Consider the following 59,870-nt stretch of genomic DNA (forward strand, 5'->3'; position numbering starts at 1 on the left):
CCACAGAGAGGATGTGAGGAATGATCACGTGGCTGATGGTCGGACTGCTTTTGTTTACGGAGTCTGCGTGCGATCGCGGCAAAAGCAATGCCGTGTCCGCGAAAACCGGGAAAAACGGATCGGCGTCCGCGGCATCACCGGGAAACGGGAACGCCACGGCGATAGTCGGGCCCTCGGCGGCCGCCGTTTCGGGCGGTGCCGGCGATAAAGCCGCGACCAACTCGGCAGCCGCCGCCAAAGCCACCACCACCACCACCGACGAGGAGGATGTCTACCGTACGTCTCTCCGTGTGTTGTTGCTTATACATTATACATACATACCTTTGTATACAGTAGTTGTAGTCGCAATAGTAGTCATTACTACGTATAATAATACCACATCGCATGCTTACTTAGGCAGGTATATCCACGTTGTATGTGCTGGCGTGGGCTTTTTTTTTCCACCCTAATGCTCCGTTATTCGTTCCCATCCTCGCATCGTCTCTCTTTCGCTCGGTTGGCTCAGCTGCTTTCTCGTATTATGTGATGTGCATGTGCTCGGATGAGCCGCTACCGAGTGAGCCTCATGATGGTGATGATGTTGCTTCCTGCAGTTGCCTGTACACGTATATATTACAGTTTTCACAAGCTCGGTTGCCGCATTGGCACGCTCGACCGATCAATTAGCTGATTAACTTTTCATCGAGCCTTGTAATTCGCCCTGGCACGCTGAACTCGCGGTTCTCTGATTTTCGTGGTTTTCTTTCTCTCTACTTTTTTTTTTTTTTCCCCTGCTCGTTTGTACTTTTGATCATTGTTTCCTTCATCTCTCCCTCTCTTTTTTTTTGTCTGTTCGCAGGTCTGACTTGCTACACTTGCGTCAACGTTAGCGACAACAAGGCGAGTATGAACTCTTGGTTTTTTACCTTTCCCCCACCCGCACGTACGTGTAGGTACGTTGGTAATTGCAACGCGCGTTTTTTTTTTTTTTTTTTTTTCTTACAACCAAAAAACAAAGTGGTGTAATTACGTGCGAGCGAAAACGAGGGGAATTTTCGCTCTTTATACAGCAGTGGTGCAAAACCGCGATGAAGTCGGAGTCAAATGAGACTGAGTTTAAAAAAAAAAAAAGCTCTACTTGCTAATTGAATGGGTTCATGCGAATAGTTAATGTGTGGGGTACACTTATATATACTATAATGTAACCTCGGCGTATTAGATGCATAATTATGCTCGCTTTTGGAAATTCTCAAAATTTTAATTGCTCCCAAATCTCTTTTGGTACTTGACTTAATCGCATTTACCACCACATGTATAATATGTTGAAAAATCTCCGGAAAATCGTATTATGGACATGGCACACCGCTAAAATCCGTATACCCTGGTCAATTCAACCCCGGATAAAGATACCCTAAGAAAAAAAGGGTCTTTTGTTAATTAATAAAGCTGGAATATCTATTGGAAATAAAATCGAAAGAGTTTAATACAATCATGGCTCCGTTAAAAACTATTGGTCGGGTCGAAAGTTACGGACGATTTAAATTTAGCCTTCGAAACGAGGTATAATTATACTAACCATTGATCGCTGTGACTCGGAGGATTTTACAGCCACAGGTCATTGATTCGTATTGAACTTTCGTACATTAAATGTTATCTTGTTACGTGCACAAGTAAAGCCGTAATCATGGATCCTAAAAATCAGTGATCAACTATTAAAGTATTTGTTGCAACAATAATATTGTAACATCACAGAATGTGAGATTCTTTTTATCTCAAGGACCAAGTATGTCAAAGTTTTACTCTCCTTTAACACAAAAAGAATGAAGAAAAAAAAATGAAAAATGGAAATACCTTTGTGTGCAGAAAAAAAATGACCCTCGTCTGGCATCGCGTTATTTTCCTAGCACGTTTCTTTTGCAACAGCGGCTTAACATGTATACATATGAACATAAAATGTAGAGCAAAAGAAAAATTGTCGTATAAAGAAGTGTCCCCTCTATTTTCCTTAATTAAAATTTTATTTGAGGTGATGAAATTTCATATAAAAAAAAAAATCCATCTGGGCCTTGTTTGTCTAGTGCACCGTGAAAAATATACGCCACGACAATCACTCACGGAATGTAATGTGTATATTCAATGTTGCGGTACAAAACATATGAGATTCATAAACGAGCGTGTCGTATATGCCCGTAAATGTGTCCGCCACCGTTGTACTTGAGATATATAATGTGCAATGAAGAAATATGACGAGGCAAATTTGTACACGTATATAATATATATTATAAACTTGTAATCTTCTTGGCATTGCAGATGTGCAACGAATGGGCCATAGACACCCCCTGTCCCGCCGGTGGTTGGGATTTCTGTCGATCCCTGCACATTTTGGATAGTCGCGGGCAAAGTGTCTTGGCAAGCATACCTTTCCTTTATTATAATAGCCACTTTTTTTTTTTTTCCTTCAAGTCGTGTAGCTATTTTTCTCCTCTGACCTCCTCATCACCCTTTTTCCGCTATCTGCTTCTAGCACGAATTGTGCCTTTCTTCTTTTCCTCTCCCCCCACCCTTTTTTCCCCACTCGTCTATAAAGCGCGCGCGAGCTCTTTTTTTTTTTAGCCTCGAGGGTACCCGACTCCTTCACCCTCGAAATTGTTAATATTTTCTGTCCTTCGGACTGCGGAAAAATTTTGAAAAATAACGAGCCAGCGATCTCCGCGCCAGAAGACGCTTACTTCGTGCTCCGCGGCCGAGATGATTAATGTGTATTAAAAATAATTGGTGTCTTCTTCTTTCGGAGCTTGGCAGGTGCGCCGGAGCACGTTCTTTATCTCTCTTTTTTTTTGTTTTTTTTTGTTTTTTTCATCCAAAATAATTCACGCCTCAAGCACAATTTTCACAATTTTCACAAGTTTTCACCGAGTCGCGCGATTTTACTTTCATTCAGCGTTACTTTGCCGTTTCTCGGGAAAACGAGCAGCGCTCGGGTTTTATCGAAAATTGCGATTTTCCGCAAAAGTCTGTGCTCCCGCGCGGTATCGGAAAAAAGCGTTTCTTACGGCTCGCTTCTCCCGAGAGCGCAGCAAAAAACAAAAAAGAAAACTCGTCCGAGGACGTAAAAACCATTTGGACGTAATTATAACTCCCCCCTAACAAGTTTCGGTTTGATGTTGACAAAATATGATGAAAAAAAAAAAAAAATAAATAAATAAATAAGCCCTACACACGTGACTGACCATTGTGGGCCTGTTAATTTGATTGTTCGAGGATTTATGGTTTCGGGATACAGAGGCGCCGGGGAGCCCCCCCGGGGGTTTTTTGCCCGTCACAAAAGACCCTGATGAAAATTAATTGTCCGGCGCCGGTATTTTCATACGAGCCCCGTTAAATTTCCATAAATTTGTTACACATCGCCGTCCGCGCCAACGTCTCGGAGCATTAATTTCCCCATCCATCCGTACATCTGCACGTATCGATTTCAATTATCATCCCGCAAAGTTACAAGTGTTTCAAGGATGGGCGCTGTACAATGGAAGAGAGAGATATGAAAAAAAAAAAAAAAAGAGCTGGCACTGAAATCGAACTGCGGCTGTAGTGTATATATATATATATATATATATATATATATATATATATATATATATATATATATGTATACCTAATGCCGCTCAAGCGATAATAACAGTAGTACCGAACCAGCCCGGCGGGCCAACGCTCATTATCACGGACGATTTTCGTGTGGTTGTAGGTGAGCAAGAGCTGCGCCAGTAAAAACGAGTGCAGTCCGGCCTCGGTCGGCTGTGTGCCCGTCGACACGCAAAAGGTACGTACATCACGTATATATATATACTTACGAGTACACCCCGCAAACGTTGACGCGCCCCCACACGCGTATACAAAACTGCTTTTAAAAGCCCCCCTCCCCCCACGAAGCGCTTAAAGCGCGCATAAATAAACTCCCCAATGGGCGCCCTCCCACCATTGCGCTGTCCCGTTTTCGCTGTTCGACTAATACGTACAGGTGTGTGTATACGTCCCTTGATGTATTTTCGTTTGGGCTCACACCCTCCCCCCGCGCTGTGATTACTTCCTTTGCGCTGCGGATACGATGGGATGCCAGTGGGTTTGTTTAATGGTATAAGTAAAATGGCACCAGCGGAGCGACTTAATCGATAAACAGGAGCCGCGTAAATTGAAAAAACTGCGGGCGAAAGTGCTCGCCGAGGGGTGAATCACCGAGCGAGCATTAAAATTTCAAATTCGCGCGCTTCGGTGAAAAAGACGCCCGTGAGAGCCCGCGCACCTTTTTCGTCCGGCGAATAACTCTCAGCGAAGGCGCCTACACTGTTTTAACCGCCCTGTAATATCCAAGTGCGTTTTAAAGTACATGCGTTTCAAGCGTGTAATTAAAATTTCTGTTTTTTCATACAACGCGTTGTAGTAACCTTGATGAACTTGTTTTAAAAAAATCAAACCGATGCTTCGTCAACTGTTTCACCTATTCTATCAAACTAAATAATAGTTTTCATCAGCGATTGACATAACGAGATTGTAAAGAGTAAAATGTCTCAGTCACCGATTTTTACACACGAGTAAACGTAAGATTTAATCCATGACAGCCAAGGTTTTTCAACCCACAGTTTTTCTACATTAGTTTTTCCCATTAAAAAGTGTCTCGTTTAATGGAACTGGTTAACCACTTGGTGCACCATAGATATAATATGGTTGTCCTTGAAATTCTCATCCACGTTACCACGGTGTGCTTTATAAAAAACAAAAAATTTAAACGTTGTACTTCAACACCCAATTTGGATTTACAGTGGGTACACCCCGTAATAACACGGTGATAGTTGCAACTATTGCACGAAGGCCGTGGAGGTAATTGCAGGATCAGAGAGGGCAACGCCTGAACCGATACATTCAAGTATCGGTAATTCGACACCGCCGAGCGCAACGCGACACCGCCGTGTATTGTCTCCCCCCCGTGCAGTTCCCGTTGTATATATGCGTGCACTATATTAGCGCGCGAGTTGAAAAAAAAACGCACCTCCCTTTGACAAGGTAAATAAACCGAGGAGTTCCTCCGTACGTGTCATTGTTTCCCTTCCATATCGCGAAAGGGAGGAAAAAGGATCTCGTTTATTTCGTTGTATCACCCGTTTCGAGCAAACAACCCCAACGAGGAGATAGCCGTGTTGTTTTTTTTTTGTTTTTTTTCAATCGTACACAACTTTGATACGCGTGTTTTTTTTCCACCCCCCCCCCCCCTTCCTATCATGCATAGTGTGTTGTCCGTTGAGTAAACAACGCGAGTTTGCGCAACACGTCAGCTCGAAAATCGGTGCCTCGAGCGGTACGTGTTACCGAGGATTAGGCCGGTGAGCCAGTCTAATTATGAAGTTAGTGGTTTGCACGGCGATTAGCTTGACCAAATACGTGCGCGCGCTGAAGTTGGGGCCTGGAGATTGTACGTTAGACAGGGAATATATGTAAGCGTTTGGGCACTTGGCTATGCTATGGTCGCGATTTAGGGGTAGATGGTTGTGTAATGATCATCTATACTCGTAGTAGTGCTTCTTTCCTCAGTTGGAAATATTATTTTTCAATTTTCGTGCCTGATCAATTTCTTTCTTTTTTTTTCCTCATCTCTTGAGCAGTACTGCGTTAACATTTGAAAACGAGCGTGTACATCCATTGTCCATTACATGCAGCAAAGCGACGGTGAAAAAGACAAAAGTAATGTATAACGTGGGCGAGGGAGGCGGGCTCGCCGGCGCGGAAAAGAGAGATCGTATTTAATCAACTTGAGCTGCGCCTCTTTTTTTTTTGTTCTTTCTTCATCCGAGCGTATAACAAGTACACGGACAAAGAGATCGGGTGGCTTTTTCTTTTTTTAAATTCACGAGGAAAATTTATCTCTTCATCTCTCGCGGATGTGCAGGTACACGGGAAGGTTTTGCTTTAAAAAATTTAGACGTAGCCGCATAATTTTTGGAGAGGCTTCTGGATTTTGCATATTCCAATATCTCGCGCCACGGGTACGGGCTATTTGAGTTCGCGCCTCCGCGCGCCTGTGTGTTTAAATAAATTTTGCAAGCGACCCGGCGCATCTATGGTTATTTGTTCGGTTGCTCGCTCGCTCTGATCTCGAATCGGGGGAAAAATCACCGATTCAAAGCCAATAAATGCCGGCGAGGGAGTGGAAAATACATTTTCCTCCAAACTCGGCTCTACTGCATATCGTACGATGAATACGGACACGAATAGTTTTTATTCGTATTAAAAAAATTGTTTTTCAACGTACGACTCATACCACAGTACCTTTACTTAACAATTACAATTTTGTCTGAACAAAAAATACGGAAATCAAAAGAAAAAAAACCCCAAAGTATTTAAAATGTACAAAACGTATCTGCTGTAGTGATGAAAGAACAATTGTTTCGGCCCAAAGAAGAAGAAAGAAAATGCCCTTTGTTGAGAAAATCCTTGAAGTAACGATTTGCGCCCACGTCTGAGAGCAGCGCTGTAGAAAAGCCACTCGGTGCGTTGTTATTCCTTTCAAATATCACTCGAATTGTCGGACTCGTCGATACCCGTAATTGCTCGGGGTGTGTGTGTATATATGTATACACACGGTGGGGGGGGGGGTGGGGGTGAGAAAAGCGTTCCTCGGCTGGCTGGTACAAAGAAGCGTGTTTCCTTTCCTCTTCGTCGGGTTTTCCAATTAACATAAATCCCGGGAAAAGCCGATTCTTCCGTTCTCACCTCCTTCCCACGGACTCGGTGCTCACTTAACTTCTTAATTACGACTTGGCCGTACCCACCCGCTCGCCCACGCGACGCGCTCTGTAATTTTCCCGAGCCAAGAAAGAGAGAGAGAGAGAGAAAGAGAAAGGCTTAGAAAGTATATACACCTCTACACGCTGGCGAGCCAAAGTTCTCGAAAGACGGGCGCCCCGAGCGAAAAATTGACCTCGCGCGCGTGTCCGACCAAACGCTGACTCGTACTACTTGGGTACGCTTGTTTCCCCGTTGGCTGACACATACGCACGTGTAAAAGACAAAGGTTGTGCGCCCGCGATTTTCCCTCGAAAAAAAAAAAAAAAAAAAAAAAAAAAAAGAAGAACTAGTTGAAAAAGAAGTAAGCCTTTTCCTCATCCGCTGCAGATCTGCATAAGTTGCTGCGACACGAGCTACTGCAACGTGGAGTCGCCGACCAACTCGACAAACGCCACGTACTCGCGCAAACGGCCCGATCACCTGGGGAAGAAGAAAAAAAAGAAGAATAAGCACGGGGACGACGCCACGGACGATATGGCCAACGACATCGACGACGACGAGTCGAGCCACAGCGGGGCCAGCTCGCACCAACGGCAGAGGCTCTTACCCTGCCTCGTGCTCGGCTTCTCTGCTATTAGCGTCTTTCTCAATCGAGCATATCACTAGGTAATAAGGGGGCGGAGCGACAGACAAATTACTATATATTGCTATCATGATTATCATTACCGTTGACCACACAAAGTTCCCTTTCGATGATATACATTTGTACATACCTATGTTACGTGACGTAGAGGCAAACGTGTCACTACATACCATTATCAATATGTATTGGAGTCGAAAAAAAACACAGAGAGAGAGAGAGAGGGTGTGGGGGGTGTATAAAGTCAGGCCTATATTATACGCACACGTTTCAAAGTACATGAGGTGTAACCGACGTATAGGTACGCCGTGCATCTTAGGTATACTTAATTAATGTATGGATACGGTGATGCGAATAGAATGCGCGAACGAGGAGATATATTATATATAAAGTACGGTGGGTGTAAACACACACACACACGGCTGTAATATAACGTATATACGCTCTCTAGAGCCTCGCGAGTGCGTTCGATCGTAGGTTTAAGTAGACTTTATGGGTTTTCACTTCTGGGAAAGGCCTCTCTTCGGTATACACGCGTGGAAATTATTATTTTCTCCCTTACCACTCACCCACTCTCTCTCTCTCTTTTTCTTGGTTCAATTAATGTTTACCTGCAGAGCAGGAGGGACGAAGCAAAATGAGAGTCAATTCCGAAGGTGTAGCAGCCGTGTTATGGTGGGGAAGAGGAAAAAAAAAAAAAAAAAAAAGGAAAAAAGTTTTAGCAATTTAATAAGACGAAACGAGGAGCTATAGCGCTGGGTTTCCCTGTGTATACCACGTTGTTGTTGTTGTTATCATTATAGAGTACTCGGGAAAAGCACCACCGGCCGTCCACCGGCTCCCGTATACCCTACAGGGGGGAGAGAAAATGACCGCACCGACGACAAGTGGAACACGACAGAAACGCGTGGGTGTATAATCGACGTGGAAGAGAGAGGGTTAATTATAAACGAGATGGGAGGGGCGCGTATATATATATATAGACATACACCAAACCAAGCAGGCAAACATCAGGAGGGAAAGCATCAGACGAGCCCATGCCGCGTGTGCATAATGTATGTGCGTGGGTGTGTGTGTGTGTGTGTGGGTTGTACGTGCCAGCACACGGTGCGGAAGGGAGAAAAAGGGCAAGAGATGTTTCTCGCGCGAGCCTTTGACGGCGCCGGTGGAGATCACTTCTTCTCTTCTTTTTTTTTTTTTTTTTTTTTTTTTTTTTTCGGTTTTGTGTTGAGCTCGTCCGCGCAATGGCAAAGAGTGAATGGTACAAGGGGGGTTTACAGCGGGTGAGCGGAGTGAAACAAAAAAAAAAAAAAAGAGTCGGTCCACACTCGCGTCCACGCGTATACAGAGTGCTTGGGTGGAGTGGAAGAGTCGCGGGGGCACACACCGTTTGCTGAGAAAAAAAAAAAAAAAGTCTGCCTCTTTGTGCGTCCGAATGTGTGGGAGTCAAGAGGAGGGAGGCTTAAACACTAGACGCTGCAGGGATGGTCAGTCGACGTTGACTTTTCGTCTGATGGTGATGCTCCGGACGGGCTGGTGATGTGTGTACCCTGACTCTTCTTTTGCCCCTTTTTTTTTTTTTTTTCTTTTTCGGGGGGCTCTCGGAACATTAGCGGGTGAACCGAGCTCGGGGAATGAACGAGCTGTCGCTGTTTGCTCGCGGGGCCCGCGAAAGAGCTTTTTGAGTTTTTAATGCGCCGCACCACGTGTTTTTTCGAGCCTGATGGTTGTGCATGGTTTACCTTTTTTTTTTTTTTTTTTTTTTCATTTTTCGTTTACAGCTTAGTAAAAAGGACAAGTATTAAATTAACACCTGCTTGATAGATGGAACAATTTGGATGTAAAAAAAATAATATCGTGTTTGTTTCCTCTGCCAAATTGGGTATGTATAAGATCACAGAGTTGAAGGTATAGAAAAGGTGCTAAGAAAAATTGCACTCGTTTATTAATATTATCATTATACAAGTATATGCATTTTATATACATCATCGTTGTTACTGTTACATCACTATTGTTTCGTATCGCGGGAGTCCAAGTGTTACTCGTAGTCGTTAAGCTGTTGATTATTGTGTACACTCAAGAAGTGGTGTATAGGTATATAGGTATTGTCAATTGTTTTCGTCACTAGTCAAAGGGCGCATTGACGCGATTGTCTTTTGGGAGTACAATGCACACGTGTGCGATGTATACGTGTAGAAAATAGCGTATACCTTCGCGTGTATATATATGGATTTACTAATAGTGTTATATATACCGTAGCCATTGTATACAGAAACACGCAAAAAATACATTATCCGAATTCAACAATAGCAATGTTTATCGTAAGGATCGTTTTTCCCCATGCAAGGGATTTGTAGAATTTACGACGTTGATGTAGGTATACTTACTTTTTTTTTTTTTTTTTTTTTTTTTTTTCTCAACATTGACTGCCATTTCAATACAAAGGAAAAATGTTTGCATTGTTTTTCCACAATGTAATATATTCGTTATGAACCTGGCAACTATTACACGGAACCCGTTGCGGTGTATAATTAATGGATGCGAAAAATTTTTTCATCACGCGAGACGGATGATGTACTATTTACAAAAAATTTTATTCTCTGTTTTATTAAAAAAAAGAAAAAAAATAAATAAAAATAAAAATAAAAAAATAGCACGTAACAGTATGAATGAAAAAAAAAAAAAAAAAAAAAAAGAAACACAATTAGAAACGTTATGTATATATTTATAAAGATACGTTGCCAAAGAACATATAATATACCTAATGTTAAATGATGATGCGAACAAAAGTACATGCATCTGGGGAAAAACGTGTACGTTTTCTCTCGGATCAAATGAGATGATATCTAACGTGGAGATAAGGAAACAGCCGGGAACAAAAGTTACCCGTTCGAGCGTTCAACTGTCTAATGGAAACATATTAAAAGTCTAGAGAAATCCTATATTTGTTTAAAAACGAGACGAAGAATTACAAAATATATACACCTCTAAGTTACAAGTACGTGACGCAAACATGACGTTTGTGAATTTTTCTCTATGATCAATATAAATAATTATTCACGAGTGCACATGCATCTGTATGTATGTAAAAACAACCAAAGTATTAAGCAACGAGGTGGGGCCAACTTTCCCCGACAGCCTCATCCTCCTTCGTGCGCGAGAGCGGACTTTCCATAGTAAAAGTTTAGAGTAATAAAAGTAGCAGGTAAACAGACATACCCACACGTACCAACCCCCCCTTGGAGACTGTATATCCACGGGTACGAACGGGCCGAGCGGTATGGAGTATAAAACTTTAGATTAAAGGGGTTGGGGAGATGATACGGAGGACGAGAAAATTAAGTGTCAAATGTGTATCGGTATACCATTTTTTTTTTCTTTTTTCTTGAGCGATAAAACACGCATTTTCTCGTGGATTCCTTACGTCTCCCCTGTTTGACTTTTCCTCGGCTGCGTACATTGGAAAAAAAATAATAATATTACAAGAAAAAAAATATATATATATATATATTGAAAACACGCACACACTTTAACGTAAGTTTAACGATTTTTCAGAGACACATCAAGCACAAAGTAACAACTCTCTGAATTTCGCTGTAGGTAGAAGCGCGTGGAGTTTATCATATGTTAACATGACGTAAATAAGAAATTTTGCGAAAAAAGATATATATATAATGTACTTGATATCCAAAATTGTATACCTACAACTGTATTTTTTTGTTGTCCCAAATGTTTGCAATGAACATCGCTCAACTGCTACACAAAACGTTTCAATTTCGTTGGACCCCTCCATTCCAGTAACGTGTTTCTCTAAATTTCACAATCTATTTCTGGACCCCCAAAAACGTATATATTTTCATTTACCAAGTATATTTCGAAAGAGCAGATATATATTGCATTGCACTTACATATGTACGAAAAGTAGTGACGTTGCACGATAAAGGAATTGTTCGACTCTTCACGCGTATTTAAATAGATATATATATATATATATATATACGAAGTGGAAAATCACGAGGATGAATAAACTAAAAGTTAGTCATTGGTGATGTGAAAAACGAAAGGAGGAACGCGTGCATGGTCGAGTAAATTATACACACCCGTACGAAAAAAACACAAGAAAAAAAAAAAAAAAAAAAAAAAAAAAAAAAAAAAATGAACCAATGGAATTGATTACTGTACACATCTTGTAACAAATGTATGTACAATATGCATTGTAGATGTACCATAGATGCGTTGCTATGTATATTATAATTATATGCGTGATGACATGGGAAAAACGATACGAAGACGTACGAGGGGATAATATATATAGCACGCGAGACTTACTTAACTCACACACATTATGTATAACTTACAAACACATTTTTTTCATAACAGTAGCAAAATATTACGTAGAAATAAATAAAGTCACGCGCGCGTGTGCAAGTACGAAAATTATATATTATTACGACACGATTGAATTCGTTTTCCAAAAGGAAAACTTGCATATACGGTTATTTCCTGAGTCGCACGTATTACCTATACACATCATATTACATTACACGTGGACACGCGTTGTCGTGTGATGCGTTTTCTATCGTCTGAATTGAATCATAATAATTATATTACATACGCATTTATATACATAGTGAAAATATATGTAGCGGGTGTAGCTCGAGGGAAGCGGAAGGGAATAACGTTCAGTTGACGATTGGGCGTAAAAGCTGACAAATCTCTACCTACCGATAGCCAAACTATTGTACTTATCACTCCACACAAGAAAAAAAAAAAAAAAAAAAATATTTACAAGCCTGTTAAAGGTGGAAGTAAAGAAAAATACACCTGTGTAACGTTGTACCTCTCAGTATAGTTATCTTTATAAGTACACACAAAAAGAAATAATCTCGATTGTAATGTTTGTTTACACCGTATTGCTGTCGATGCAGTTCTGCAGGGTACCAATTTTTTGTTCTCTTTTACAAGAAGCAAAATGCAAATTGCAAAATTTATTTGTTCGGCCCTACAAACTGATTTTACGTGTCAAAATAAAAATCTTTGTGTATCTTTCCGTTACGTATTCTGTTAATTATAATTGTTTAGTTATGAAGTGTTGCAGAATTCCATCGATGGTACGACATGATCATGCAAGTATAAAAGTAAAGAAATAAAATGAATAAATAAACGAGTGTCAACTATAATTATGTTCATTTGGACGCACAAGTTTCCGACTATTCACTTGGAGCTCAGCCTTTGGGGCGTGTGTGCTCTTTGACCTAATCGATCTGTTGTTTGTATACTTGCACGGTTTTTCTTACGTGACAATGAAACTGATGAAAAAAATAAAATACACTTGGAAAAGAAAAAAAAAAAAAAAAAAAACATGATGAAAATAACACAACTTATCTCTTCTCTTTCTCGTCTAGGCGACTGTGCCTTTTTTTAAGTGTTGCTTGTCGTAATACTGCCTATACTTTTATGCATAGCCTTATGAACGAAGATAAAGGTAAACAAACAAAAATTAATATAAAGAGCGAATGAAATTTCATCTTTATAAAGTGTATTAATGAAAACGTAAAAAAAAGAAAAAAAAAAAAAAAAAAAAAAAAAAGGGGGAAAAAAAAAGATAATGGTTACACAAAGAGGTAAACACGTTTTATTAGACTATTCATAATTTTGATGAAAAGCATGTCTATTTTTTATATATATATGAAAAAATTTCATTAACATGATATAACTCTGTTTCGTGGATAATTTTATTTAAAAAAATTAAATCCATATAATCGCAGTATCTTACAAAAATATACGAAATAATTTTCAAGTCTCAACGCAATATCGTTGTTATTTCTTTACCCTGAAACCTTACAAACTTCCTTCATTTGAACCTCCATTTTTTGCAAATTTGATATTAAAAAAGCCAATTCGATTAAACCATGTAAGTATAATTTATTTACACGGTTGAAAACGTTGCAAAGTTAATAATATATATAAAAAAAAATCCAACCCCGCAACTTTGATGAAAGCCTGCCATCTGTCGCCAGCGTAAAAAACGAAAATCGTGCTAATTCTTCATAGCTCTTGCCATGTGCCATCAGTTGATCAAAGAGAAAAAAGCAACACCGGCACGAAAAAGTTGAAAAATACATTGTATGTATATAGGTATAGGTATAAAGTACACTTTTGCAGACAGTCTATACTAAACAGTAACACGACGCGTGTAGTGTGGTGCTCGTACTTCGTGTACAAATAAGTGTAAAAAAAATGAAGAAAATAAGCTGCCTGTAGGATAAGTGAATAATTTTTCTGTCATCAAGCACACAAATACAAGTGCGAGAGAGCGAAAGAGAGAGAGAGAGAAGGAGAAAAAGAGCCGAGTGTGTAGGGTGTGGGCGAGAAGAAGGAAGGGCGAACAACATGGAGAACGGTGCCGAAGACAAGCCTGCGGCAAAGCCGGCTCAGGGGCAGGTCCGCGAAGTCGGTGCCGTCAAGGAAGAGCAGAAACAGCAGCACGAGAAAGATGGCGGAACCAAGAGGCGAGCAGTCCACTTTTGTGTTTTGTTTTTTTACCTCTGCTTTTGTTTTTTTTTCCTTCCCTCGCAACCACGTGCCTTATTTATTTACCTTTCTGGACTTCATCATCGTTTAAACTTTAAATGATCCGGTGTATGTATTTCTGCAGCTTTGTTTACTTTTTCCTTGGTTGGTCGCATAATAGCCTCTTTCTTAAATCGATGAAAACGAATAAGTTGAGTTTCGGAGCCTCCGCAACGCGATATAGATTTTGGGGGCAGGGGTCGCGATATACACGCGCACGCTTGAATGATATGATTAGATAGCAAAGTAATAAATAAGCTTCGTATATATAGGGGGTATTCGATAGTGATCAAAGCTCCCATAAAGCTTCTTGTTGTTATGGAGGATAAAGCACTAAAGTGCGGCCTTGGATGCACGTGGAGTATTTTTTCGCTTCTGTACTCGGTATTTTTGGTGTTTCTTAATAAATTTTGTTTTCCCTTTACCCCAATGGGTATAGGTTTTTATATGTTTCTCGTACGTGCTCCAACGGGTTGGGAGACTTGATGTTAGATCTAAATGTTTCTGTTTTGGAGTAGAAAATATTGAGGTTAGAATATAAGGTCTTGAGGAGGGGGGGGGTCACTGGTACCGCCTTGAGTTAATAATTGTAATGTTTTTTTTCAACACCATACTACCGCAGTTTTCCTACCTTTTTTTTATCTTTATTATCTTTGTACTGTATGAACCATTGGTTATTGTTTCTAATTTTGTTTCAAACAGCAGTAAAAAGAAGAATAAAAAGAAAAATGCTCAAATGCAATCCAATGCTGGTGGAGCTGCAACCCAAAGCAATAATACCAATGACGTACAAAATTCTATTGTACCATCACTGCCTGTGCAAGTGCCTAGCACTTTCCCCAATATTTCCGTTAAGGAATTACAAATGGCCATGGATGTTATTCAGAAGCAGCAAAAGTCTGCTAGGACTCCAGAAGAAGCAATGCAAAAGTCTTATCAGTTTTGGAATACCCAGCCTGTACCAAAAATGGGTACATAGCTTACTTTTTCCTTATGCTCACTTTATCATATTTGTCAAATGACATTTATTTTACGAGATCTTATGAATTTCACATAGATGAAACAATTGTTAGCAACGAGCCTATTGAACCAGATAAGGATTCGATTAGAGATGAGCCCTACTCGCTTCCACAGGACTTCCAATGGGATACTTTAAATTTGGATGATCCTCATGTACTGGAAGAATTGTATGTGCTGTTGACAGAAAATTACGTAGAAGACGATGATGCTATGTTTAGGTTTGACTATCCAAAAGACTTCTTGAAATGGTAAATTCTTTAACAGAGTATTTTAAAAATATTTTCATCTATAAAACATTGATGATTTTTGGTGATTTGGATGCAGGGCCTTGCAACCACCAGGTTGGCACAACGAATGGCGCTGTGGAGTCAGAGTCAAAAAGAGTGGTAAACTAGTAGGTTTTATATCTGCCATTCCAGCTACAGTTAGAGTCTATGACAAGTCAGTAAACGCCTCATTTTTTTTCCAAATTCATTTACTTAAATATCTCCTGATGTCGATTTTATGATTACAGGACTCAAAAAATGGTAGAAATTAATTTCCTCTGTGTTCACAAAAAGCTGCGGTCGAAGCGCGTCGCGCCCGTATTGATTCGTGAGATAACGCGACGAGTAAATTTGAAGGGTATATTTCAGGCAGTCTACACTGCGGGCGTAGTGCTTCCAAAACCCGTGGCTACCTGTAGATATTGGCATCGCTCGTTAAATCCAAAAAAGCTTATCGACATCAAGTTCTCGCATCTGTCGCGAAACATGACGATGCAGAGAACTCTCAAGTTTTACAAGCTGCCGGATATCCCAAAAGTTCCTGGCTTCAGACAATTGACTCTCGCAGACGTGCCACAAGCTCACAAACTTCTAAGCGAGGTAATTTCGTAACATGATTTCGTAATAACATACGACTGATTTTGTTGATAAATGTTTACTTTTTCTGTTCATTAGTATTTGACTAAATTCAATTTATCGCCGATTTTTACGGAAGAAGAGTTCAAGCACTGGTTTGCGCCGCAGGATGGTATTGTCTCATCTTTTGTGGTAGAAAATCCCAAAACTAAAGCCATTACGGACATGGTGAGCTATTACACTTTGCCGAGTTCAGTGATGCATCATCAAGTGCACAAAACTCTGAAAGCGGCATACAGCTTTTACAACGTTTCTACAAAGACACCTTGGCTCGAACTCATGCAAGATGCTCTCATATCAGCGAAAAATGTAAGCATTTTAATGCATTTTTTTTCAATTTAAATCATGAAAGATATCACTTTCCAGAATATTATAATTATTATTTGTAAATTAGTCTAGTATGCCCCTACAACTCGCAAGTTGATGGATTTACTGAATTTATTTTAATATTGATCTAAATAAATTTAAATTTCCAACTTTTATCACGTTATTTAATCGGCGCAATAAGTGATATTTAATTTAATCAAAGATTGTTTAACAATTAAATGAAAATTAATTTTTTTTTTCACAGCTCCAATTTGATGTGTTTAACGCGCTTGATCTAATGGACAACAAGACTTTCCTAGAGCCCCTTAAGTTTGGCATTGGCGACGGTAATCTTCAATACTACCTTTACAATTGGCGATGTCCGAGCATGACGCCCGACAAGATTGGCCTTGTTTTACAATAAAAGAAGGACAAAAAATACAAAAACAGTTGAATAGAAATAAAAGTCTCGAAATCGAGGAAGAATACCATGAATTTGAAGAAAAAGATGGGAGACTGGAATATGTACGAGTGTTCATGTATGAAAGATTCTAATGGTTTTTTCATTTTCTAGTGATGATCAGTATCAATGAATTAAACGTGAAAAAAAATCGGATGCAACGTTGACGTTGTTGCTATTGTTATTGTCGTGCATTATATGCTGCTGCTGCTGTTGCTATTGCTGCTACTCTAGTATCTCATTGTCTTTACTGTGCAATGAGAATTTTGTTGATAGCTGATTAAAAGTGTAATAGACAGAGTGTGATGAAGGAAAGGAACAAAAATACGCTTTTTGTGGAAAATTTTGAATACCCAGATGATTATATAATCTGTTTATTTGTATAAACGATGATACAAGCGAGAATTGTTTTGTTGGGCAACAAAAATCTAATTTTTGGATGAAGTGTAAAGTAATTTTACGCAAACGACATAGAAATAAATAATTAAGGTAGCATGTTTGGCTAATTGGTGGGACGAAAGAGGTAATAATAAAAAGCACGAATTTAATCAAAGTTGATTTTTTCCCAAGTATTGTTCTTCCTCATCCTCAAACTCTTCAATCATCTGTAAAATGTAATCAGTAGCCTACATTTTGATTTGTCTTTAAAAACTGGTTTAACAGGCCCCTATTACACGCATAATTAATGGATTTGTTGACTCCTTTGATAATTTATACTAATGGGAGCAATGAAACTTGCGTGTCAACTGTCAAAACAAGATAAGCAAACAATTTTATTTTTAACTCTAATATTATTGTAACACTGTTTTATTTGCAACGTAATAATTTAACCAGACGCTCGGTTATAACTAATTTTTTTATTTTTATGCATACAACAGTGGACACCTATACCTTTTCCGGCGAAAAGACTTACTTGGAAGCGGTAATCGCCGAAAAAACAAGGATGGTACGTCCTTGCGCAAAGTTGGCGTTAGTCCTTGGGCTATACCGGCACTTGTTAGACAATCTCGCCGCTATCTTTTTGTACATGCGCGCGGCTCTTGCCTTTAAGCTGCCACTCCGAACATACGATATGCGTGTATTTAATCAGCGAAAATGTATTTGTATGCACGAGTTTTTTTTTCTCATCTCCTTATTATATTACAATTACGAACCTCTAGCAACAAGTTACAAATGATGAGAATAGACAACTTCGTAATTGATGTTACACAATGCTTGGAATGAACAAACAATATTCACTCCTGCTTAAATTGGCCAAAAAGTGGCTTTTCCTCAACAAGTTAAACAAACAATTCAGTATGGTAAAGAATTATTTTTTCGGGTGTAGCAAAAAAAATCGTTTTGCAGCGCATCTACAGCTTTCAATTTTCAATTAACATTTAAAAGCGACGTATCAAACTTGATCATGTTTCAAGTAAACTTTTTTTACTCCTGCAATGAATGCATCAGCCGCGTCGAAAAAACCTAGTCTTTCCCCATGAATTCAGGCCACTTGCCTTAATAATTAAAAAAAAAAAAGCTCCGGAAAAAAAGGTAGAAAAGAGGGAGGGAGAGGAACAAGATTATCACCAATAAAGAGCACACCTCGAGTAGAGAGTGATAAGCGAACGCGAGGCCCAATGTCGGAGAGAAACTGACTCGTTCCAACTTAGTCCCTCGCTCTTGCTTCTTCCAAACCATATGCACACAGTACAACAATAAAGCGCGTATTTATATATATGTAGGTAGGTATCGTAAAAGTTGGCAAACGGTCGATGGTGGGGCACCTAGCGCGCGCGCTTACTCTTCGCGGCTCCTCTGATTAGAAGCTCCGCTATACCCGTAACCGAGCGCGCTCGCGATTCTCGGGACGAAAAAGTGAGTTTTGCGAGGAATAACCGGCCGGTTCAAAAGTCATTGCGCGGGAAGCTCTTCGGACCGGCTCGATGACGAACCCAAGGATCGGATGGCCCCTGCTGCCGATTCTTCTCTGCTTGTGCCTCGTCGACAGGACTCGCTGCAAGCTTTTTGGGTATAATTAAACATACAGCTGTTGGTGACTTTTGAAAACTTTGTTGCAATGCACGTCACTTTTCTGCGGAAAAATACATATCGTTGTGGTAACGCGAGGGCCATTCAGATATATTTGTATTATATACATGTATACCTAGCACGTGCTCGGATACGAGCAAACTCAATCTAGTTACACCTGGATTCGCCGTAATAGCTTTTCCGTATTGTACACACAGCTAACAAGCGATTGTCCATTCAAACTTTGTATACATTGTACATATAGATGAAGTGCATTTGCCTGAATTGTCCAAAATAATAGTTTTTTTTTTTTTTTTTTTCTAGTTACGTATTTGCAACGACAACAAATGATGATCGTTTTTTTATTCTTCTCAGATTCGCCACATCTACTCCCTACGCCGGTGTATCGGACGAGTTTCAATTTTACTGGAACGTCCCGACGTTCATGTGTCACAAGTACGGGATGGATTTCACGGAGGTGTCGCGAAATTTTAGCATCGTGCAAAACGAGGGGGATGATTTTAGGGGCGACCGGATGGCCATTCTCTACGATCCCGGCGATTTTCCCGCTCTTTTGAGAGACGACAAAGGCAAGTACAACTTACGATGACCTTTTTATCGCTCTCTCTCTCTCTCTCTCCTTTCTGTTGTTTGCGAACGGAGAGCGTTTTGTCACCGTGACACACATGAAATTCCAATTATCTGATTATGTGTCACGGACGAGAGATACGAGATGGTTTGAAGATTCGGGACCTATACATGCGTGTTGTTAGGATAGATGAAAAAAAAAATTTCCTGCGATTGGAGTTCGAGAAGTACGTCTATTGTTGGGTATTTGCACAAAATACGCGTATTGTGAAATTACCAATAGGTATAAAAGGGGAGTGACGCAATGCACGCAAAGTGCGCAATTTTAGTGATTATTCCCCGATGGTCATCTTTGTTGTTATTGCGTATGCAGGAAGGTACATAATACGTGTACCCTATATACACGGTTGCGTTGATTGATAGGCGCAATTTTTCTAAAACTTGCGCGTCAAATCGGTACATGGTACATTGAAACGACAAAAAAAGAAATACGACGCCTTAAAAAACCAGAGGAACTTTCATCTTTTGCATCCAGACGTGTAATTATATATTATTTCTACATACTATTAACAACCAGGTGCGTATGGAAAAAAAAAAAAAAAAAAATCGGTAAAAATAATGATGACAGAGCACTTGTCAAAAAGTAGCAACAAATTTCGTCAACTGTACTCTTAAAACACTTTAAACGGTCAAACGCGATTAAACAGTGAAACGTACCTGCACAGAAATCGGTAAAGAGGCGTTACCGATCTTACAACGTACCGTATGCACGCGAAATGATCATTCGATTAGACGAAAAAAAAGCCATCCTTCTTGAGTATAACGTTATAATTTTCTGGAAATCCAGGCAACGTGATCAAGCGCAATGGCGGGGTGCCACAGCAGGGCAACCTGACCCTGCACCTGGATCACTTCCGCCGCCACGTGGAGGAGCAGATCCAGGATCCCGAGTTCTCGGGGGTCGCGGTGATCGACTTCGAGAGTTGGCGGCCGATATTCCGGCAGAACTGGGCCTCGCTGCAGATCTACCGCGAGCTGTCGTACGACGTGGAGCGCCAGTTGCACCCGTTATGGAGTCAAAAGGCCGTTCAGCAGGAGGCGGCCGACAGGTTCGAGAAATCGGCCAGGATGTTCATGCAGAGGAGCCTCGAGCTCGCCAGGAGGCTCAGGCCGAGGGCCGGTTGGGGCTACTACGCGTACCCCTACTGCTTCAACTGGACCCCCAATCAACAGAGCGCCCAGTGCAGCTCGAAAGCCGTCGAGGAGAATGACGGGTCTGTCTGTACTTATGCGTCACACTTGCTCACACGCGTCATGTATATTGCATGCTAAGATCGGCTCGTAGATCGCGAACTCTATTTTTTTCATTGAGGGTGCAGTAAACGTTCAAAGGTGAAAAACAATGCCCGAGGTTGTAGAAAATGGGGTTATTCTTAAAATCCTTTGGAATTTTTTCCACGAATTCTTATCTGAAAAGTATTATCAGTTGGGTAGGTGTCGGCCTACTATTGTTTATCGCTGCCACAATTAGTATTTTAATTTTTCGGTATTTGTGGTTTTTTTCGATGATTTTATTTTTGTGAATTGCTCGAAGCCCCGGTAATGCGTGTAAAATCTTAATTGAGATCGGAAACTATTAATTTGCTGAACGAAATACTTACGTAGCAACGGATATTCACGATTTGAAGTGGAATTTTCGGCTCTTGCGCAATCGTGTTCGGCACAATAATAATTCGGAGCTCTGCTTTTTTTTCCATAGCTTCACGGTTATAGAAACATTCTTAAATTCAAAAGACATTCAAGAGCCACTTGTGTGATAAATTAATAAGTATACATTGTTATCACATTTCATGGAACGTAGTATTAAATTCTATAAGTTAAAGTATTAATGTCTCATTAATTATGCTTCATAATAGTTATGAAATTTGCTTCCAAACCATTTTTTATTAAATTGCATAAACCCTTTTCTAACAGTGAATTGGTGATTAAACATTTTTTCACATTGGGAAGACAATAAAGTTTCAAAATTGTCTTGTTCAATTGATTTTTGGAGAAAAAAACATCGTATCACCACAGCTCATGATTTTTGACAGAAAAAATATTGACTAAATGAGAAAATAGTGCATATATTTACTTGTCCCTTGTTTTGTAGAATGTCATGGCTGTTTGGCAGCAAAATGAATCTCTATCCATCGTTGTACCTCAGACAGAAGCTCAACGCCAGCCAGAGAATCGGACTAGTGCAGGGCAGGGTACAGGAGGCCGTGCGACTCTCGAGGAAAGCCTGGAACAGGGAAAGCTCGCGAGTCTTACCCTACTATTGGTACAAGTACCAGGACCAAACGAACGTGTTTGTGGATAAGGTGCGAATCAAAGATACATCTGTTATTGTATAGAGGAGAAAAAAAAACATGAAGAAGATAATGTGAAAATGTTTCATTTTTGGCTCTCATGTAGCGCGATCTCACGAATACGTTGACGGAAGCGATCAAGCGAGGCGCCGACGGTGTGGTAATCTGGGGCAGCTCGAACGACTTTAACAGCCAAACCAAGTGTCGGGACTTTTACGCTTATCTCATGCAAATTCTCGGGCCTACTGTCTACCAGTTGAAGCAGCAACTCGACGCCCAATGATGTAGCTACGCGAGACGCGTCGATTATTTGTGTTTTTGTTCAACTTTCACAGTGTACTTAATGTTTTTTTTTTTTTTTTTTTTTTTTTTAGAATGCGCACAAGTAAATGAATAGTTTTACCTACTCAAAGTACGTTTAGTTTTAGTGTTTCAATGGTGCGCCAATGCTCGCTTTTGTTTGGCAAAGTTCGCTGCTATTGGTGTATAGAGTATTATACTGTAAATATTTCACCTGATGTACGTCGTTTGAAGCAATTTTACTTTTGTGCATAGCGAATACATTGTAAATTGTTGCCAGTGACTATAGTTACATATTATCTTTAAACGTATCTAATTTGAGAAAGAAAAAAAAAAGTACTTAGCAAACTTTGTGTGTTTATGAATACAGCATGATTTATAAAAACTGAGAAATATCATAGTTTAGATAAAAATAAAAATTTATACCAGCCAAAAGTTGAGTAAATGGATAAAAATACATGTTTTGCACGTCAATATGGGTGAGCTCCAAGTGCTTAATTCGCACGCCTGTACAGTGTCCAATCTTCTCTTGGAGCGCAGGCAGCTGAAAAACGAGCAACTCCAGACGAAGTCTCGAAGCGGTTGCTATCGAATGTGCTTGCTAATCTCCTCAGTTTGAGTTTCCGAGCGATAAGTAAGTAAGTAAGTAAGTAAATTTATTAAGCCATGTAGTAAAACCACGTTATGGCTTCAAAAAGTTTACAGTGTAACAAGTTACACTAAGTGCGCAGTACAAGAAATTAGAACATAATAAATTACATAAGAATTGGAGACGAACAACTTGAGCAAATTTTTGATGTGCCGCGTCAGTCATCGACTGATATATAGTTTAACATTGCAACAGTTTAATAATAAAAAAAATCGAGAACACTGATTTCTCGTCGTACAAAAATGTACAATGATAAAATAAGAGTCGCGTATCCCTGTATGCAATGCATGCGGGCACGCAAGCACAATTATATACCCCTGATGCGGAGCGACGACAACGACACGCTACATTGAAGAGCAATGATCAGTTGGCTAGGCTCACCTTTGCGTAAACGCGGCAGTGGAAAAGCATAGATTTTTCAGTGGTAGAAACCGCGACATTTTGGTTTCTGGCTGCCAGAGCGCGAGTATACCTCTGGCAACAACAGCTCGCCTTTGACTAAAAAGTCGCGCGCCAAAGCTACTCACTAGCCAGCCACGCTCGTGTCGGAGAGTCCACCGCGATCTGCGAGATGTCCAACACCACCTGGCTACCGATCGCTGTTTTTGTCCCTCTCGTTCTCGGCATCTCAACCAGCCACCTACTCGGGTAAATGATTTTGAAGTGAACATCACCGAGTGAACTCCTCCTCTTTTCTGTTGTTCCTCTTTCAGTAAGAGCCCGATCAAGTGCGACGGTGACCCTTTCGCGAGCAAATTCCAAGTTTACTGGAACGTCCCGACGGACGAGTGCCTCCGACACGACGTTAGTTTCGAGGGGCTTACAGACGATTTTTGCGTCGTACAAAACACCAACGACAAGTTCCGGGGGGACAAGATTGCCATCTTGTACGATCCTGGCAGCTTTCCAACGTTGAAGGACGACTATGGTAATTCGGCGCCGAGAGCTTGAAGCTTTTCAATTGCGTGTACAAAATAAGTGGTGTCTGGGTGCAAACTTTCAGATCGGCATTTGGAGAGAAACGGCGGAGTGCCGCAGAACGGGAACCTCACGGGGCACCTGGTGGAGTTTCAACGCGACGTGGACACGTGGATTCCGGACGCGAATTTTTCCGGCGCGGCAGTGATTGATTTCGAGCTGTGGCGCCCGATTTACCGCCAATTGTGGGGCAAGTACGAGATTTACAAGAACATGTCCGTCAGGCTAGAGCAGCGGAAACACGGGGATTGGCACGATAAGGACATGGTCAACGAGGAGGCGGAGAGGAGTTACGAAAGGGCGGCGAGGGAGTTTTTGAGGACAACCCTCGAGTTTGCCCAAACGATACGTCCAAGGGCCAAGTGGGGATACTACGATTATCCCTTTTGCAACAACTGGTCGAGTCGCAACAGGCACGATCACTGCCCCGACACAATCGTCAAGGAGAACGATCAGTGAGTTTTTTTTGTTTTGTTTTGTTTTTCATAGGATGCTCGGTGTGTAATTTCCCAAAGTGCCATTTTCGTAGAATGTCCTGGCTCTACGAGAATATGTCGCTGTTGTTGCCGTCCGTGTATTTGAGTCCTGATTTGGATGCCGATCAGAGACTGGGTTTGGTACGAGGCAGGGTGCAAGAAGCCGTGAGAATCGCTAACAAGAGCCCCAACAGGGGCAACGTCAAAGTGTTACCTTACTATTGGTATCGGTATCGCAAGAACAACACCTTCGTCGAAAAGGTAAATATAGAGTTTTTTTCATTTATTTCCGGTAAATCAATTAATCAATTATGTTTTTTTCATTTGGTGCAATAAGACTGAGCTCAAAAATACGCTCGAAGAAGTGGCGAGAAATGGTGGCGATGGGGTGGTCATTTGGGGGATGAGGGACGACATCAACAGCAGAGGCAAGTGCGAAGATTTTCTCAACTACGTGTGGAAAGTTCTGGGCCCCGTCGTACTTGATGTTAAAGCCATGAAAAATACTGACTGAGCATGTAAATGCACTTTTCTTTGCCAATCGTGTCGTTTAATGTTTAAAAACTTTTTTTTTTTTTTATCATTAAAAACTACAATCGATAAGGAAGCAACAAACTCCCGGTAAACCATTGTTGTAAATAAATAAAAAAAGTCTTTGGTTAAATCAAATTGATTTTAAAAACACACTCAAATCAAGTAACTAAATTTAGAGAAAAAAATAATTTTACATGATGTGTGGATGTATGATTTTTACTAGAGAAAAAAACCATGGTAAATATAACAATGTACATGACGATTGCGTTAATTTATCGTGTAGTATTTTTTTTTTCTTACTTTTTTCCTCCTGATGATGTAACAGTAACGTTGAAAACATGTGCACAATGAAATGTAAGAAAATCATTTTGCTTTTAAATCTCGACAATTTCCAATCTGCAGGTGTTTTAGACCGATGAAAAATAAAAAGCCTCGAAACAAAAATTCTACATGATTTTCCACGGACAGCGGAAAATCGTATTTGCCGACAAGAGAGTCACGACACTCACGACGACAGTATATAAGATGAGAGAGCGAGATAAGCTGGTAAAGAGGGAGGTGGGGGTGGAAAAAAGGGGGAAGAAGCAGCCAAGTAAGAATTCGCCGAGGAAGAGGGAGAAAAGAGTGGTGCGAAAAAAGAGAGAGAGAGAGAGAGAGAGAGAGGAGGTGTAAAAGCCTTGGCATGCGGGCACGTCTTTTTTTTTGCGAGTTTGCTATACGCGCGTGCGGGCGCGCGCCTCCCTTCCCTTCCCTCTCCTCCTCGCTTCTTCTTTCAGCTGTACCATCCACACCTGCGCGCAACTCTTGCTTTCGACCCTTCGTCTTTTCTTTTTATTCGATCCAGCGCGCGCGCGCGCCTGTTTTCTCACTTATTCACATCCGTGAGCTTTGGCTGCGATGCAACTGCCGATCTTTCATCTTCGAGCTTACTTTTTTTTACATTCTTTGATGGTTGACGAATTTCAGCTTTGATCAAAAGACCAAACAAGCGCTTTTTGAATACAACTACATTTTACCGAGATCGCCACGCTCTGTGTTGTATACTCTGCACTACAGTCATGCGAGCATGATCGGTATTTCCCAGCAGTGTTATTTAACGCAACATTTTATTAGTAAAACCAATACCCTCATGAAACAAAGAAAAAGCACACGGAGGTTTTGCAACGGAGTTTTTGACCGGTAAAGGTAAAAACTTTTGAACCGATTTGACCGAAAAATCAGATTTGATACAAAAACAGCACTGCCTTTTCTTCCCCCCTCCCCCTGAGACGAACCGGTCGTTATTCACGCGTATGATATGTATCGTACAAATACTTAGCAATTTTACGAGCGCGGTATTAAACGATTCCCGCGAGGCAGAAAAAAACCGGCAGACCGCAGTCAAGGAAAACCATGCAACGGGAGAGGAGCACACACGTACACGCACGTAAGTATATATATATATATATATATATACTTGCTCCTCTCGACGGAACTTGACTCGAGGCGGTTGTAATAATAAGCCCGGCTCACGAGCGAGCCTCTCATAGGAAAATTACAATGATCTTTTTCCCGCACGCATCGGGCGATCGGAGAGACCGCGGCTTGCCGGTTGCTTTGTGAAACTCCTCCACCATCGCCATCGTCATGTATACGTATATATTATATATTGTACACTTACCTATATGTATAGTGTACCGAACGAAACACGATTAACCTGATGCGTGCGAGCGCGAGTCTCGTATCCTCCAAGTATGTATAATGTACGCGAGGAGGGGACATCGGACAGAGGAGGAGGAGGAGGAAGGTGCCGTGACAACAAAGATCGAATCTCTCTCTCTCTCTTCTTACCTCCTATATCCTATACCCATACCCCTGCCTCTTGGCTCGTTTTGCTTTATATGGATGTATACCTGTACGTGTACACAGTTGAAGAAGAGGGAGACTACCGATTTCTCATCTGTCTTTTTAACATACATGTATTATTTATGTGCGCACACAGGTATATTCTTTAGCTATAAAGCACGTGTCGCGTGCTGACCGGGTCTTTGGTTGCCGATCGCCCTGAGAAGCTATAATTTTCGATACCGGTACACTACGTAAGAAAATCGGCGCCAATCAGTTTGGTTTTTTTTTTTTTTTTTTTGTTTTTCATTTCAAAACTAAGAACCATTTTTATTTATAAGGGTTTTTTGTTTGTTTTTTTTGTTTTTAGTGAAACTTGGCCAAAAAAGGAAAAATCCAAAACTAATATTCCATCCCGTATACGTTGCAACGTCCCGGTGCAAGGAGGATAAAAGGGAGAAGAAAAAAAAAAAAAAAAAAAAGGGTCCAGGAGGGGGAGAGCCGAAGGTGTTAGAAATCCAAGGAGGAGCGACAGGTAGGGGGGTAGGGCCGCGTTTATACAACCCGGCGGCGGTATACAAGTATATACCTCGTACAGCGAGAGGAGTATAGGCGATCAGGCCACCGCACAAGGCAAGCGAGAGAGAGAGAGACAGAGCAAAAGAGACGAGAGGAAGCCATGGGGAGGGAGACCGCGAGAGCAAGGAGGTGTGGGTAGGGAAAAAGATCGGCAAAGGAGGCGAGAGGAGGAGGAGGAAAGGAGAGCCGTACCGCCGAGCAGGAGGCTCGCGCGAGAGAGGCAGTAAGTATCCCGTCGACGACGGCGACGTCGTGTCCTTTGCCGATGCTCCTCTCTCTCTCTCTCTACGCGTTGTATACGATTTATCTCTGTGGTCCACACACACGGACGGGTTTACTTTGTTGGCGCGCCCGCGCCCATACGTATACCTACACGAGCCGATTATATACACCGTCGCGAGGTGACAACTGCAGCTCGTACAACGATCCGAAACAGGCGGTATCATCGCGCTGCCCGTTGTTGGGGTAGGGGGGTAATTAGTGCTCGAGTGCGCGAGGGCCGGGTTTGTAGGTCGAGATCGTCCGGTGCTCGGCTGACATGACTCGCCGAGGCGCGCTCTCTTGCACGGGAGATCGGTAAGTCGCACCGTCATCGCTGCCGCAACTGCACCAGGACGCAACCACAACGACCGCCAGCACTATTTTCCAGATATTGGGTGAAACAGAGGTACGTTGTTACAATGACGCGGGAGGATAACGATCTTTGGGGGGGGGAGGGGGTAGGGACCCGACCGATTTTTTGCGCCTCTCGGTAGATCGTTCGTACCGATTTCCATGCACGACCGTATATATACAATATACGTATGGGTGTACACAACGCGGCAAAGACGGGTGTTTAATCGGCGCGCAGAATCTAAGACGGGTTTTTGTCGCTGTACTTTTCCACTGGTGGATGCTGTGTCGGTATAGCGCACACGTATATATAAAAAGATAGGTAGGTAGACGGAAGCTAGGTATATAAAGGTACGAGAAGAGAGAGAGAGCGCGTAAGTACATATATACGTTTCGCATTAGCGGGGAAAGGCGCGAGAAAGGGATCGCCGAGCGAGGGGGCAAGCGTGTAACAGCCACTGTGCTCTCTCTCGTGCTCCTTTTTTTTTTTTTCTTTTTTTGCACAAGGTATATATAGGTACCGCGGGTCAGGTTCGCGCGACCAGCTGTCCCCGCGAGATGGGCCTTCATTTTTACAAGGTGCGTGTACGAGGATCGATCGGAAAATATTTATTACTCGTACAGGCTGCAAAAAGTAATAATACGATATGATTTTGCTCCTGGGACGTGATTCGCCTTCCGATCGGGATTTTCAACGCTACCTATACGCACCTTCGTTTGGGATGGGTTTTACGAAACGTCTTTCGGTTTGTCAAGGAAACGAGATTTTTATTTGCTTTCTCCCTCTTGGGCGTATGTTTGCCGAGAATGTGGGTACCGCGGAGTTTACCGATTCCTCGAGACCTGATGGACCTTTCGAGACTCTCGTGTTTTTTCTTCCCTCCCCTCCCTCCCTCCCTCTCGTTTTGAGCCTAACGCGTGATCTCCAGCTAATTACAATATTTATAGCATTACGTAAAGCCAAAGCGCTGATGAAAAAAAACCTTCGTCTCTCTCTCTCTGCGTTAGTCGTTGAAGGGTGAAAATCGTTTGACTTTTTTTGACAGAAACAGGTGGAATACGATACATACAATAAAGATTTAAATCGTACCCTGATAGGAGGGGGGGGGGGTATGAAAAAATGACCAGTAAGATCGGAGAGAGCCAGTGACATCGAGATGGAGAAGGTGGGGAGGATTCCAATTTTAGCGATGATGGCACGGTGTTTCTCTGTAACTTTAGCACGAGATGCGAATAAAAAAAAAATTTACTTATCAGATTTGTAAAAAAAAAAAAAAAATGGACTTTAGTCGGCAAGAGAAATTAAGCGCGATCGGTAATAATCGAGTTTACCCTTGCCTCGTATATTAAGCGATGTGGAGAGCCAAAGGACGATTCTCTTACATGAAATTTACCACAATGCACATAGATTCATAACTCGGCTGTTCGTCTCGAAAAAAAAAAAAAAAAAAAAAATGAAGAAATAGAAAAAAAACCAGTATAAGACACACTCGTATATATATGTAGATGTAGACATTGCGCCGAGAACCAGTTGCTCGGTCTCGCTGATCGATCGATCGAGTAAAGTATACAGAGACTTTGCTCGGCTCTTTTTGTCCACTCCTAGATCCGACATCTATACGTGGACACATACACCCATACCTCCCTAGTACATACACATGTATGTATATTGCGTGCGAGGAGAGCCTTTTATATAATACATACATGGGTATATAATATACGCGATCTCTCGCACTTCATCGAGGCAATCGAGTCGCTTATCGCGTATGTATACTTACTCTGTACCATGTCCACGGACTCTTGTAAATGTATTGATATAATGTTGTATAGCGAGCGCGCAGCGTCGTATACTTTGCTGTTTGTCGGGTTTAACGCGTGGAGGGGCAAAACCGGCAATCGGCTTGAGCAATTTTTCTGTGCGTAGTTTTTTTTTTTTTTTTTTTTTTTTTTCCAACTATCGGGAGGACCGGAGGGGTAGAAAACACAGGGTTTACGTTATACGGAATAATTGACTTTAACGGGTACGAATGTACCTTTGTTATCGTGAATAATATTGCAGAGCTCGGCTGGCGTTTCGAAAAAAATCGCTACGGGTATCGCACCTTGTGATTTAAAACGAAAACATGCCTGCAAAAATATCGCTTGGTTGGGGAGGAAAAAAAAAAATCTCTCGAAAAGTCATATCAGCCATGCACTCGGGTTTTATGGCAGTATGTAGACAGACGCTATATGTACCTGCAAACTCAACGTGAATATCATATGCGTAAGTTCGACGCTCTCGTGGACGGCCCATCGGGTCTTGAGAACTTTTCCGTCGAGATCTGCGTGCGGCGTTACAAGATAAAGGGAGAAAGAAGCGCAGGAGCCATCAATGTTGTACTCATACGTTGGTACCTATACATATACCTACGATGTACAGAGCGCGGACGGTGTGCACACAATAGCCGGGAGCTATTTTATTATAAGTACAGATGAAGAAGAGATGAGAGCAGCGAATATGTAGCGGTCGAGGGTCCTCGTATACCGAACAACACGTGTACACATATATACAGCGTATCGCACCAGTTTTCTCGCTCGGCTGTATCTTGGCGCGCGTTTTACGTATGCATGAACGTTTGCCGAGATGATGGTGCGCTCGAGGCGAGTACACATTTTTTCCTCTTCCAATGTCCTCGAGACGCATTGCTTATCCCGCGGATACGGCCAAAGTGGAAAGGAGACATAATCCTTTTGCGTTTTTAATGGATCGGCCCTGCTTTGTTACCCCTTTTTTTTCCTCTTCGTGTCTCGTTTGATCAAACAAACTACTCGTTTTCAATCCATCAACGGCACCATCGAAATCTCCGCGTTTCTCAAAAAAACGTCACAGTACATAAAATCGTCAAGCTGCAGTATGCATGTGCGTTGGACTTTACAAAGCGAGTCCCTCCCACGCAAAAACAAGAAGAAGAAGAAGCAAAAAAAAAAAAAAAAATCAACGGGGACATGACAATAATAATAACATATATGTACACTCTCCGGGCAATTTGTACATCTATTTTTGGCGCGCTCATCCCTCTGTGTATAACTGTTTATTCCTCTTCCTCGTAAGATGCGTATTTTTACACGCGGATAGCCTGATAACCCCGCACATATAAACATACATATAAGTAAAAAAAAAAGAAGAAACATTCTTGCTACCTGAAGAAAAAAAAAAAAAAAAAAAAACCATCACTCCTTTCCAGGTGCTGTTGCTCGCGAGCTATATCGTGTATATAATATGTATGGCCTAACGTGAAAAAGAGAAAAATATTAAACTCGAAAAACACACGAGCCAGCCCCAGCAGAGGGAGGGAGGTACGGGGCCCAAAAAGGGGTACCAGGAGGGCGTTTATATATATATTTTGTCCACGAGGACGCGTGTATGTATACATATCCCTATATGCGCAATAAAACAAACGAGAGGTAGGACGAAATGAAGAAAAAAGGGGTATAGAGAGAGAGAGAGGACGAGACGAAACACAGGCAGCAGTGGGAGGAGGACCGAGGGGGCTCCACGCGAGCGAAAAAAAAAAAAAAATAGTCTGTTCGGCGCCACTTAATAGCTATCACGTTCTTTCGCCTCCTCCCGGCTCTCTTCCGTTTTAATTCTTTTTTTCTTTCTTTCTTTCTTTCTTCTTCTCTATAAACATATACATATATACGTCCGCTCTCCCGTATGTGTGTGTTTTGGTCGCTCTCCGCACCGAGAGACGAGCAAAACGCGTTTTTCCGTCTGTCCCCTCCTTTCGTCTCCTCATTCTACTTTGCAAGGGAGGTTTCGATGGTGACGAGGGGGAGGGCCCATCAACGGCCGTTTCGCGAGGGTAAATTCAATAGACACGTAATGACCATCCTCTGTTTTTCAGGAGTAAGGAGGACACATAGGAGGAGGAGGAGGTGGTGGTGGTGGTGGCGGCGACGGGGGCAAGATGGGCCTGCTCGGCAATTTCGGCACGTCCCTGACGCTCCTGTTGGCGCACCTGAGCCTCTTCCGAGCTCACCGGGAGCACAAGGTTCGTCCTCCACCCTCGCCCTCTTCCTCTAACTATAATTTATTATCTCTCCACTAAGGAGTAGTGGTTGTATGAATGAAATGCACCCACGTATAATATAGGTACACAACATCGTCCTTTACCCGGACAAGGAGAGCTGGTGCAAGACGACGCCGATCAAGCAGGTCGTCACGTGGCCGGCTTGCTCGTCCCAGGAGCTCGACAACAACGTCTGCGTCGGCGCTTGCTTCTCCTACATGGTGCCCCACAGCGAGCCCTCGGTCCAGGGAGACCTCATCAAACCCTACTGCGACTCCTGCCAGCCCCTCGACAGTATATGGCACACGGTACACACAACAATCAGTTTTTTCACATATATTATACATTGCACATATATTATATGTATACGCCCCCGATCTTGTTGTTCGTCAAGTTATTTGTGTTGCTTTTTTTTTTTTTTTTTTTTTCAAATGCTGATTAGGTGAGCCTCGACTGCAAGGACAAGGACGACAACCTGTCGACGATGCAGAAGAAGGTGCAGATCATCACAAACTGCTCGTGCAGCTCGTGCATGGAGTCGTCGCGGATAAAGCCCGACCTGAACAACCTCCTCCAGTCGCTGGAACTCGAGTCGGCCCACCACCAGCAGCACCACCACCACGGCCACCAGCACCAACAATCGTCCCCGGTGCCGGTGTCTACCTCGCCAACGGTGCAGGCAACGTCACCGTCACCGCCACCATCGTCGTCGTCACCCGTACCAGAGCCGGTTCAGACAACGGGAGGAGGAGGAGGAGGAGAAGGAGGGCAGGACGCGTCTCAGCAGCTCGTCGTCGACGGCGCAGGGGGCCCGCCTTCGGCCGCGGCGCCAGACCCCGGAGTCATAGCGGCGCCAAGCGGCACGGGCGGCGCCGCTGAGGCGCCGGTCGCGACGGCGCCTCCCCAACATCATCATCATCATCACCACCATCACCACCAGTCTATGTCGAACGGTGGTGGTGGTGGTGGTGGTGGCAATCAGAGCAGCGAGCATCAGGCCCAGCTCGGCCCGATCCTCGAGACGCCCGACCTACTGCTCAACCCGAATCTTAACGGCTCCGGCAAGCCGGCCGGCCTAGGCGCCAAGGCCCACGAGAGGTTTTACCAGCTGTTCAAGCAGCTCAACGATCCCAGCCTCGCCGACGACAAGAAGCTCAAGAAGCTCGCCAAGCTCGCCAGTCTCGAGAAACTCGAGAAACTCGAAAAACTCGGTGAGCCATCTTTACTCCCTCTCCCCTCCCCCTGTTTCTTTATTTCTTTATTTGCTCTCTCGGGCGATACTCTCGGAAGGTGGGAGGGGGCGGGTAGACCTCGCTGTGGTCGTTGATTTACATATTATCCCAACCAAGGCCCGTGGGACGTTTTGTTTTTAATTCGCCGGTCCATGTGCAGTGATTATTAGATATAGGAAGGGGAAAGGCAAAACTTAAACGAAATCGATGATTGAATTGTTGCAGCGACTGAGTACGCGGGTGCAAAGGAGCTGTTGGCGAAGCTGAGCGAGCTGTTGCACAAGTACAGTAACCAGGACGAGCAGTTGGGAGGTGGTGAGGCCAGTACGAGCGAGGACGAGGATGTGGGCCTGGAGGGGGGCCCGAGCGAGGACGAGGAGGTGCTCCAGCTGTTGCCGTTGTTGGCAGTGTCGTCGACGAGCTTGGCGCCACCGCCGGCCGTGCCCGAGTTGGACGACGAGGAGGTGCCGTCCCTGCAGGACCAACAGTTGCGCGTGGCCGCTTCCTTGCTCCATCGCACCGGGCCCCACCACTCCCTCGTCCTGGACGCGGACGCCGAGGTCAAGGAGAAAATCGACGTCGAGTCTCACTACCTGCACCCGGCCCTCGCCGGCCAGGAGATCAGTTACCACGACAACGTCCTCCACGACAAGACCAAGGATAAGGACTTTTAACGCCCACATGTTATATATATATATATTTATATGCGTATATAATTATGTGCATCTCTCAATGCTTTCGTGCGCGCGTGCCTTTTTTCCTTCCTTCCTTTTTTCTTTCTTTCTCTCTTTCTTCGTCCGATGGCCCCCTCACTCCTCTCGCGAGAGTATATATGCGTGTACTATATATATATATAGGAAATTAGTGCCGGCGTAACGGGATCTCCGCGGGGGCAAGTGTACACATATATACGCATCACATGTGGAGCGCGCGTCGTCGCGATAAAAAGTTTTCGACTGCGGCCTACACGGGTACTTAATATATATATATATATATATATATATATATATATATATATATATATATACGAGCGGGACCCCGTTTTTTTTTTTCTCTTTTTTTTTACCTGATACCCTTCCTTTCGATCCCGCGTGCGTGGAATGACGAGGCGGAATTTATTCGTTTTATATACCCCCGGTATAATTATATACGTATATTATGTCCCCCCCTCCCCTCCGTCCCGTGTGTTGGTGGCCATTTTTGCGTAAAGGTAAAAAAAAAATGTAGCTCGTGCCTTACTTGAATTGTTAGAGAAGGCGATTTTTGGTTTTTCGCATACATATATATATGGTACAGGAAAACGATTGTTTCTTTCGAGCGTCCAAACTTGGGTTGTACTGCAGTTGATTAGCTGTCGTTTTTGCGTGGAGTAAATAACTTAGAAGTTTATCAAAAAATGGAAAACGTGCCCAAAACAAAAAGCCGCAGGTTGAGCGAATTACCTTTCATTAACAAAAAAAAAGGTTGTACATTCGTTGTAACATTTGTTTACCGTTTTTTCGCTAATGTACGGAAGATCTGAAGTATTGTTGCGCTGAGCGAGACTATCATGTAAAAATTACCATACCACACAAATTATAAATAAAAAAAGGGCGAAGAGAAAATTGTAATTATATGTGTAAAAAAAAAAGCATACAAGTCACAACGCGGGTTGTGTGTGTATTATACGTATTGCGAATTCGGTAAAAACTAAGTCATTAATTGTACTAATCTTTAATTCATACTCAACTATTTAAGTACATGTATAACCATACAGACGCAAAGTCCGAAATCATCATCATCTTTCTCAGTGCATGATACAAAATTTTTATTTCATACCCTTTACGTACATAAAAAATTTATACAAACAAATACGTGTACTATAAATATCATATATAATATTGTATAAGTGCGCTTTAAAGGCGCACGTATGAAGATTAATATATTTCCTATAAAGAGAGAGAGCAACGAACAATAGCGTTTTTATGCATTAAAAATGTATAAAACGTGTAATACGTTATATTGTAATACCTAATTATTTAACTAACGGAACGTTAATGTTGTTTCTCAAAGAGAATCGCAACTAAACAACATTTATATACATATATTATATACGAATTAACAACGAAGAAGATTATACGTACCCATACGCGTATAACTTTGTCAAACACGTGTATGTGTGTGTGTATTGGGTGTGTGTGTGTGTGTATGTATGTATGTGTGCGCACCTACTTATGTAATATCGCGAGGGATTGATTGTTGATTATTATTTACGAAATAAACGTCGATTGAAACGTTAAGCACATATCTGTCGTATTTTTATACCCGATTCAACTAACAAAAACTTTCTTTTTTTTTTCCACTAACGACACTTTGGTTGTTCTGATAAGTTAAGCGAACCTTCAATTAACAAATTTATTACTAATATATATGATCTTCCTCATTGCATCAAGAAAATTATCTGTAAACGCGAGTCAGATCGGCTTATGAAAAATCGCAAGCGCACAACTACTGCACTTCTCGCACAAGTATCGCGCGCGTAAAACTTTCACCTCGGCAGTAACGATCCGTGGATATAATGCTAATAAATCGCATACCTCACCGACGACGAATCGCGTGTACAGTCTAAGGTATAATTATTATACATTGGCCAATAAGTGGTAATTTTCTACACTTATGCATATTTACTGTGACGAAAGAATATAATTATCTATAACACATATATAGTGTTGAAGGAGCGAAAAAACTGACATTTTGGCTAACAGTTAACGCGAGTGTGAAAACGACAAAAGTCGATTAATGTAGATACCGAGCTTCTATACATATACGTGGGGGGTCTCTCTTTAACACACGCATCAGACAAAACACGAATCTAACGTTCGAGAGATGGAAAGTGGAGGTAAGTATAGGAGGAGAAGAAAAAAAAAAGGAGGGCAGTCGTGTATAATATAATAGTAGAGTTGCCTGCGAGTACAATTCTATATACGTAATACATAATCTGTACGAAACGAGACGGGGAATCGACAGCGCCAAAGTACGAGCGCAGTTGGTCGTCGACTGTTGCCCGGGACTGTTCTCTCATTCACCGGTTTTTGATCCTTGTTTTTGCGTTATTATTCTTTACACCTGCATCTCTTTTTTCAACCGAATCGACAATTACATTCACCTGATTCTTCAAGAAATCGCGGTCGGCAATAATTAAGTAAATTGGAATGAAAGGTGCAGCACTATACTGACAAGTTATAAAGAAGCACATTTACAAGAGCAATCGTTGCTGGTAAGTACAAAGTTTCACCAGAATTTAGCAGTTACTTCGTTTCATGTCGTATCAACTCTCTGGTACATGTGGACTATGTGTGTATGCGAGAAAATGTTTACCGATTTATACATTTGGAGAGTACCACGTACACATTACCTATACTTTGTAGTATCTAGAGGTATATATTACACGCCTGACTAGTCGATAAAGTAAAAAAAATCAAGTCACACACATGCACCTAATTGACAGAGCTGTAAGAGGCGGAATGACAGCACACCTTGTATATACAGACATCATCTTCGTCCAGTTTCGAGTCGATGTACATATATTATGATAATAGAGACGCAATTACTTGACTGGAATATTTTTAAAACATCCGTGCGAGGTTATGCTACTCGGTCTACGACCTTATCTTTCTATATATGTCTATCATTGAAACATCCGATCGGTACATCGAGTTGCCGATCTGAGCTCATACGTTTAGTTGTCTCTTGTAACAGATACCTTGTACCGGTGCGAATAATATACAGTTTAAATCAAGGCAAGATTATTATTAATATACCAATCCTAATCAGACGAGACGAATTTTTTATGGACCAGCCCCCCCCCCCCAACATGTATCTCAGATGATTAATAAAGTTTTTCGCGGATCCACGATGCCACATGTTATATTGTTCGTTCAACCGAAATCATGATTCCATGTTATCCAGTCTTTTAACTCTTCATTGTGCTCGCCCACAAATTTCGCTTATCTCTTAAAATTTACCACGCATTTTTGGATAATGCGTATCATGTACATATACATGTGCATTCTATTATACATGATGATAAGTAGGTATTAGGTATCGCGTGTACGTGATGGGTGTAACTCGATTTTCAAGATTTTCAAGCCTGATATGAATCTAATTAAGTAAGTATGCGTGAATAAGCACGTATACGCTTTCTTTCTGCTGACACGTGAAACTTTCTTAAACGGAATTGGGGATAAATTACCGATTTCGTCATTAAACATTATTTGGGTCTGAGCAAGCAACGTAACCAATGTTAGTCGTAGTAGAACCACGTATTTACGAACCTTAGAATTGTTAGTATGTAAAAAAAAAAAAAAAAAAAAAAAAAAAAAAAAAAAAAAAGTAATTAAATAAATATAAAAAAATATATGACTCGGGCAAGACTTGCGTATTTACGTGCATGCGTCAAAGAAACTGGATAGGAAAAATGAAAATTTAATTGTAGGCGCGATAAGGCCAGAGGTGAAATTATTTTATTTACAATGAGGTATTATGAGTTAAAGATCAATAAAACGTACGAGTCAAAGTATATTAATTGAATATCGTGTTTTAATCCTTCAATCGCCAAAAGAAAAAGTTGGCCAACAAAATGCATTGATCCTTCCATTCTGCCTGTCACTCGCAGATCAGCGGCGGTAATCGGGGCAAGTCAAGTGACCACAACTGCTACTGCAACGATCGGGGCATATCCCCGGTGATCTGATCGACGCGGAGATCAAAGAAAGCCCAAGAGGAGAGATAAGAAGACACACGTTGCAGTTTTAGTCGTCGTCAGCGTTGCAACCGAAATGCCGGGCATCGATAGGAGCTCTCCGAACAAGACACGGCCGATCGGTGCCCGAGTCTACGACGACGGGGGACGCAACGACTGACCCGAGTCCTCGCGGTTTTTCGATTCGCGGAGAGGAATATTATTGGTCGTGCATCGCTGGTTCAGCGGACACGTGACGTGACGTGGTATACATATGCTATGTGAGTGCCCAAAGTGCCTTGGACTATCGGTGTCGTGTCGTGGTGCCATTTTTTTTTTTTTTTTTTTTCTTTCCAAAGTGATCCAACAACGGAGTGCAGCAACATATCGGCGGCATGGATGTCACGGATGGTGAGTTGTTTTGATTAATTATTGTTAGCTGTTTCGACGGAGTCGAGCGAAAGTGGGGGCAAGGTGGCATTTTCTTATCTAAACGCTGAGAGTTGCAGTGCGGTTAAACTTTCTAGTGTTTTCACAAAATAGGACTAGTAACAATTTTATCAGTACTCCCGAATGAATCTTTTTTTTTTTTTTTTTTTTTTCATACAAAAGACTGTATACTTGCAAGGATCTTTGACGTGATAATTCGGTACTTTACTCATTGGGCCAATCGTTTATAAAAAATATCAGAGAAAAAAAGACACATTTATTACCACGTTAAAATTTGAAATAACGCCTCGAGTAGATATATACTTCTTTCATGCTTTGAAAATCTATTTTGATAGCCTATATCGAATTCTCGGCTAATGAGTTTGGAATTTACAGTTGATATATAATATTCAAAGTGCTATCGACAATAGTTTAATCAAGAGCCTCAACTTTTGTACTGTGACTGCTTAAGAGAAGGTAAATTTTTTTTTTATGAAGCAAATTACAACAAGTTTTAAAGTCATAAATTGAATTTATCATGTTAGAAAAATTAGGTCGATTATCATTTGGCTCTATTATATTGTCATGTATTGGCACCTAATGGCTCGTAATAATATGCAGCAGTACGATTTTTTAATTTGTACGCGTATACTTTAGGTATAACTTTATCGTAGTTTCATCGTTTCCGGTACATAATTAATAAGAAGTTTCAAATTAATCTCAACGAGTATTGCAAAATCAAGTTACTGGTGTCGATTTTGTCATTGATAATAAAATGATTTCAATAAAACTTTAACTCTTTTTCGTGCCTTTGTTATCTGACTAAACATCAATGTTTTATCGGAGCAAACATTGGGCATCATTAGGCACCACCCCTCCGATACTTGCCGATTATAACTTACGATACGTGATAGTTATTTTATTTTATCCTCGACTATTATTTCTCTCATATTTTACTTTCTACTTTGCCGTTTAGAGTTTCGTATGTAATTTTTGTTGTTGTTGTTGTTTCTTAGTGAGTGTTAATAGCAATTTTTTTCTCATTTTAAGCAAACTGGAAATATATTAAATTTCCAACATTGGTACTAGTAACTAGGTAATAATAACTAATGATGATTATCAATTTACAAAGCTTTGAAAGCAATTATTTTGCGACATATTCACGAGATTCGCGTAACTGTATTTATCGCCAGTGGATAGTAAAACGTAAAAATAAAAGAAATTATGAGAAAACGAAATGATTTAGGGTAATTGAAAAAAAATTAATTAAAATCAATACCTGCTATACGATGTATTATTGTCTAAGACATTTGATGAATTTCTTCGTGAATACGTTGAAATCTTGATATAACGTGATATCTTATCTTGCGAAAACATGCGCACAGCACACTGGACACGAGCGGAATTTTTCGAGTCATTAACATACGACACAAAACAAAAGTATGAAATAAAAGTTCATTATTGCACGAGAAACTTTTTATTTTTAACTATAAATTACATCAAGGAAAACTCAAATATTTTGGTTTTAGTTGAAATCTTTTAACTGTTGAAATATTGTTTTTCCTCGTAGTAACGAGGAAAAAAAATTTTTTTTTTCCTTCAAAGCAAATTCATGTTGTAGGTAGGATAACAACTTTTTTACGCGGTCAGTAAATTTCATAGCAAATTAGAAAATCTTATTTCTATATTCACAAGTTGCGTATAACCACACACACTTTTTTAATGATTCAATTAAAATGCTACATTATTTATTTTGAAAAATTAACGTTAAAGTTTGATGTCGTCACAAATTTCACAAGATATGTGATTAGTAAGAGTTACTTCTCTTACTTGCCATCATACTAACACAACGAAAAACAATTCCAATAACATGTACGAAATAAAATGTTGTCATCCAATTCTATTAAAAAAAAAAGTCATACTTGTATTGAAAGCATCGTGCAAATAAATTCCTGAAAAATCGGTGACAATTCTGAATCACCGCCGATGAAAATTCATCGACGCGCAAATGTTAATCCCCGGTATCTCGAGATAAGCCCAGCGATCTTTCCCGCCTATGCGATATCTGTTGATCGGCTCCGTTGTTTCAATCGATCAATCAAAGGTGCACTGTCGCGCGTGGAACAAAAAAAAAACTGCTCGTTCAAAATTGTACCGAAAATTGCAGGTAGCCACGAAGCGCGCGACTGGGTTTTCATGCTCACAACGCGATTACGCAAAAAAACTACGACACTGCGTTTTATCGCGATGATTGTTATACGTGTACCTAACTGTTGACTAACGGGAAACGGGATCAAGGAAATGATACGCTCTTTTGACGCTCATGCGAAAATCTGCTACTAAACGATGAATGCTTTTTTTTTTTTTTTTTCAATTGTTTTATTACTGTCAAAGTGTGATTGTTTGCCTTTCGCGAAACGCTTGTACAAATTTGGGGAAGTACAATTTATTACTGAGCTAAAAAACATACATTTGTGTGTGTTATTTTAGTTATTATTGTGTCCCGTAACTTTTTGCAATACCCGATATTTGAAAACTGATGAAATATCGGGCAACCTTTCGTTTCCAAAACTCGCAATCATCAGTATAAATATATGTACGTACAGAGACGGAATTTCTTATCGTCATGACTCACGAGCGATCATCATTTTCCTCAAATATTTGGAAGAGATCTCGAAGCGAGGAACCCCCGAAACAAAATTAAAAAAAACCTTGTCCCAAACATCTCGAGATCGGATCAAAGCGCTATTATATGCTCGAAACAAAGGGACGCGATTGCCATAACGAAGCCCTCGAAAAATCTGTATATTTATGTACACGCGTGTATATCGTACATGGAACGCGTCACGCATACACGGTCCGTATGATAATAAAAAAAATTAAAAAAAAGGACTTGGGCTTGGCAGCTATTCTCGTTTTGTCGGGAGAGTCGCATTTTTTACCAAAGGATGAATCGTTGCCACAGTATATATGCGTGCAAAGTGATTTATAAGCCACGCCAAGTCGCACAACCATTATAGTACAGGGACTTTCGAGGAGATTTCTTTTTTTTTTCGTTTTGTTTCACCTTGACACAGGGAGCGCATTTTTCAAGAAAAATTCCCGTTTGACGAATTATGGCGTGTATCATTTGTAGAAGCGCGCAAGGAATCCAGACAATTTATGAGTTTCTTCTCTCTTTTCTTTTCTTCTTCAGTCGCGGCGTTTATTCGAGTACACGCAAGATGTAGCACTCTATTAAAATTCGTAAGAATTCGCAACACTCGCGATCCAAACGATACTCCTACGATAATTTTAAGAGTCAATTGAAAAAACAAAAAACTCGATGGACTATTCGATAAACGTATAATCTACACAGACGGGGGCGCGTGTGCATATACGTAACAAGCGAGAGATGACTAACCTTGCGCGGGTTGCCGAAAATAAACCGATACTATACGTTCCATTGAGAATCAAATTGCCAAGTCTATTTTAAATACAACGGTGCACGGACACACGCGCGTGTACACATCAACTACAACAGCGGGAACACAGATTATGTGTCTCGTGACGTTATATTCTCAAATAAGATGTAAGGCTGTAAAAGTATATCTATGACGTGGGACATCCACCCGATTTCTACGAACGTCCAGTGCAGCAGTGTGCAGTGGGGGGTTGAAATATTCTATACAATAACACGCCAACGCGCTCTTCAAACAAGCACTTACTTGTGAGTGTACAAAGCTGATGGTAAAATATGAGATACCCAAGCTATACATAGCTCCTAGATTTTCTGCTGAGTATATATAATCAACTGCCAACACCTTTTTGCGTTTACCGTTGCACACGTGTGTGCTCCTCGGCTACATATAACATGTATTCGAGGTATTGTGATGGAAAAATCAATCATTAACAAGTAACGTATTAATAATGCAACTATATGATTACATTTGTCTTTTTGGATACTTGAAAATAGTAGCTATTGTGCCTGGTGACGCATATGGTTGGATCGCTACCAAGGATAGGAAAAAAAAGTCCCCCCAAAGTAAGAAAAAAACTTTTCATTGCTATCGACTGTAGAAATCAACTTACATGTGTATAATATTCTGGTAAACTGAAGTTTGTCAACTGAGCTTGCGAATCGGTGTTGCTGAGTGGAAAACAATCCCAAAATCCAAACTTACGGATGAGTTGTGGAATTGTGCCGTATTTGGTCGACTTTGGAAAAAAAAAAAAATCACAAAATTAGAGAGTTATTTGGTATCACGGATAATGTTTTTGTCATCTGATATTACTTCCAATAAGATTTGTTCGAAATGTTTCATCGTGAAGTTTATTGTACGTGTTTTTAGCTTGTGAAAAAAATCAAAATAGAAAAAAATTTGATGTAACACAATATCAAGTAAACCAAATCTATTTTCACAATCTTAAAATTAGGGGATGTCCCCATTACAGCTCTCAGCATTGTAAAAAGTAAAATGAAAGTCTCTAGATGCTAAAATCCTAGCAAAGTAATTGTCTTTAGAAGTATGCGTTTTTATTCATAACCATATGAGATTGGATGTCTCTGAAATTTTTTGATAAGAAGATAAAACGAAAACTAACATATTTACGTGCGTGTGCCATGTAGTCAAAAATCGCTGTCGAAGAAAAAACGCCTCGCAAGCGTCATACGGAATATGAAACAAGCTCAGGGGTGTGCTATTGTTGTGGTTTGAATATATATGTATACAAGTACACTTTACCTCCAGGGCGCTTTGACCTTCCGACGTACTGATACTACTTGAATACATCATTATTCTTGAGTTATTGGATTAGCCACAGGATACCTCGATTCATCTAAAAGCTAAAATTATTGTTAATCATTCAATAGTTGAGTCCAAAACGGTGTGAGTGCAGTCTGCAACAACTAGCAAGCCAACTATAACAGAGGTACTGTTTTTTTTTTGAGGCAGCTATAAGCAGTCATAAAACTTTTTCCGGCATGGACATATACTATAATTATTGAATTAATTAACGTTAGTAAGTACTTATACCATATGTTTCGACACGCGCGTACTTAATCGCCGCCGATCGACATTGACATCGATGTGCACATGCAGAGAGCTCCTTTCCGCCTCGCGGCCTCGCTGCACAAGGCACAAGATTATACTAGTGGGCTATATATATATATATATATATATATATATATATATATGTATATGTATATAACCATACATCCGCATCCCCTCTGACTAGCAGACGAGTTATTTCAATCTTGTCAGAGTATATATACTAATTCATAAGTATTATATATACTTATAGAAGAAAAAGCAAACACAATTTCGGAGATAAGCATTATTTACGTATGTGCCGTACAAGGGTGCGAGCGAATATCCTCTCGCTTTTGTTATTTATATCAATATAAATGTATATATATAATAGCTCCCGCGGGAGAGAAGCAGAAGAGGAAGAGGCGTGAGCTTTTTGTGATATATATAGATATATACGTATGTTATGCCTCTAAAATATCGTCTGCTGCGCGCGCGGGTCGGAGTATTCGCGCGGATGTCGGACTGTCGGAGTGTGTTATAAAAAGTGTGCATTTGTTCTCTCTCGTTGAGCTTATAAAAGTTACCTATATACGAGTGAACTGTGCGGCATCGTCCTAAGCCGAGTACTTCCCAGTGCACGAACGTAACGAGCCCCAGGAGACAACTGATCATCCGGTGCGGTTCTGTTCTGTCCCGATATCGCGAACTTGACTCGTGCACGCTCCGCAGAGTGCAGTCAGAGATAATCTCTGGTGCAATTCAGTGTGTGGCACGCTGTCGTCCGCAGTACATGTTCAAAATAAGATAATTACCTCTACTTTAATAAGTATAATATTGGCTCTACTCTATACTGCGATATCTGATCTGCACAAGCTTGTGATTGCTCGCGAGTCTGGCTGGGTGTGTGTGTGTATAAGTGCGTGTGTCACCAAGGCCACCACGATACAGAGTCTCGTATTTCCTTGTTCTGCGAAGTGTTTTTGCACGCGCCCGTGAATCACCTCTACGTGATCACCTAGTGGATGCACAGCATTTGCATTGTGTGGATGGATATTGTTTTGCGTCCAGCAGACTTGAAAATTTGGAGCTGATATAGAAATTTGCAATTCATCGTCGTCAAAGCTTTTAGTGCCCAACGGGGGAACAAGCAGGAGAGCCTGTGTGTGCTCTGTGTGTGTTACCCATGTGCAATGTGCACCCTCCTCGCCATCTTGACGAGGTCGCCGCGTGATATTGAACGCAGAGCTTTTTTTCATTGTCACCAGCAGTAGGTGTAGCGAGAGGTTCGGCGCTTCGGGTTTTCCCTGATCCAGTTGAACGTACTAGTGTGTGATAAACTTGAGAAAGCGAGGTTGCACCCCATGTTGCAATAACAAGGAATCTGAAGATTGGTGTTGGTAAAAAATATAAACCAAATAAAGTAAAATTACAGGGAAGCAAGTGTAACGCTAGTGCGGCGTCATGCACAAAACACCAGGGGGAATGATCGAGCACGTTGTTATGGAATTTCGTGTTCTTAGAAGTCCCGCGTCGGGTATATCCGCCAAGCGAATCGTCTGAATCATCGTCATCATCATTGGAAACTCGAGAAACATCAACCAGCCGGCTGCATATTTTATAAGTACTCCTGATCGATATTTAAGTATACATTCTTCAGAATAGTTGACTTATTTCCTCAGGCTCTCTTTCTGACGCGGGTGCGAGCATCTGCTGTCCATTACCTTTTTATTTTTCTGCATCAGCAAGCTCATTGAATACTTTTTCCTCCTCCCCGCATCATTTATTTATACTTACTTAAGTGTGAACTTGGTGAATTAAAAAAAAAAAAACTAAGTAAAATATTTTGACGTTCTTGCTTTGCTGTTGACACAAGTGTCGTATAATTATATATACCTACGTATTTGCGCGTGCAGTGTATAAAATACGAGTGTGCTCCACTCTCTTTTTGATTAAGAGACAACAATAAAAAAGTTGGAGGAGAAGAGACATAAGGAACAAAGTGCGTGCAGCAGAAAGATCTGCTGAATAAGTGCTAAGTGGACCGAATCAAATCCAATTTCGTAAGTGCCGCGCCTGTGTCTTACTCTTTTTCTTTCTTTTTTTTTTTAAGTATCATACAAACTCTTTGACTCTCGCGTGCGTCAATTAGTCAGTTGGCGCGCGTTATTTGGGATACGCACTCTCATAGCTCGTAATGTATTTGAGATCTCACAGCAGCAGACTACTTGCGAGATCAACTGCAGCCTCCGAGCTTCATCTTGCTGCTCAGACAGCCAAGGGTATGCCTATACTTTGTTCTGATTAATTCTGTTTTTTTTTTTCTCTCTTTTATTGACAATTTATTTGACTTTTTGATTAATCATTAGTTACATACAATTGAGACAATAATATTTCTGTGACTCATCCGATTGGGTATTAACAAACTCTCAAACAAGAGATAACTAATAATAATCTTGGCTCATAGTTTTGGGATAAATTTAGAGTATATCGATCATTTATTTGAAAGATATTTAGTTTACTTTGATGATTATCTTTAAATGTATTTGTAAAATTGTTTATAATGATTAATTGATGTCATCGATCATTATTCATTGATGATTGTCAATGCACATACGATACCTACTGATATGAGAGTAACAGGCTTACTTTTTCCTGATAGCTGTTCATCTTCCATTGGCAAGTATCTTCCTGCTTGATCAAGACGTCTTCTTGTTGGGAGGTCTCAAGGAATCCCAAGCTTCAAGATCACAACAAGAAATGAGCAAACTCGAGAGGGACATTGTTGATTCAATCGGATGGCAAAATCTGACTGATCCTGGTGACTGACAAGACATCAGCTTCACCACAAAAGATACCAAACGATAGCACTAGCTCTTGTCAAATGCAAAGCTATTGCTGCGTATTGATCTTTGAAAGACTCGTGGAAAAAGACTCCAAAATGACGCTCACTATGTGTCGGTAGCAGATGAGTTTACTTTTTCTTGGGTTCATATTCTTGATTCAACCTCGGAGCATTTGACACATATATATATATATATGTTATACACTGAACTTTGGTGAAGATTACATACCATGTATGTGATTTGCATTTGAAGAATTACAAGCCAAAGATTAGACATTTCGTGCGTTTTTATTCTTAGCTGTTAGTTATAGATGTATGTATAGATGTATCAGTTGAATATATTGTATGTGTAAAAATAAATAATATACGGTAGTTAGGAACTGAGGAAAAAAAACAGGGCTTTAAAAAACTATAGAGAAAAAAAATCGTTGTTTTAAAAATGCCAGCTACACCAAATAAACTCTCCTTGAATTTCACCAGAAGTAATTACAGCGTTTTTGGCGTAAGAGCCAACAATGCTAATGTAGATCAGCAAAAAGAGCAAAAAACTGAGCTATTGGAGGGTAAGATTGTAAAATAAAAACTTATTCTTACTTATTTTTACTTTGCACGTGACAAAATCATAAAGTTACAAATACGTATGCCACCTTGCGCCCCTTACGTTTTTCTATTTTGTTACATGACGATTGTTAACATTTTTAAATTCAATTTTCATGGTTTTACCTCCTGTTTTTTCAGAGACTAGAGGCAACGGCCTTGTACCCTTGAAGGATGGAGTGGATTATGTTAATCCTGGTGAGGAAGATCAGATGGAAATTTATGGGTGAGTTTTCTGACAATAAACATTTGTGTCTTAAATGTGTTGATAACTAAAACTCAAGTTCGAACTTGCTGTATATTTCATATCAGGTATAAAAGAAATACAGTTTACACTGCCGCAACATGGTTCCTGATAATAATTACGGGTGGAGCATTAAGACTTTTTTTTCACTGGACTCCACGTTACATGCTCTATACCACCCACTCGAAATGTTCTCTCGAGCAAGCAGAAACGGTGCTGCTAATCGAGAAGTTTCAGGGAAAGCACACCAGCTACTACGTGAAGAAAATTAAGACTGTCTCAGCACAGGACATAAGGTATATATACATATTTTTTGATAGTATATATACTTTTTTAACGTAAAGTGTTACTTAATTTATTGATAGTAATCTTTTTAAGCAAGTGGCAAGTCTTTACTCTGTGTATTTAAACGACCGCTTTCTTGTTTGTTCGATGAAGGAAAAATTATCAGGACGAAAAAAATGCCAGCGAAAAAAATTCACCTTCCAAATTGTATGATTCGCATTCGGAGCACAGCGTTATTACGGTTGATCCAGAGCTGGATCAAGAACAAGCGCCAATGCCACTGTCATTTCATTTATCTGGTGGTCATTTCAAGGGTACGTTTGGAGATTAAAAGAAAAATTCATTTTCTATTACGTTGCACATCACAATCAGTCAAATGAATTTCACTTATTATATTGTTGAGAAAATCGTATTTTGTCGATTGCTAACTATTAACTGTTAACAAGCATTCAGATAAACGCAAAAAAAAAACCTTTTTTTCCATTGATTTTTGTGAAAAAATTTTTCATAAAAAACCAGGAATTTGGAAAACAACTTTTTTCATTGCAGAAGCGCAATCAATCGTCATGTTCACGTGCAAGAAGCTCATCTACATCTGGGACACTGACCGATGCGAATACCTGAAGCTGCGAGGTCTAGACACCGGCGTGTTGAGCTCGACTCTCCATCAGACGCCGGGTCTAAGTGCTGCCCAGCAAAGTATGCGACGCGGCATCTACGGCAACAACGAGATCGTCGTACCAGTCAAGAACTTCCTTCACCTCCTCGCTCTCGAGGTCCTTAATCCTTTCTACGTCTTCCAGATCCTCAGCTTCATCCTGTGGATATCCGATAATTATTATTACTATGCTGCTGTCATTTTGTTCATGTCTAGTTGTGGTATTGTCATGGCTGTGCTACAGACTCAAAAGGTAAGTTGAAAAATTAACCCTTCTGTTTGAATTGGTCTTGCTTTATAACTAAAAGAACATTCCGTCTTTGCAGAACCAGCGTAGACTACGATCGACAGTCTCGTCGTCAGATATGGTGACAGTATTACGTGATCGTTTGACTGGCGCCACGAGCACTATTCCATCCAAATACCTAGTGGTGGGTGACACACTTGTAATACCGTCGCACGGTTGTGTGATGCCGTGCGATGCTGTCCTCCTCACGGGTAATTGCATCCTCAACGAGTCTATGCTGACGGGTGAATCGGTACCAGTCACCAAGACTCCCATGCCTGCAACCAACGATGTTATCTACGAGAGCAAGGAGCACGCAAGGCACACTCTGTACTGCGGTACCAAGATTCTACAAACGCGTTATTTTGGCAACGAGAAGGTACTGGCCGTAGTTATTCGTACTGGTTACAACACAAGCAAGGGTGGCCTTGTTCGTTCCATCATGTATCCACCGCCGGTTGACTTCAAGTTCGAGCAGGACTCGTACAAATTTGTCATACTTCTCGCTATTGTTGCCAGCATCGGAGTCGTCCACACTGTCATTACGAAAATTTCGCGAGGCGCCTCAGCAATGGACATTATTGTCAAAGCTCTTGATCTTTATACAATCGTCGTTCCACCGGCTCTTCCAGCCGCTATGACCATTGGAAGATTAGGTGATTAATTTTTGTACCCCAATTATTATTCTTTTATAACTATAAAAATCATTTGAAAAAAAAAAACTAATTTATATATTTTCCAATAGTGGCCCAACATCGACTGGAAAAAAGCAGAATCTACTGCACAAGTCCCAGAGCTATTAATGTTTCCGGGTCAATTGATTGCGTTTGTTTTGATAAAACTGGCACTTTAACGGAAGATGGATTGGACATGTGGGGCGTAGTCACGGTCTGCACGACAAAATTCCAATTACCAATCAAAGACATGACTATTCTCCCGCTAAACGAGGTTCTCATAGGAATGGTCACTTGTCACTCAATCACCATCATCGACGGTCAGTTGGTAGGCGATCCATTGGATTTGAAGATGTTTGAGTCCACGGGATGGATACTGGAGGAACCCAATGTCTCGGACACGTCAAAATTTTCCATGTTATTCCCCACGATTGTTAGACCACCAGACTCTGCAGTTTACCAACAACCATCGCACATAAATGACGAGCTTGGCGCAGACGTCACTGAAAATTTGACGGCAAGTACAGAATTAACCGATGATGGAGTGGTGATTGGCATTGTCAGACAGTTTCCGTTCACCTCGAGCCTACAGCGTATGAGTGTTATCATCAGGACACTCGGTGCTGACCACTACGATCTTTACTGCAAGGGCAGCCCTGAAATGATCCTAAGTCTTTCAAATCCAGATTCGAGTGAGTATTCAATTTTGTCTCTCGCTTGACATAAATTTTTCATCTCGAATGAAATTTTTTTTTTTTATCATTGCAGTCCCGCACGATTTTAACAATATTTTGCAAGAATACACCTCCGAGGGCTATCGTGTGATTGCTCTAGCGCACAAATCGCTTAAGAAACTGTCCTATGCCAAAGTACAACGCATAACCCGAGAAGTTGCGGAAACCGAGCTGAACTTCCTAGGGTTCGTGATTCTGGAGAACCGATTGAAGCCGGAAACTATGCCGGTGATTGCAGCATTGAACGAAGCGGCAATCAAAGTGGTCATGGTGACGGGTGACAATATACTTACAGCTTTGTCGGTTGCCCGTGATTGCGATATAGTTAAGCCTGGTGTGCCAGTTATTGCTGTGACTGCAGTCACGCAGCAAAATCAAACCCAACCCAGCATATACTACACGCGAAGTGAATCTCAGGGCAGTCAGAGTAATTCTTCGCCGATCATTGCCGGGCCTGAAGGCGACTTTAGCGAGATCACCGACATCAATAGTATTGTTAGTCTAGAGACCATTGAAAGTGGCTTTGCTAATCATCGGACAGATTCTGGCCTTAATTATTTATCCGATAAGTGAGTCTTTTTTTTATTTACGGTGGTATGTAGTTTAAAATTTGTTTTCATTTAAAAAACGTATTTATACTTCTAGTATTCAACGCAATGGTAAAGGAAAAGGTGTCAAGAAGAACGATTACGTGTTTGCTTTAACTGGAAAAACGTGGGCATTGATAAAGCAATATTATCCTGAGTTAATACCAAACATAGTGACTCGTGGAACTATTTTCGCAAGAATGTCACCGGACCAAAAGCAACAGCTGGTGCAAGAACTACAAGCTCTCGGTTATTACGTGGCGATGGTTGGTGACGGTGCCAACGACTGCGGTGCTTTGAAAGCTGCTCACACGGGTATTTCGCTATCAGACACGGAATCCTCAGTTGCTTCGCCGTTTACAAGCCGAGACACGAACATTTCTTGCGTATTGACAGTGGTACGTGAGGGCCGAGCCGCCCTTGTCACCTCGTTCGGCATTTTCAAGTACATGGCTGGCTACTCGCTCATCCAATTTATCTCGGTGAAGCTGCTCTACCAGATCGAGTCGAACCTCACGGACTACGAGTTTCTTTACATCGATCTATTCATCATTTCGATCTTTGCCTTTTTCTTTGGTAAGACCAAGGCATACGAGGGACCCCTACACAAAACACCACCTGAAAATAGCTTGATTAGCCTTACGCCGGTACTCAGTTTGTTCTCCCAAATCTTACTCGTCGCCGTGTTTCAGTACTTGAGCTTGTGGAACTTGCGCCAAATGCAATGGTTTCGGCCCTTTGAGCCGCCCGAAAATAAAGACCTCGTTGGCTGTCACGAGAATTACACCGTGTTCATCGTTAGCTCGATTCAGTACATTATTATTGCCGTTGTGTTTTCCAAGGGTCGTCCTTACAGAAAAGCTATTTGGACGAATTACGGACTCTTGGCTTCATTCATATTGCTGAGTGCATTTTCGACTTACTTGGCCCTCGGGCCGTTCGAGTTTCTTCGAAATCAGTTTGAGTTAGAGTTACCCGATGACACGAACTTTAGGCTGTATCTTCTAGCTTACGGAGTGGTCAACTTTGTACTGGCGATGTTCATAGAGTATTTCTTTATCGAATACCTGGTGTTTACAAAATTGAGAAAGAAGTTGCACAACATTGAAAAGTCGCCCCAGAAATTCCGTCTATTCGAAAGAGATATGGCCAATAGAATCGACTGGCCACCACTATCCCCCGAACCATTACCGGAGGCTGCACCTGACTTGCTAATTCGGCAGAATCCAGTTACGGAAATCAAAATCGAAAAGCGTGTATCCGAGAGCGTGCCCTCGGATTACGCAGTAATTGGGTCTACCGAACACCAGTGGTCCAACAGCCAACGAGGAAGCCCACCGGACTGCTTGCTGCCTTTCAGAAATGTAGATCGTTTTGGTGGATCAACGCGCGAGGTACCACTCAATCCGCGCATGTTGTACGATGAAAGAAGAAATACCGTGTCCATGCAGACAGTGCTTAATTACTGCGATGAAAACAGCCAGAAAATCGATAAACTGGTAAGTCAAGCCCAAAGAAGTAAAATTTATGAATGACTGTTTGTGATATCTAGTAACAACTTTTATTTTACTCTGTTTTTCAGAATTCAAACGCTAATAATCTTGCAAACAATTCGACAAAACCAAGACTGAGCTCAGAGTCAGCGCGAGAAATAGACAGAGGCGAGAAGGTCAAAAGAGTGAAAGAGACAAATCCAATCGCGACACTTCCCAGGCATTCGGCTGCCGTGAACGCAATCGGTGGCGAGGAGAGAAACCTTAGGAATGGCTCAGCAGGAAGTTTCAGGTCTGTTAACGATAATAAATCAATTGCCACTCAGAGCGTACTGGAACTCGATGTCTTACCGTCTTGAGATTCAACCACATATCAGACGGTAGCGAACTTTTTTTTCTCGCAGATGATAATTTTCGCAGGTTAACGAGTCAATTCGCAATATTTTTTTATCATTTAGTTAATGCTCCGAGATGCTGTTGGATTCAAGCGAGATAGTTACTTAAGTAATGTTTTTATATTGGCAGTGCAATAGTTAACGCCATGATAAAAGTAAAGTGCATTTTGTGCTTATCGCGATTCCGATTTAATTATACATACTTTAGGTGAATTCTAGAATGTTAATGATTTATTTTTTTATAACGTACATGTTAATCAAATGAATGCATGCGATTTATTATGATTATTTTTTTTTTTATAAGAGTTTTAAAAGCGATCTATTTACGCAGCTTTTACTTTATTAGCGTATTGTTGGGTTAAATGATTTTTCTTGTGCAAATAAGGAGACAATGGAATTGTATTCAAAACAAAACGTAACAGAAGTTTGTTTGGAAACATTTACATGCTCTTTTTTTATATATTGCGATTATACAGCTGTACACAGATTTTTATCCGTAACAATATTTTATTACGTCCTTTACATCGGTATAATGTTTCGTAGTATTAAACGATACATAAAAAATGTTAAGTTGATGATTCGTATGAAAATTTAGTTGATGTGTAGCTGATTTGTTATATTAACAACTTGGTGGTAAATTAGGATAACTGTTATCTGAATTTACTAGATTTAGAAAATGTAACTTAGTAAAAGTGAACTAAGTAAGGTTAAAATGTGTAATCAATTGACGATTTGTCTGTTTATTTGTTTTAATCGAATCGTGAAATAAAATAAATTGAATTTTTAAATTTATATACGATAATTCTGTTTCAATGAATTTGAGTTTCTTTGTTATAGGTAAAAATTGTTTGCCGATTTAGGTAACAAAAATAATCAATTAATGATGTAAGTAATTAAAATGCGGATTTATACGGTGAAATAACAAGTTATTGAACTACAAAATTCTTCAGTCTTTGATAAAAAAAAAAAATAAAAAAAATGTTATATCGCGATGAAAAAAAAAATTTGTTGATCAAATGAAATTTTTCGAAATCTAGAGTCTGTGCTGAAAAAGCCTTGAAATTTCGTACTTATTGAAGAAAATAAACGATGACGACGTACATATCGATAACGAATTTTTCGACTTCGACCCCCTATTACCCGTGTCAAATCTTTTAAATAATCATACAGATAAAAAGTATTATTCTATGCATAAGATGAAAAACCAGTAATAATATGAGGCTCCATGTTGTGTTATGTATAGAGGCGTGTGATATAGTATGATCACACTTTGTATTGTTATTAATTAAATGAAATGGAATTGTACAATAAAATATTGAATTATAAAAACAAAGTCTACATACGTCTTGTTTTTTTTTGTTTTTCGATTTATTTTTCTCCTTTTTCGTCCATACAAATAGTCACAGTTCTATAAATAGATCAATCAATGTCAAATTATTTTTATTTCGACTAACTAATAATAATAATAATACACATATAGTTTACTTAGTCATCCAACTAATATTGCTACTTTAATCTCATGAGCTTACAGTAATAATAATAATAATATCATGGCAGTGTATGAGATAATATTGGTTTTGGCTTAATAATAATAATAATAATAATTAAAGTAAAAAAAAATAAGAAAAAAAAGTTATTGATGTAACTTATTCCGTAAGGACTAGGTGAAATTCTCTTTGAATTTAGTATTTGTTTGCGTCCCACCTCCGATCGGCTCACATAAGCTCCGAAAATTCACAGAGAAATAATATTTGGTCTCTAATGATTCAATCATGCGAATGAAAAAAAAAAAAAACATTACTTTTCTCATCCATCCCGGCACTCGCATGTAAATGTACATAATACACGTACGAATTTTATGACTAGCAGATGCAATAAGAGCGAGGCCCCCCTCGGACACACGCCTACACCGGTAAAAATAACCATCGTCAAGTACGCGGGGCAAAGAAAAAGAAGAGAGCACATCAAGAATCAGCGGTCGCGGTGGGAGGAGGAGCCCTGTAGACGAGGTTGCTGCCCCGAAACATGGCCTCGAGCACGAGTCTCTGGTCGAATTTCCTGCCCGTGGCCTCCATGGCCTCGACGTACCGGCAATAGGTGAACCAAGCCGAGTTCGGGTCCGGCCTGTTGAGTCGCAAGTGATCGACCGCAGCGTCCGGCGCCAGCTGGGACGAGGAAGCGACACGTCCGGATGCCGTCGTCTCCGATGGCGCTCCGCCCAGCCAAAAGTCGTCTCGCTCTGGGATCATTGCGATGACTTTTTTTTTTTTCCCCTCCGATTGGCTCCTCCGCACTTATCTGTTTAAAAGTCGGGCGGGTTAGTTTGGCGTTCGATTAGATATCACTGGTTTGTTTTAATTTACATCCAACTGTTCTTCGTCGCTCGGAATGAAAATTTGAGGGCAACCGTCAACTAATTGAGAAAATAATTAAATACGGCCAAGTACCGAAGAACAATTCACAAGAGCAGCCAATATTGTATTTTCAAAGTAAATTTTTAAGGGTTGCGATGATTCATGGAACCATCTTACATGTATATACATATACACAATATACCCGCATGTGTACGAGCGCGCACATTCCAATGTAATCGGGAGAAGAAAAAAAAAAAATGTATTTTCTCATGAATCGAATTTTACAAAATTTGTTCGATCGATGAATCAGCTCCGGAAATTTAAATGTATACTTAGCAACATGCCTATGCGAGTGATCGGCGCACCCTCGTTGAAGGTCCAAGCACGCTTAAAAACAATGGGAAAAATTTTCCCAAAACTGTTAAATATACGGAGGGGAAAAAAAAAATAACAACAACGGAGACGACGACGACTAGCACACGACACAGCGTCGATCAGCCTGGGGGGGTAGGCGTACAAAAACAGACTGTCGCGGGCGACCCTACGGGCGAACGAGAGCGAAACCCCCTCCGGACAGAGAAAAAGCGTTTGGCCCCAACTCTCTGTACAAATGTATTTATGTGTATACGTACTGGTACGCGCGCGTGTGCCGCACACGTAACGGGGCAGCCGGCATTTGGAAACCATATGGGGCGAGAGAGGAGCCCCTCTTTTTTCACGGCGCGCCCCATTGTGTGTGGTGTATACGTATATATATATATATACAAACTTCTGTCTTACTCCACCGTCTTTATTATACATATACACGTACCCACCATGTGCCTATATGTACGAGAGGCTCTCCCCCTTGTTTCGCTCTCTTTTTTATTGCCCTTACGTGCATGCGGTGCGATCGAACTCAGCTGTTCCGTCTCTGCAACACCAAAAGAGCTTTAATATCCCATGCGTGTAGTTGTCACTTCCTGTGCGTGCACTTATGGGTACTATACCCTATACCTCGCTGCAGCTGTAAAACTCTTAAACATTTACTTGACCAAAGAAATTTAAATTAACGGCTTTGATTCATATGGCACCTATGTGGTTTATTGATTTCATCGATGCATATTTTATTTCTTGCCAATCATGTTTCGATGCGTTACAATTTTTTACAAAAATTCATCCATTTTTATTATTTATCACGTTAATAGAGACAACAACGATAATCACATCTTTTAATTGGCCTATGGTTATATATATCTCTAACCGCAGCACTTGCCGAGTAACACAACTCTTTGCTCAAGTTCGTATTTAAAGGGCGTGATGGCTTTAATGTAATCCACGATTTGCGGTACATCGAGACCGCCGAACTGATGATTACGATGTTTCTTGAATATGGTTGTCATGTTGTCGCCTCGGTTCATCACGAAAGACGGCACGATCACCCGGTACCATTTTTCATGCATCAGATCTCCGAATTTCGGCTCCGCGCAATCTTGGCATCTAACGAAAAAAAAAAAAAAAAATCACATCTCAGTAGTTGACGATTTGTTAACTCAAACTGTAGGGTTGTTTCACGTAAACCCACCTGACTTTGACGTCTACGATACGAGAGTAGGCAGGTTGGCTGACGTTGTACACGACTCTAACACCGGCCCAATGAAGGAAACCAGCTCCGCTGAAAATTTTTTCGGTGTAACTGCGCGACACGGATTCTTCTAGCGTCTGAAAACCAACGAAATATTTTACCACAAGTACGCACATTCGGAATAAGAAAAAAAAAAAAAAAAAATTTAGAGCAGAGCGATGATCCATGTATAATACTTACAGTGCGGAGATCCTCGCCCTTCAGTTCGACTACGTCCCACGTGTTGTCGAACGGCTGCACAGTAGCTACGTCACCATAAGTAATCAGACCAGGTGATATGCTATTTCTTATGCCCCCAGCGTTCATGCAGCTGATGGCGGCGTACGTCCAATAATTTGGATTATCTGATTTATTGACATACTGGAAATCCACACGTTCATTCATATATTTTTTCCATACGTTACTAAAATAATATTGATTAAAAAAAAAAAGATGCTCACCGCATGAACCATAGCGTCTGTTATCAGATTGGCCATGTTACATTCGCCGATACGGCAAGTGGCGTTCAAGTAGCCAATTGTCACGCCCACCTCGACTTGACTCATTGCGTCTATAGTTTCCTGCCACGGTTTCAGTTCTTCAAGAAATTCGGAATCTGCCGGACAATTTTAAATGTCACATGTATACTTGTACGTTAAAACTGTCGTACCTTGTTCGATCGTCGTGTCCAATAAAATTGGATTTCCTTCCCAGTCGGCGACTTCGCCTCGCGAGTCGAACCACACCGTCAAGTTCCCCAAATACTTTGTGAAAGCCGCCGCTTGAACTATCAGTACCGTCCGGTTTGTTCGATTCTGCTTGACAACAACCGGATACTCGTCTATTGGATGGTCAATAAATGGTGGCTGACCTACAAAAAATTCAGGTATATGGGGCACAGTTTAGTTTTGACAACACATGTCATTAAATTACGTATTGTGCAATTATAAACGACCAACTTTTTTTTTCTACGAGTAATTCATGTATCTTACCAGTGTACAAAAACGTGTGGCTGTGACCGCCAACGATGACGTCGATATCCGGGCAATTGGCAGCGATTTTTCGGTCCACGTCCAGGCCGCAGTGGCTCAAAACTATGATTATGTCGACCCCCTTGGCCTTCAGTCTCGTGGCTTCGGCATTCACCGACTCGATTTCGTCCAGAAACTTCAACTTCTCGGTATTGGACAGAGTCTGAAATGAAAAACGTTGTTTCCGTTTGACTCGATTGATTTCATTAGTTAAAAAATGCGCGAATCATCGCTTACGTTGGTGCTCTGTATAATCACGCCAATTACACCGATTCTTCGATTTCCCCTCGTGATAATCGTGCTGTTCTTGTAGTAATTCTGGAACATTACAAGCATTTTTATCTGATTGTTCTTTTTATTTTCTTATTTAACGAACCATCGTTGCCGATGAAAAATTGTGCCTCTCAAAAAACAAGTTAGTAGCTAATAATAGATTGCTATGATTTATTATTTAGAATTGGAGGTATGCGTTTACTTGGATTGTTGGTTCTAGGCTGTCATCTATGTTTGCCACAACAATTGGTGCATTAGCTCGTTTCAGGAAGGGGACAAGTCCCGCGATACCATCGTCAAAGTCGTGATTTCCGATTGTCTGTAAACAGCGGAAAGAGGGAGTTGTTAATTTGCACAATATTTTTCCTCGTTACTGTTTATCCTCTTGTCGTTTACTATGAGGTTATTAAATAATTTCTTACTCCACGCAAATACTCCTTACAGTATGGAAATTTACATGGAATTTACATATAACAGCGGCACCGACGCTGTGGGGCAAATTCTAATTAAGCGAATTTATTCCGAAATATAAAACGCTAGGTGTTCCAAATGTCGTATTGATAACGGATCGACTAACGGTTTTTTTACGAAGCATAGACCATGTAAATATATTTTTTAAGTTTATATATAATAATTACTTTATATGAATCATCAAATGAATAATGTGTTTAACCAAAATTATTCGAATTTCAATAATTTACACGGTGAGTTTACACATCAATGTACTGTAAATAATCTCTCCAACGATGTACAAGATGTACCTTTGCTACAATTTAATTAAAGTAAAGTGTATTAAAATTAAATACATTGCGCGTAAAATGGTGCAATTATTTATATTTTATGTGCGATGGTTAATTTTTTGTTCAAAAACCGTCAAAAATGTTTCATCGAAACTTTTACATTAAAATAATTTAAAACACAAGCTATTAAGACGAAAAATTATTATTATTATCGATAGATGCGTGGATATAAATTCTAATAAGATCAGTGCGATGATAAATAAAGTCTCGCGGTAGAGTAAATTCCAAGTAAATTTGATCAATTTTTATACATTTTCGCGTATCAACAAACAACCAATGAATAATAATTAACGCGTTTTTCCTACATTAGATACACTTACCATAGCATCGTGGGGCAATTTATTTAAAAAGTGAACGCTTGCGTTCCAACGATAAACGTTGTGCCAGAGCGTGCCTTGGTAATTATCCCCGGCGTTGAGAAAAATAGCGTTGGGCCGTTCATTCAACAGTTGTTGGCTGGCCGTTAACACACGCGCGAGACCGCCGACACACTTGGACTCGTGTCCCTTGTGGCAGGTGCTAGACGTTGCGCTGGTCTCTACAAATCTATGTTTGGACGAATTTTCTTTTCACATAATACACAATTCACTCAAGACCAAGGCTTACATTGCCGAGTGTGCTTATCGTGCGTTTTTACCGATCAAAAGTAATCGCATCAGTTTACCGTGTTTTGTGCACGATGGACAATTAATTTAAACCAAAAAAAAAAAAAAAATGGCTTACCTTGCGTGAAAATCGTTGATATGTATGATGGATAGCTCGAAGTGTTCATGCTGCCTAGCCGCGAACGCGTGGCAGCCACGGAAAACAACAGCGCAAGTAAACAAAAGTCCCAACTTCCAGGACATGACGAGTCACGCGACAGGACAACTACAATAGAATATAAAGAAAATCACGAGCAAAATAATGGTAATGAACAATCGCCGAGTTCGCTGTGTTAGAATCTAATACCGATTTTTTTTTTTCGCGATCGGTTCTCCCCGATTCTTGACAATAAAGGTTTCAACACGAACACAATGATCTTATCGATCGTTTATCTATATCACAGAGATAAAGGTGTTCGCGTATGACAAGAAGGTGTCTCCCATATATTTTGAAACTAAACCAACCGAGCACAAGTACACGCGATACTGCTTTTATCAATATTAATAATACAACATGCAAATAATATAGGTAATCTTATCGCTTTGCAGATACCAGACGGAAAATTGTCTCGTTGATCTGCTAAACCGTGATGAAGTGACAGATACGTCCTATAAGAATTGGTCTGGCCAACTGTTGTTTCTTTGGCGGAAAAGGTGCTGCTCGATACACCGCAATAAAGTCGTACTCGCTGCCGAATCTCGTTCGCGGCAAATGAAAGTTAGGACACTCGAGAAACTTATTCCAAGGCCTTTGAAAACTAATGAGCCTGTTTTTCCGTTTTATTAGTTTGCCTCGTCGAAGGACTGTTTCATACAGCCGTGCATCGGATGGCATTCACGCATCGACTGTCACGAGTAACTTTTTTACGTATACACAGATTCGAACGGATTTCATTACGTAAGAAAATGCTTACTTTTAGACAATTTTGTTCATTTCCTCAATATTGGAGGTATCAAAAATTGTATTACAATTGTCCCTCGCTCGTTTTATCGACATCCAACACACATGTGCTACTACATAAATACCGAACTTTGTTGAATGTACTGCAACTCATTAACAAACTGACGTTTACACTGTAATTGAGTGTTACGTCGGGGCGCGACAGGGGTCATTTTCTCGGAACTTTGGCCTTGACGAGTTAACGTCCAATGGCTGGGACGTTTTTCTGTTTTTAAGATCACGAATGTGCCTAATCCCGAAGGAAAGAATCGGGCTCCCTGAAAACAGCGTAAGGCCACCCGTTTTAGGAGTAGGTGCGAAAATCGTCTGGGGGGGGGGGAACCAGAACAATCAACGCAGGAGGAAAGATATGATTTATGAGGCTCTTTTACCGTCAAGCTTGAATCAGATGGCGCCAGGGCACGTCGCG

At 40.9% G+C, this 59,870-nt stretch overlaps 7 protein-coding genes and 1 long non-coding RNA gene across 11 annotated transcripts in view; 6 read left to right on the forward strand and 2 right to left on the reverse strand.

The window, feature by feature from the left end:
- LOC106646617 (uncharacterized) overlaps positions 1-7,419 on the forward strand; it is a 9,281-nt gene extending 1,862 nt beyond the window's left edge. The window contains exons 2-6 of the mRNA XM_014362693.2: positions 7-276; positions 839-879; positions 2,290-2,388; positions 3,722-3,796; positions 7,141-7,419. Coding sequence (XP_014218179.2) covers positions 21-276; positions 839-879; positions 2,290-2,388; positions 3,722-3,796; positions 7,141-7,419 — 750 coding nt within the window. The 5' untranslated portion in view covers positions 7-20. The remainder of the gene's footprint in view (positions 1-6; positions 277-838; positions 880-2,289; positions 2,389-3,721; positions 3,797-7,140) is intronic.
- Positions 7,420-13,573: 6,154 nt separating this feature from the next.
- Nmt (N-myristoyl transferase) lies at positions 13,574-17,188 on the forward strand. Of its 2 annotated transcripts, none has more exons than XM_014362692.3 (7): positions 13,574-13,905; positions 14,669-14,937; positions 15,024-15,234; positions 15,311-15,427; positions 15,501-15,852; positions 15,928-16,197; positions 16,460-17,188. In XM_014362692.3, exons 1-7 carry the CDS (start codon positions 13,787-13,789, stop codon positions 16,616-16,618), a joined length of 1,497 nt encoding a protein of 498 aa, XP_014218178.3. In that variant the 5' UTR covers positions 13,574-13,786; the 3' UTR covers positions 16,619-17,188. The 2 variants fall into 2 exon arrangements, with proteins under 2 accessions (XP_014218178.3, XP_089453395.1); XM_089597269.1 differs by having other exon boundaries at positions 14,672-14,937.
- A 1,391-nt stretch (positions 17,189-18,579) lies between these two features.
- On the forward strand, positions 18,580-21,886 carry LOC106645779 (hyaluronidase). The gene is made up of 5 exons (XM_089597484.1): positions 18,580-18,665; positions 19,040-19,254; positions 20,100-20,526; positions 21,405-21,615; positions 21,710-21,886. The coding sequence occupies exons 1-5, from the start codon at positions 18,580-18,582 to the stop codon at positions 21,884-21,886; spliced, it is 1,116 nt and encodes a 371-aa protein (XP_089453610.1).
- Positions 21,887-23,123: 1,237 nt separating this feature from the next.
- LOC106645789 (hyaluronidase A-like) lies at positions 23,124-24,767 on the forward strand. Its single transcript, XM_014361724.2, has 5 exons — positions 23,124-23,200; positions 23,266-23,480; positions 23,556-23,985; positions 24,060-24,267; positions 24,344-24,767. Exons 1-5 carry the CDS (start codon positions 23,124-23,126, stop codon positions 24,518-24,520), a joined length of 1,107 nt encoding a protein of 368 aa, XP_014217210.2. The 3' UTR covers positions 24,521-24,767.
- A 6,698-nt stretch (positions 24,768-31,465) lies between these two features.
- On the forward strand, positions 31,466-33,531 carry LOC106646592 (uncharacterized). The gene is made up of 5 exons (XM_089597362.1): positions 31,466-31,589; positions 31,691-31,915; positions 32,050-32,198; positions 32,595-32,818; positions 33,065-33,531. The coding sequence occupies exons 1-5, from the start codon at positions 31,506-31,508 to the stop codon at positions 33,511-33,513; spliced, it is 1,131 nt and encodes a 376-aa protein (XP_089453488.1). The 5' UTR covers positions 31,466-31,505; the 3' UTR covers positions 33,514-33,531.
- A 2,347-nt stretch (positions 33,532-35,878) lies between these two features.
- anne (polyamine-transporting ATPase anne boleyn) lies at positions 35,879-52,768 on the forward strand. 3 transcript variants are annotated; one of them, XM_089597502.1, is made up of 12 exons: positions 35,879-36,095; positions 37,494-37,840; positions 37,919-37,970; positions 46,581-46,665; positions 46,752-46,979; positions 47,122-47,282; positions 47,518-47,879; positions 47,953-48,568; positions 48,658-49,278; positions 49,355-49,889; positions 49,966-51,406; positions 51,490-52,768. In XM_089597502.1, exons 3-12 carry the CDS (start codon positions 37,955-37,957, stop codon positions 51,757-51,759), a joined length of 4,335 nt encoding a protein of 1,444 aa, XP_089453628.1. In that variant the 5' UTR covers positions 35,879-36,095; positions 37,494-37,840; positions 37,919-37,954; the 3' UTR covers positions 51,760-52,768. The 3 variants fall into 3 exon arrangements, with proteins under 3 accessions (XP_089453628.1, XP_089453627.1, XP_014218277.2); XM_089597501.1 differs by lacking the exons at positions 35,879-36,095; positions 37,494-37,840; positions 37,919-37,970 and adding exons at positions 43,547-45,279; positions 45,660-46,405 and having other exon boundaries at positions 48,658-49,072; positions 49,109-49,278; XM_014362791.3 differs by lacking the exons at positions 35,879-36,095; positions 37,494-37,840; positions 37,919-37,970 and adding exons at positions 43,548-45,279; positions 45,660-46,405.
- On the reverse strand, positions 41,850-43,037 carry LOC106646688 (uncharacterized). Its single transcript, XR_016293413.1, has 4 exons — positions 43,004-43,037; positions 42,713-42,813; positions 42,060-42,185; positions 41,850-41,979 (listed from the first exon to the last, which is right to left on the reverse strand). It is a non-coding gene; the product is annotated as an uncharacterized LOC106646688 (long non-coding RNA).
- A 2,456-nt stretch (positions 52,769-55,224) lies between the features above and the next one.
- On the reverse strand, positions 55,225-59,103 carry LOC111643108 (apyrase). The gene is made up of 10 exons (XM_023390315.2): positions 58,580-59,103; positions 58,177-58,402; positions 57,259-57,375; positions 57,021-57,101; positions 56,745-56,946; positions 56,423-56,623; positions 56,214-56,368; positions 55,954-56,133; positions 55,714-55,850; positions 55,225-55,628 (listed from the first exon to the last, which is right to left on the reverse strand). The coding sequence occupies exons 1-10, from the start codon at positions 58,702-58,704 to the stop codon at positions 55,388-55,390; spliced, it is 1,665 nt and encodes a 554-aa protein (XP_023246083.2). The 5' UTR covers positions 58,705-59,103; the 3' UTR covers positions 55,225-55,387.
- Positions 59,104-59,870: the final 767 nt, after the last annotated feature.

The sequence above is a fragment of the Copidosoma floridanum genome, unplaced genomic scaffold (assembly GCF_036245765.1).
Source record: "Copidosoma floridanum isolate Cflo_tuat_1 unplaced genomic scaffold, Cflo_Japanese_pri ptg000032l, whole genome shotgun sequence".
NCBI lineage: Eukaryota > Metazoa > Arthropoda > Insecta > Hymenoptera > Encyrtidae > Copidosoma > Copidosoma floridanum.

Bases quoted from the DNA above. Each gene is read 5' to 3' on its own strand.
- Nmt (XM_014362692.3), top strand. From the start codon at position 13,787: ATGGAGAACGGTGCCGAAGACAAGCCTGCGGCAAAGCCGGCTCAGGGG. The intron at 15,428-15,500 runs GTCAGTAAACGC...TTATGATTACAG, and splicing joins ACAGTTAGAGTCTATGACAA to GACTCAAAAAATGGTAGAAA. The intron at 16,198-16,459 runs GTAAGCATTTTA...TTTTTTTCACAG, and splicing joins CTCTCATATCAGCGAAAAAT to CTCCAATTTGATGTGTTTAA.
- LOC106645779 (XM_089597484.1), top strand. From the start codon at position 18,580: ATGACGAACCCAAGGATCGGATGGCCCCTGCTGCCGATTCTTCTCTGC. The intron at 18,666-19,039 runs GTATAATTAAAC...TATTCTTCTCAG, and splicing joins ACTCGCTGCAAGCTTTTTGG to ATTCGCCACATCTACTCCCT. The intron at 21,616-21,709 runs GTGCGAATCAAA...GCTCTCATGTAG, and splicing joins CGAACGTGTTTGTGGATAAG to CGCGATCTCACGAATACGTT.
- LOC106645789 (XM_014361724.2), top strand. From the start codon at position 23,124: ATGTCCAACACCACCTGGCTACCGATCGCTGTTTTTGTCCCTCTCGTT. The intron at 23,201-23,265 runs GTAAATGATTTT...TTCCTCTTTCAG, and splicing joins TCAACCAGCCACCTACTCGG to TAAGAGCCCGATCAAGTGCG. The intron at 23,986-24,059 runs GTGAGTTTTTTT...CCATTTTCGTAG, and splicing joins ATCGTCAAGGAGAACGATCA to AATGTCCTGGCTCTACGAGA.
- LOC106646592 (XM_089597362.1), top strand. From the start codon at position 31,506: ATGGGCCTGCTCGGCAATTTCGGCACGTCCCTGACGCTCCTGTTGGCG. The intron at 32,199-32,594 runs GTCGGCCCACCA...CAATCAGAGCAG, and splicing joins CTCCAGTCGCTGGAACTCGA to CGAGCATCAGGCCCAGCTCG. The intron at 32,819-33,064 runs GTGAGCCATCTT...GAATTGTTGCAG, and splicing joins CGAGAAACTCGAAAAACTCG to CGACTGAGTACGCGGGTGCA.
- anne (XM_014362791.3), top strand. From the start codon at position 46,282: ATGCCAGCTACACCAAATAAACTCTCCTTGAATTTCACCAGAAGTAAT. The intron at 48,569-48,657 runs GTGATTAATTTT...ATTTTCCAATAG, and splicing joins TATGACCATTGGAAGATTAG to TGGCCCAACATCGACTGGAA. The intron at 49,890-49,965 runs GTGAGTCTTTTT...TTATACTTCTAG, and splicing joins CTTAATTATTTATCCGATAA to TATTCAACGCAATGGTAAAG.
- LOC111643108 (XM_023390315.2), bottom strand. From the start codon at position 58,704: ATGTCCTGGAAGTTGGGACTTTTGTTTACTTGCGCTGTTGTTTTCCGT. The intron at 56,624-56,744 runs GTAAGATACATG...AATTTTTTGTAG, and splicing joins CCACACGTTTTTGTACACTG to GTCAGCCACCATTTATTGAC. The intron at 55,629-55,713 runs GTGGGTTTACGT...TTTTTTCGTTAG, and splicing joins ATCGTAGACGTCAAAGTCAG to ATGCCAAGATTGCGCGGAGC.